This window comes from Trachurus trachurus (genome assembly GCF_905171665.1).
Source record: "Trachurus trachurus genome assembly, chromosome: 5".
NCBI lineage: Eukaryota > Metazoa > Chordata > Actinopteri > Carangiformes > Carangidae > Trachurus > Trachurus trachurus.
In genome coordinates, this window is record NC_139896.1 from 33581432 (window position 1) to 33642997 (window position 61566).

At 42.1% G+C, this 61566-nt stretch overlaps 1 protein-coding gene across 1 annotated transcript; it reads right to left on the reverse strand.

The window, feature by feature from the left end:
• Positions 1–248: 248 nt before the first annotated feature.
• On the reverse strand, positions 249–35798 carry snta1 (syntrophin, alpha 1). The gene is made up of 8 exons (XM_083971736.1): positions 35449–35798; positions 28400–28585; positions 5716–5908; positions 5210–5399; positions 4012–4142; positions 3328–3524; positions 1331–1518; positions 249–404 (listed from the first exon to the last, which is right to left on the reverse strand). Exons 1-8 carry the CDS (start codon positions 35726–35728, stop codon positions 312–314), a joined length of 1458 nt encoding a protein of 485 aa, XP_083827862.1. The 5' UTR covers positions 35729–35798; the 3' UTR covers positions 249–311.
• Positions 35799–61566: the final 25768 nt, after the last annotated feature.

Consider the following 61566-nt stretch of genomic DNA (forward strand, 5'->3'; position numbering starts at 1 on the left):
TACCATGACAGATTCAACAGATGTCAGATCCCATGAGAGGCTGCTGACTTTAGCCATCTGTAAGCCTCTGTTTACCTTACAACTCAACAAGTTCAACAAAGGTCCATCAATGCTGCAGTTTTCTCTTCGTTCCATGAAAAGGACCAGGAAATGCCTGACCAGAGATGATCATTGTAGAGGCCCAGGAAATCTGAAAAGAAGGGGTTAGTGAGCAGCTTCTCCTGGGCCCCATCGTCTGGTGTGTTTCAGTCCTCGGGCTGTGTGTTTTATTGAATATTCCTATTGTTGATGTTCCGCATGGTTGGCCATTATCATGCCAGGAGGCCAAGTCGCTTGACTTTTGCAGATAGGAAAGAGTGGATGATGAAGACTATGGTCTTAGGGCAACAGTGGAGGTCGAGTTGCTGAAAGAACAGAGAACATAGAGAGCAGAAATGCATATTGGTTATAATTTACAAATATAAGTATGCAAACATGCTAGAAATTAAAGGGAGGAACAATAGAGAGTGTCTTAGTAATGTGTTGGGCCACCTGAACAGCTCAATACTCCTTAACACTGATTCTACATAAGTGTCTGGAACAGTAATGGAGGGACAAACACCATTTCATCCTAAATATATTGCCTCATTGGAGTTTTGATGATGGTGGTGGAGAGAGAACAGAATCTCCCATTGGTGTTCAGTTGGGTTGCAATCTATGGTTATATTATTATGAAGTTCTTTTAATTTTAGAAAATAATCATCAACAGTTTCTTTCTTTTTTTTCTTACCATATAATTAGCAAAGTTGTATATTATTTCATTTCTTGGGTGTTGTGAATAATATTAACCCATAACTTTTTGTAAAACAAAAAAGAGATTTACAAAATTGCTGTACCATACTTCATATTTTGTTCCATCCAAATTTCATTACTGTCTGTATCTGTATCATATCTAGTTTACACAGGGCCCAAAATCCAACAACTTTGATATTTTTTGTCAGCTTTATCAATTGACTCAATGGAGTTTTGATGATGGTGGTGGAGTGAGCTGTCTAACAGAATCTCCCATTGGTGTTCAGTTGGGTTGCAACCTATATAGCACATGATTCACTTTTCATTTTTATTCTCATGAAACTACCCAGTCATGCCTTATGGATGGGAAATATTCAGGTTTCATATAAGACCTGTCTACAAAACATACTGTTCAAATAGATTCAGGAATTCCTTCTGCTTATAGTTTGACAAATGAATCATCATCATCCCCTAACCCTAAATTCAACCATAACATGATAACATACAAATATTAAAAGTTCCAGACAACAGGAAAGTTCAATGGGAAAGAGTAACTTACAATCTCTGCCTCTGGGCCTCCAAAGTCAAGGAACATCATGCGAACTCCATCATCTGAGGACATTCTTAGGCGCTCGAAGGGCTGCTGGAGAAGAATGCTTTTCCTAACACCCATCTCTTCTGTGAATAACGTGAAGCCATCGTCGATGTGCACTCCCAGGGTGCACTCCTTTCCATTCCAACTACAGGCTGCCCGGGTCAAAAAAAAGTGTGGGCGTTACATAGAAGCAGTACAAAGAAGGGCAGTGTCATTTAATAACAGTTTGAGCTGTTCACAAATGAATCTGGAGTCATGCTGCATATTTCTGATGTGAGCTCAGCGTTACAGTACTGACTGAGCCCAGAATTCTTGGCTGTATCCTATAAATGTGATATATAAATGCGCTGGAAGGTAAAAATGTTTCTGACTAATGCTTATTGTTAAGAAAGAGAGAACAGATCTATGTCTTTAACAGTGATCCCAATTCTGATACTGAATTTAAACCATTTTACATCAAGGCAAAACATTACCTCATGCTCCCTGCAGAGGGCATCATATGTTCACATTACTACACTGCTGTCTGTGTAGTGGTGCCTGACTCACACAGCAAGATTACAGAGGTTCTGGAACTAACCTTATTAAATCAAATGCAACATCTGGGACATGGGACTAAAAAGAGCCATTGGGAGCAGACATGGGTTTATAAGACACCACACATACGGCTGTATCTGTCCAAATCATTGTGTAAAGAACAATAAATCATAACTTCCAAGTGTGATTTGTGAGACAGGCCCTCATTATGTATTGAAGTGTTTGCATGTGCCTGCTGAATAGAAAACGAGAGTGCATGTAATTGCTTTAATTTATATTTATAGCTGGAACTGAAGGGTTTGTATTATAGATGGAGAAATCAGAGTCTTGCAATTCTCATCAGGCATTTTGCACTGCATGACCTTTTAAGAAAACATTTATCAGTGCAATAAAACATTGACAACTAAGTTTTCCCCGTCTAGCTATACTCATTGTGAAAGACCTGTCAATCAATTTGAGAAGCAGACTGCAGTCTGCCAGTGGGACGACTCTATTCATATCTAGATCATGGCTTTTACCTTAAATGAGCAATCTGATTAAATATTCTGCTTACATAACATTTACTTTGTTTAAATGTGCTGCTGTTGTAGGTATTATATTAGTTTTTAAGGTATTGCAGTTTAATGATGTTTCTTACATTGTGTGCTTTTCTTATTATTCTCCTCAGAAATTCAGAAGACCTCACTCTGACCTTCAATTAGTTAGCCACTCTATCAGCAACAGCAATGCCCGTGTCTCAATAAAATCCTCTCTTGTGTAGGATAATGAGTGACTGGTCGTTCTGTTGCATAAATATTTCATCAAAAGCAACTTGGAGCACCAACAGCAGATACAGGTTTTGTTTTTTCAGGGCTGAAACCTAAAAAATCTAGTGAAACCTTGATTCCTGGTTGTGCCATATTCAACAACAACTGTAACACTCTAACACAACCAAACATATTTCTGACCAATCCATTTGACATATGACAGTTAAGAACAAAATTTGGTAACACTTTACTTGACATTTATCTCTATAACACATTATAACCATACTTAATTAGTTATAATGCAGTTATAGCAATGTATAAAGGACTGTCCCGATTACCATATTTAGATAATCGATTATTCGCGGACATAAAATCGATCATAATCAAAGCTTCGAGGGTTGGAGGGTTGGGGGGCATTGTCAGAGAGTTGCTAACAATTATAACCTATTATAATACCGGACCTTATAAGTCATGATAAAATACTTTATAGTGTGTTATGATTATTGTTATAAAGCATTATACAGTGCTATAACTGGATTATAACTCACTATAAGTACGGTTATAATGCGTTATAGAGATAGGCGTCAAGTAAAGTGTTACCCAAAGGTTAAGATTGTGCGTGGGGGAACTGCGACACGAGCATAAAGAGAACTGGAAGTCAAAGAATCTCTGCATCTGTACCTGTGGTGACTTCTTTGATTAGCTCGGCTGCATTGTGACAGCCCTCCACCAGCAGATGAGTCCAGGTGGACAGCTCCTTGGCAGAATCCACCCTGAACACGTGGGTCTCCACACCTTGCTTGGTGCCCGAGCGCAGGCCAAATGACAGCTCTGAGTCCAGGAGGGGAGAACTTTTTCCTGGGCCCGAGTGAACCAATCTGAAAGTGAGTGGGGAGAATGAGGAAAACGTGGACGAGAAAAAAGGGTAATTAAAATGTATGGAAAAGATTGGGGCCAGAGGAGGAGTAATTTATGGAGCATGTACATTGGTGTTACAGAGAAAGTGTTGTCGAGGTTAAGAGTGAGAAATGGAGTGCACAAGAGAGAAAGAGGGGAGGAAAAACCCATGACTCATAGGCTCTGTTTCCACTAATGTCTTCCAACAGAATATGACGATATATGGCAAAATCGCCTGGTTATGGAAAGGAGGATGTGTTATTTGACTGGGCCAACATAAGCCATGGGAGGACTGAGGACAGGGTGGAGGACAGATCTATTGAGCTTTTGAAATACCAAATGTCATTTTTTTTTTGTGTAATGTGAATTTGTTTTCCAAATCACAGAGAGAAGCAGAGAATGAGTGTGTTAGTATCTGCTACTATATGTGGAGTGTGTTTGTGTAAATGAATGCAGGTGCAAATTAACCTGGTAGTGATGAGCGGGTGACTCTTGGTGGGGTTGCTGAAGCTCTCTTTGTTTTCAGGCAGGGAGGGGTACAGGAGCAGTTCTTTGTCAGTCAACACAGCCAGAACTGTTTTTTCTGGACCGTGAGCCACCTGCACAAATGTGTATCAAATGAAAAGAAATCATTTTAAAATAAGTGACCCAAATCATCAATGACACATTTATGGCAATCAAAAAGTGTGAAGTGGATTTCAGAAGGTCCCGGTTAAGAGTCTGGAGTCAGGTACATGACCATGACAACACAAGCTAGACAGTAGACAGATTTTTTACGAAGATACACAGAAATACAAAAGGCACATATGACACGTGCTTTTTGTATTTCTGTGTATCTTCTTAAAAAATCTGTAGCTCAGAAAGTCCTTAAACAGACACAAAAGCATTAAAGGTACATTGTGTAGGAATTACTCCCATCTAGCGTTGCGGTTGTATATCGCAAGCAACTCAATCATATTTTTCATGCTGCATTCACGTGAAATTGGGCAGACGGCAGACGGATGACAGCCGCTGCACGTAACGGCATAAACAAGCCTCTATGTAAACAAGTGGTCCGTCAGCACGAGGCAAAACAATACACGTGACAATATGTTGTCATGGCGATGTGGTATTGTTTACCTGACCCACGTTTTACCGGCTTTCTCTGGACTTCTGTGACTAAAATGACATCTGGTTTGTTAGCGACGGCCGTCTGCCCGACTGCAGGTGAATGCAGCATCAGTGTAACGCTCCATTCCTCCTCACTGCGTTACCGCGGTGACTTTTCACAGACGCCACCTCCACCTGAGCCGACAGCTCCGGTGTCTCCGCTGAGTTTCCGTGGTTTCCTACCGTCACGCTGCCACTGAACGTAAAAACATGGAGACACCACATGGCAGCAGCACCGAGCTTACCCGCTCCATGGAGATATGAATGATATGAACGGCTAATTCAGAGCTGAAAGGAACACTTCACTTTGTTGATGGGGGGGATTACTGGTTAATGAAAAACAGACTTTCGAACGAAATAATCGATTTTAGTGAATAGATAACAGGAGAAGTTACACAATGTCCCTTTAAACAAAGCAGAACCATCATAATATCAAAAACAGGATTTCAAAACACAAAACATCTCAATACCCTCCTAGCTCTTGCAGTAAACGCATTACTGCAGTATTCTTGCGTACCTGCTCTGTGATCCAGCCCAGATGTTTCACCTCCATGCCAGGCTGCATGCTCTTCATCTCCTCCTTCAGTCTTGGTAAAAGGTTGGCCGCACCAGCCAGGATTCCATTGTACCAGGACTGGGCCATGGCTGGGTCTTTTGCCCGCAGGAACACAGAGTTCTTTCTGTTGGATGAAATTACCTCGAAATACCTGGCGCAGGAGATGAGAGGAAGAGAGAGAGAGAATAGAGAAATGGCAGAAACAAAAAGAAGGTGGGGAGAAAAAAAGGGCCTGTTAGAGAAGTAAAAGACACATGGCAAAGGCAGAAAAGCTGCAGGGCGAATAGGAAGTTTCAGATATTAAAGAGAATTTGTGAGCAAGATGTCCCTCAAGAAGGAGAAGTCCCTTTTACAATATTCTCTTGTTATTTTCAGGTTGAGGTCTATCAGATCAGATTTTTTTTTTCCATAAGTGAATGAACTGAACCAAGTATTATGTAAAGCAGCCTACTTCTCTCATGTAGTACCTGTTTTCTGTGTCCGGGGGGCACTGTTTTCGTGACACCTGACACATCTTCAGCGGGATGCTGCGAGGCTCCTTCACCTCGGGGGAGAGCTCCGTGCCCCTCTGAGGGGTGGAGGGGGGAGAGTCCCACGGGAGGGCAGCCCCAGGGGACCCCGAGCTTTTAAAGAAGGCCGACATCTCCTTGATGTACTTCACTGAAGCAAGAGTGTGAGCATGTGAGGGAAAGAATTAGATAAAGGAGGAAAGGCAGACAAGAGGACATGAGGAGGGAGAGAAAAGGAATTATGGGATATGAATATGGAGCCTTCGGCTTCAGAAATGAGCTGAAAACTGTAACAGCACTTTGGAACAGCTTCAAAAAGGAGCAGAAATTCACCAGTAATGAATTTTCTGTCACTTTGGTGACTCTCTAGCCATTATATACAAAGCCATGCTCTTTTATTAAAAAGGTTATATTCCTAATATACTAAACAATAAATAAATGACTAATTGTACTAATTATATGCTATTTTCATGAAAAAGTAACGACCCAGAGAGTATAATATTGTTATAATGAAGAGTATTGTTTTCTGATGTTGTATATTTGGTGTATGTAGGTGGCATAGGTGGGCCTATGTGGAGCAGCAGCTGGAGGCAGAGAGTGGATGTGATTTCATCCAGCTGTGCTTGGTCACCCATGACTACAATGTCAGTGCACAGCTGGAGGTGTTGAGACATTCCCAATCTAAATTCTCATTTAGATGTCATACTCTTATTTGTAATCTATTTAAAGACTTGTGTGTTGTGTACTCGTCATTGAATTTGACTGACATCCAATAATGACCATGAGCCAATGGAAGTGCTAGTGCAGTCATCGTACTATGAGCAAATAACACCAGTATTGTTCTGTATGACTGACTCAAGCATGGTTATATTATTATGAAGTTCTTTTAATTTTGTAAAATAATCATCAACAGTTTCTTTCTTTTTTTTCTTACCATATAATTTGCAAAGTTGTATATTATTTCATTTATTGGGTGTTGTGAATGATATTAACCCATAACTTTTTGTAAAACAAAAAAGAGATTTACAAAATTGCTGTACCATACATTTGACACTTCATATTTTGTTCCATCCAAATTTCATTACTGTATCTGTATTATATTCAGTATCCACAGGGCCCAAAATTCAACAACTTATAGATAGATATTTTTCGTCAGCTTTATCAATTGATGACATGATAGAGACACAATGAGCTCTGTCCCATGGTGAGTATTAAAGCTCCTCAGCCATGGATCTCCCATAATTACACATATTTGACGGCAATAACCTACTGTCACTGAAGTGTTTCAAAATTAATGAATCTGTTTTTTAAATTTACAGTTTGCCACTCACACACCAACAAACATAATTTACCTACACACACACACACCCACACAAGAAAAGCCATGGCCTCAGCTCCAGTCCAGTAGGCTGTGGTATGGCTTTGGCAGCGGTAGCCACTGCTGAAGTAAAAATAGCCCTGAGGACATGGCCAGGCATGAGGCTGAAGGCTGAAGGTAGAGCTCTGGTTTCACTGGGGAAGTGTGAAGTGCTCTTCTTGCACAGCACATGGGGGCATGTAGCCAGAGGGTAAGTAGAAGAGTCATAGCACAGGACAACAGGAGCAATGGAGAGAGAGGGCTTCCACTATGTCCCAGATATAGCTCCAGCCTGTTAGCCAGTCATTGAGCTAAACACCAAACAAGACTTTAAAGCAGAAGTAAGTGGAATGTTTGTGTTAATATAAGTCTTAAATAGTTCTATCTTCCGACAGCAATCACTTATATAGAGTGTTTGGTCTGAAACACGGGTCTGTCAGTCACTCTGTATCCTACAACCTTTATCCAATGAGGAGAGAGAACGGCATAAAGGGGCGGTCCTCTCTGTGTGTGCAGCCAAGGGATGTGCGTGAATGTGGTGACGTAGGGACGAGGACCAATAGATCCATGACGAGGGCGGGGACTGCTAACTCCACCGGCTGACAAGACGTTATGGTGTGTTCAAGGCAACCCCGTAACTCGTGTTTTTCCGACCTGTGAAGTCATACCAGTTCGATCTGGTACGAGTTCACGGGTCGGAAAAAAAAGGGGGGGGCGTTATAGTGACTTTCACAGGCAACAGGTCGGAAAAACACGGGTTACGGGTTGCCTGGAACGCTACAAAGTCGTAAGTCGTGACTTGAAGCCGTAACTCACGGTTTCAAAAGCCTGCCTGGAACGCAGCATTAGCCAAAACGACCGGGTCGCTTACTTCTGCTTTAATGCGGTCACTACTTGTGTTTTATTTCACCACGAGTAAGAGCACAAGTAATTCAGATGTTTTACTTTCCCCATCAGGAAGTTGCAGAGTGACTCACCGAGACAGGGGTCAAAGGTTAGGGAGGAGGGCTCTGTCTACAGTGTCTTTGAGATGTAACACTGAGCACCTCTGACACAGCTCCTCACTCATAGTAAAGCTGCTTCCAGACATTTAATCTGGAACGCTGCTTGAGTCATTTGCCAGTTTAAGTGATGACTTTTAGCTCTCGCACAGACGCAAGCCTCTGTTGCGGAAAAGTTTCATGTTGACCCCGTTCAAAAGGGCATGACCGCTACAGATCTGATGTTCACACGCCTGGAAACAGGCATCCCAGGAAGTTAAGTGTGACAAGCAATGGTGAGAGATTGTTCTTGTTATCTCAGTCTTGACACAAGAGGGAACAACAGCTGTCAGATTTCAGTGCAAGTCATCGTCTTATAAAAGTGATGTGTCACATATGGCCTAAAAAAAGTGTCTTTTTAAATTAATTCGTCACTTCAGAATCTTTCTGTGATCAAAAACCAAAAACAAGCTGAGTTTTCACATTTCCTGTGATTGGTACTGAAATGTAAAATATAGGAATAGTAACTGTATAGTAAATATACTGGATTTATTAACAAAAATTAAATGTTATGTGGTCTTAAGTGAGAACACTGCCAGAAAAAATGTCTGTGAAAAAAATGACTCAGGTTCTTTTTCTAAACATGATTCCAACATTTAAAACCGGAACAGCGTTTAGGGATCTGAAGGGGCTTAAATTGCTGGAGAAAAGGGCATGACCCAAACACTGAAAACTAGAAACATACTGTGACTACTCTGAATCAGCGCAGTCTTCATTGTCTCCCTCTCTGTCTCTGTCTCTTCCTTAAATCTCTCACCATTTAAGGGTTTTCTCTCAAATCTATGTATATAAAAAAATCTCCAAACCAACTGACGTTTTCCCCCACTTTGGATTAAAGCCAGTGGAAATGTTTACCTCTCTCTCTCTGAGTCACAAACACTCACTTCCTCGGTGCTGGTTTAACAGGATCCTTTTTATGGTCTTCCTGCATCGTTTCCTTGGACACACATTTACGACACGCAAACAGCATGCTTAATGCAAACACGTGCTCAAATACTTGCATGAAGCAAACACACACACAAAGTAATGCATATCAAAACATAACTATGGTGTGGGCAGTGGTATGGTTACTGACTTTGTCCCCAAAGTACTGAAACCTGACTCAGACCTGTTATCTTGATTTTTTAGTTCTGTCAATTTGACGACAACATTTAAGATTTGTGAATTTTTGAACAAAGAAAACTCTTGTAAATAGTGGAATATTTACATTTACAATATTTTAAAAACTTGTTTGTTGTGAATTGGAGTGAAAGTATAAGTTTTCCAACATTTTATCTTGCCCCCCAGTCGTCCCTGTAGGGTTCTGGACTGAGTTTTTTTTTATCTCTCTCTGCTCATCTTGTTATTTTTTGTCTCTCTCAAGTATTAAAGTTTATTTTTCTGATTTGTCCGACTTTCACCTCGCCTCATTTGCACTATGCAAATTGACTTGATGGACTATGAAAAAAGATGTGCATCTGTAGACAAAATCAGACATACTGGGTCTATGTAACACGTATCAAGCAGTGAGAAACCGATGTATACCAACTACAGCTTTGAAGTAGCTGTCAACTTGCATACGTAATGCTTCATGGAAATGAGCTTCTGTCCATTTGTTCATGTGCCAACCCATTGATGTTTGTACCATGGGGCAGCCAGCAGCTTCCTTGTTGCTGGACCCGGGCCATTCAAAATTGATGTGGTCAATCTCAATATGGCTGGCGAGGTCACGAGACTGGGGATGGAAATGGGAATGGCTACATTATTGTTTCATGGGGAAGTCATCATTGAAGATCTCTTGGATGCCGCAAGTATGCCAAAGATGAAAGAATCCACCTGTGGATGGTGGCACAGGTGAGTCAAACAGCTAAAGACTGCCACGGTCTGTGGTACGGATGTCTTAGTCATGTAACATATAGACCACATTTCTTATAATATAAGCTTCTCAAACTTTGTTGAAGAAAGTCAGAGCACAGGCATGGCTGTAGGTGCTTAAATCTGGCACATAAACAGTTCTATTCTCAGTGGTCATTAATCTTTATTATGTAAGCCTGAGTTTATGTCTGTGTTTCATGCTGCAAACAGCAGAACAGAACAGAACAGGCTGGGAGAAAACACCAATAATAGCAGGTATAAGGAGATGTATATTTTTGTAAAAGAGGCTTTACTATTTTTCCAGAAAGCATTGTGGCAATGATCGTATTAGTGTTTCCCAGATTAGAAATGTCAGGGACTGGCTGTAGCCCCACATTACAAATCAGACAAGATAGCTTTCAAACAGGGTGGTGAATGAAAACGAGAGGCGAGAGGAACGGAGAATTGAAGGGGGAGGAGGAAGAGAGTGAACAGCGTGAAAAAGAGAGAGTGGGAGAAAAAGACGATGGAGGGTAAGAAAAAAAAGAATAAGAGAGTGAGACAGGCAGTACAGAGATACTGAACATGCAGCTAAGCTCAGCCAGAAATGTTGCCATGAGTACCAGTGGCGGCACATTCAATACAGAGCTAAAATTAGCTGAGATGGCACTGTTATTACTTTAGCTTATCTGGCAGCCAGTGAAACTACTTTTGTACTGTGTGTGTGTGTGTGTGTGTGTGTGCGTGTGCGTGTGTGTGTGTGTGAGGAGTTTCTTTGCTTCTTCTGCAGAATCCCCTGCTAAGCTTTTCCTGCTAAAGTCTTTACATTGAACCTCACAAATCCTGACCAGACATTTTCAGCCAATTCAGTTTTGACACAATTCACTTAACTGTTGGTTTGAAAAGCTTTTTCTCTTCCAGGTTCCTGGAAAGCCCAAATTTCTAAAGCACAAGTTTAAAATTCTCAAACTGTGCTCAGCCAATAGTTGCTGATCTGATTACCTAATATACATGCTAATGAATGAAATATCAATCTTTCCCCACTCTGCTTCCACACACGGATAGAAACAAAATCCCCAAATCATCAAGCATTCAATCAAAAACGCAGCAGATTGACAGGTTTGGCAGTCATTAACATGCCTCTTCACTGGGGTGGGGAAAAACATGGCATTTGCTTGTCAGAGACTAAACACTGCAACTCCCCATCCCTCGCAACCCTCCCTATCCCTCCGCCACCGGTTACCGTGGGAGCAGCTGGAATGTCATTGGCCAGTCAGCAACCTCAGAAGCATGCTGTTGGCTCTGTAAACCATGTCGAGCAAACAATGTCCCAATGTTACACCACCAACGAGGGAAGATGTCTCAGGCCAAAACAGTGTCATAAATAACTAAGCAAAATACAAGCAGCACTTGCTGCTTCCATTCAGTACATTAGGTCAAATGAGGTAAAAGGGGGAGAAAGGTCAGCACTGAGGGCTCTTAATAAGGCTGCCGATCAAGTTGAGATGATGAAGCAAAGGGGGATGTTTTGGGCAGTTAAAGGAGAATTCCGGTCATTTTTTGACCCCTAAATCGTTGTCCTGATGGTCACCCAGTGTTGGAGGAGCAAAGAACGCGGAGTTACACCATGGCTAGACGGCGCTAGGGATAGCGACAACGCTAACCTATGGGGGCAATTTTTTCAACCACAACAAACACTCAAAAAACAATCAAATATCTATGGTACATGACTGGAATCCTTATAACACACCACTGAACTCATATAGTGTGTGTTAAAAAATAAACAGTGGAGCAGTGGAGTGGTAATGTCGAAAATATCTAAATATCTCTGATCGTTTATTTTTGTAAAGAAATCATCACACCAAGGAAAAAGTGTTTGTTTCTGTGGCGGGGAGAGCAGGCGCTCTGCAATATATATATATATATATATATATATATATATATATATATATCTGAGGTGAGTGATTACATGCAAAAACACAAAGTTTATAGGCTACTGTTTATACTGTACACTATATGAGTTCAGTGGTGTGTTATAAGGATTCCAGTCATGTACCATAGATATCTGATTGTTTTTTGAGTGTTTGTTGTGGTTGAAAGAATTGCCCCCATAGTTTAGCGTTGTGGCTATCCCTAGCGCCGGGTAGCCATGGTGTAACTCTGGTTTGCCTGCATCAATTTTATTCGCGTTTTTTGCTCCTCCAACACTGGGGTGACCATCAGGACAACGATTTAGGGGTCAAAAATGACCAGAATTCTCCTTTAAGGATTTTGTGGATTGTGCACAAAAGAATGCAAAAACACAGAAGGATGTTGCTTCAGTTTGCATAGATTTAGCCTAGTTACAAACTTATGGAAAAAGGAAGACATGGAAAATACGAGCATGGACAACGTCATCCAGAAGATACTTTATGTTAACGCTCATTTAGAAATGGTCACCACCAGAGTAAAAAAATCCCACATTTGACATATAACCATATTTTTTGGGCTCTTTCAGGTGGTGCAACAAGCTGTAAACACCACCACCTTCCAGAGAACCAGGCATGGGCCGGTATGAGATTGTGACGGTATGATAACCTTAAGGAAAAGTACCATAGTTTCCTGGTACCACAGTATTGTGGTATTGCAGTTACAGCTCTAGAAGAATCTAAAAAAAATACATTGATTCAGTTATTTCAATGTTGATGCACAGAGAGAACGTGGGTGTGTCCACTGGAGAGAAGTGCAACAAGTCACAAGCAGTCAGCTGCTGGCTGAGCTAGCTGCTCTGCTTGTGATGAAAATGGATCAATAAGGATCGTTACAACTAAAATCGCAAAAGCAATATCTGCCCTTATGATCACATTATGACGTTTTCTTGCATTTTGAGCAGCTCCAGCGGCAACATAAGCATTAATTAGGAAGGATGTTTCTTGCCACACTCCATGTAGCTCTGCTCTGGTGTCCAACCAACCGTGAGAAAAAATCTGGCAGGTTGCTGATGATGTCTGATCCCTGTCTGATAGTTAGCAGCTGTTTGGTGCATTAGAAATGAAGTTATGAGCAAAGAGAGCAGAACACAAACAATGAGCTGAAAGAAGCTAAAAAAAAAAACTCCCAGTCCTTTGGTATTTTAATTACCTTACACAGTATAGACAAGTGATTTTGTTGACTGTTAAAGCATTGATTGCTGGGATTCTTTTTAAAAATTTCATCATTTCACTATTGCCTGCAAAAATTTGAGTGCCAAAATGGTGTAAACATAACACTTAGAAAAAGTGCATGCCCATGCTTCAATTTAGCTCTCTCTGCAGGATTGTTTATGGTTAATAAATGTGGAGTTTATGTCTGCCCAGTGTTATGCTGATTAATGTTTGTCTCTTTCTGGCAGCGTCAGTCAGCCAGAGAAGATTTCCCCCGCTCTGAATGATTAAGATAGGTTCATCGTTCCTATAGCCCATCTCATTAAAACCATGGAAACATGCCAACCTGGTGGGGTGTAAGGTATGGCACAGAGAGGGCAGAGCGCACTGAATCAAACTTTTAAACTAATTCACATACTGCCAAAGCATAGATTTGATTACTCCGCATAGTGTGTCGGGAGAGTTAATTATCCTAATTCAACAAAGTGAAAGTGAAGGAAAGTTGAACAGGATCTGGCAGAGGACAGGGACAGAGTGAAAGGGAGGTTCGGCTACAGCCATTATCACTTTACTTTCCAACTTTCTTTTCAGTCTGGAGATCAGTTTGCTGTCTGATATGCACAGAAACCTAATCTTCCAAAATATATACAGTCACTTTGAAACAAAGCAGTCGCTTGCTGTGTGACTTTTGAGCCTAATTTGCAATTCATTTTCATTCTTAATGAGACAAATGGAAGTGATACAAACATCTGCTTTGTAGGAATACAAGTCACCATTATTGTGTGCAAATGTATGTATGAAATCCTAAGTAGTCATGATGAAAATTCATTGGTAAACGTAACACAGTTAGATACATTGGTACATCAGCAGTTTTTTTTTTGTTTTTTTTTTTTAATAAAAGCTATTATTTATTATTAAGGTGTGGGTTTGTAGATATATGTATTTATGAGTATGTTTTTGGTCATTTAATCTGAATAATGGCTGCAGAGGCTCCCATGACATTACCCTCCTCCTCCCTCTATCCATAATATGCACATGCTGCACAATACTGTGAGATGGTTCAGTGGAGTCTGAGCCTGTAATGAAGTGAAAGACTGGTACAAAGACTGGACCACCAATTTATCAGGGGCCCCAGATCAGGGCAGTGGGGTTGAGAGGGGGCCAGTTAAGCAAACTTGACGCCACAGAGTGGGAAAGGTCTGGGGGAGAGTTGTTATTTAATAAAGCTATGTTATTTTGCGGGTTAATCCATTCCCTCAGCTCAGCGAGTCTAAGCACAATGTCCTTACGGGCCAGCGGCTCTGAAGGAGAAGGAACCAAACTGTGAGTGCAGAGGGTTAGAGGTTTCAGAGCTGGGTTACACTCCGAGATCCAGATCCAGGACAAAAACAGCTACGCTACACCAGACTAAAGCAGGAGGTGACTGGGGTGGACAGTAATTATTCTCTGATTGCATTCCATACGTTCCATTTAGACTTATAAATACACACTTGACATACAAATTGACTTTGTTGCTCATTCTCAGCTGTTCTATCCAGAGTTTTCAGACAGTAATGCCTAGTGGCAATGAGTTTGCAACACTGCAAAAACAATATCAACTTAAAATGGAGCCTGCAATTCAGCGTATCTATTACTATGCAAATACACTTTGTCACTTTTCCTAAACATAAACAGCATTATAGACAGAGGTAGAGAGGAGTAAAGACCTTCTGGCATTATACCACTCTATTCAATGCAACATTACTGTAGTTTTTTCCCAAATAACTTGGGTTGGAAAGGAACACATTAAGTGTGCGGCAAGAAAGTAAAAGTTAGACTTTTCTGAGAGATGGATGCATTTTTGAGTGTTTATTTGAAAGAATTGGAGCACCAGAAGGGTGGGATTTATTTTTCACAAAGTGCCAGACACATCGCCCCTAACAACACATACCTTCTGCGTCCTGGGAAAAGCCACACCTAAATGAGCTAAAACAAAAAGTATTTTCCAATATAAGTTTGCCCAAACCTGGGGTGTATGTAGGAATCTTAAAGTGAAACTTCCAGCAGTAGTGAATCTGGTGGAGGCAATAGGGGAGGCTACATGGACTTAGGTCAGTGTAAAGAAAAAGACACATATGGTGCCTTCGCCAGTAGACATGTATTCTTTCATTGAGTAAGCATGACTTTAACGCCCCAGTATGTAACTTATTTGGCTTTTTATTAGCAAAAATCAAATATGTCTTTCATAAATACGTATTTCACTGAAGTGGAATCACACCCGCATACAAATGAAAGCTTTCTCCTACCTTAGAATGAGTTGTTACAAGTCGTTACAAATACACAAGTGGGCGACGCACCGAACCGCGGCGGCCATGTTGCATCGCCATTTTTTACGTTGAGTGGCAGCGTGATCGTAGGTAACCATAGAAACTCAGCGGAGCTGTCGGCCCGGGGAGAAAGTTTTCCAGGTAGCGCCTGTTAAAACTGTCATTTTACTCGACGAGAGAAAGACGTGAAAAACGTGGGTCAGGTAAACAATAAGACATCACCATGACAACATATTGTCACGTCTGTATTGTTTTGCCTCGTGCCGGTGGACCACTTGTTTACATAGACGCTTGTTTATCCTGTTACATGCAGCGTCTGTTGTCTGTCTGACGTCTGCCCCATTTCACGTGAATGCAACATCAAGAATACGTTCAGATATGCAACCGCACCGCTAGATGGGGGTAATTCCTACATATTATACCTTTAAGATTAACCAAATAGATTCATTAATATCTTATTATACATAAAGGAACATCAAATCTGTCGTGCCGATATACAGTATATATTAAAGCAGCATAAATAAATAACAGCTAAAGAAGTTTTTATCTCCAAATGAGGTTACCCTTACTCTGTGAAGGTTAACTGAAAAAACAAATTGAACTGAATTTCATTTTGTTACCGATTAACTCAGTCTGCGTAGACTATACACAGCACTCCACAAAATAGTTTAAAATCTAGATAATGGTACATCTGAAATGGAGAGACACTTATCGCTTTACTTTTAAATAAACCACTTAAAACGCTTTCTTTTTTTAATAAAGGCTATTTGAGCAGAGGAGAAGAGAGCATAGAGAACAAAGATCCAATAGATAGTAAGAAAGAGATGTGGCTGAGGGATTCAGTCAAGCTATCGGGGGAAAGGTTTATTTTCAAAGTTATAATTATTCTGTCACGAGAGCGAGAGCCAGAAAGTTTTAATTAGCGCACGCATGTCATTGGCACAACTGTTTGTTTAAGTTTAAGTAGTTATGACATCACTCTGCTTGCTTAAAGAAGGACTAAAATACCATCCCACTGCTTAAAGGCTCCACAGATCACACATGCTTGTTCCAGTATCAACAGTGGGTGTGTGTGCTTTTAAATCTTCATAGACAGTGAGGAACAAAAGTCTGAGACCAGACCACTTGTTCTCAGACTTTGATCTGAAAAGCATGAATTTTGAGCGGACGGATAAATCTAGTTGAGAATCTGCTCACGTAGTCAAATGCGTGTATTAACTGTGCACAGACTCGTCAGTGGATGATCCCTGTTTGATTTCACATGGTCTGCACTAGAGCACTGACATATGTGCTTTTCAACTGGCTATTAAATTTGACAGGCGAGTCAAATTAAGAAAAAGATGAAAAATAATACAAGGGTCTGTCCAGTAGTCGAGGTCTGTAAATTGGTCATCCAGTTACGAGTGAAGTTGAGTAGTTTTGTTTGCAACAGTGAACACTCCAACGCTGTTTGACTGACTTCAGTTTGCACGTTTTAAAAGGCATAATTCATAGACAGCAGCAGACTAAGCCTGGGTGACAGAGGTCACACCACTGACAAGCTATCCAGGAAATGTCAACAGTATGAGAAATTCATTAATCCTCCCGACTCAACCGACAGGAAAATAACACACAGGATTCTCATGCTCCAGACAACAGCATCCTACAAAAGAGCAACTGATTGAGAAGCATAAATGTTTGAAAATCAGACCATTCCTGTCTCCAAGCAAGACAATGACTTTTCTTTTCTAGGCATTCAGAAGCAAGGCACCCAGAATGGAACAACAACTAATGGAAATAACACTCCAAACCAGAGGACCATGCTGCTGCTGCTGCTGCTGCTGCTGCTTACACCCACCAGATGAATACATATTAGTTGAGCCACAGAAACATAAACTCTTGCATCTGTGACTGGGCTGATGCAGCTTCGGGGCGAAAGACACCCACCTGAGAATTTGCAGCTGCAAACTGGGAATTGCGAAAATGTCACTTCTTGCCTCCCTGACTACTTGTGTCCATCGGGGGGGACACAAGCCATTCTACAGATGAGCAGGACAGATGGGAGAAGTATGTACTGCATATGAGCTCAGTCTATTTACAGCATATGTTATGTGTTAACAGCCAGCAGGACTGCTGTGTCACAATAAGGAGCTTTAAACATCAAATTCCATAAATCACTCAGTTAACCAGACTTGAAGCAGTGCAGGATAGCAGATAGAGGGGGAGTATTAATCTACGCTGGCCTTGCTCTAAGACACAATTCAGTATGTATCTTCTTGGGGGGGGGGGCGGGGGGGTAGATCCACACAAGTCCTTGAAGAGCTTCATTTGTAGGAAATGCGATTTTAGCCTTCAAAGCAAAATGTAACTCAAACTGCTGGTCTGCAGTCTTCAGCCTGTTGGGCTGCGGTGTTCGTCCTTGTATTAATAGCCCACACAACATAGCTTTAATATTATGATCATCATCTTCAGTGACTAGACTGCCTACATAACCAGAACTACAAGTGGGTGATATACTACACTGTTCCCCCTGTATTCACAAGTGCAAGGAGAGGAGCAAGGAGAGGAGAGCCTGGACACTTAAAGGGACATTGTGTAACTTCTCCTGTTATCTATTCACGAAAATCGATTATTTGGTTCAAAAGTATGTTTTTCATTAATCAGTAATCCCCCCATCAACAAAGTGAAGTGTTCCTTTCAGCTCTGAATGAGCCGTTCATATCATTCATATCTCCATGGAGCGGGTAAGCTCGGTGCTGGCTGCCATGTGGTGTCTCCATGTTTTTACGTTCAGTGGCAGCGTGACGGTAGGAAACCACGGAAACTCAGCGGAGACACCGGAGCTGTCGGCTCAGGTCGAGGTGGCGTCTGTGAAAAGTCACCGCGGTAACGCAGTGAGGAGGAATGGAGCGTTACACTGATGCTGCATTCACCTGCAGTCGGGCAGACGGCCGTCGGTAACAAACCAGATGTCATTTTAGTCACAGAAGTGGAGAGAAAGCTGGTACAAGGTGGGTCAGGTAAATAATACCACATCGCCATGACAACATATTGTCACGTGGATTGTTTTGCCTCGTGCTGACGGACCACTTGTTTACATAGAGGCTTGTTTATGCCGTTACGTGCAGCGGCTGTCGTCCGTCTGCCGTCTGCCCAATTTCACGTGAATGCAGCATGAAAAATAAGATTGAGTTGCTTGCGATATACAACCACAACGCTAGATGGGAGTAATTCCTACACAATGTATACCTGTACCAATGTCCAGATTCCAGAAATTCATAAGTACAGATTAAAAAAATGACGAAGTACAAAATATGTAGATGTATTCTCCACTAAAGTTAAGTTTTCTGAGGTACATTTCTTTGTGCTCGTTGTCTATCCTCATGTTGAGTATCCTACAATTCCTACACAATGTACCTTTAATCTAAAACTACTCTGACTTGCATGAAAACAGGCTGGTGTTGCATCCTCATGGACACCAACACAACAGCACAGCTGGTGAAAAGGATTTAGGGAAAAATGCTGCATTTTTTCTTTACAACACAAGTGTAAATCAACACAGAACCTGTATTGCACATAAACGAATTGATGCAGGGAGAGGCATGAGCTGGTGCACGTGTGTGTGTGTGTGTGTGTGTGTGTGTGTCAGAGAGAAAAAGACAGCAACAGAGATTAGTTTTGGAGGGAGCTCTCGTAGAGAACGCTGACAAAGCATCCTTCAGATAACACTCATCACAGACACAAATGAACCTCTTCAAATCTAATCTCACCTCGGGCACTCCTGAAAGACATTCCTGCTTGTTCATATTGAATTCTCCTATTCCGAGAGTTTTAAAGCCAGTATTAATGCACTTAGTTCTAGAGGAGATGATATAGTCAGTCACATTTATTGAACCCAGTCAAAAGCGCAGCTGCCGTGTCAGTGGCCACACTAGCACTTCATATTACAAGATGTAATGAAACACATTCAAAGAACTGTCTGGCAGCCATGATCTGAACAGACTGGCAACACATGACTCAACAAAACCCATCTCCAATGGTTATGTCTTGGTCCATGGAACACGAGAAACTGTGCAGCCAATGTGACTGCAAATAAAAAACAAAGTCAACCATACATTTTCCCTACAAGCTATGCATCAGTACATTAACATACATAAAATATGTCCCTTTTTGCCTTTATTCCTACTTATGTTCCTACTAAGCTGTTTATGTTCCTAATTAATATTCTTTTACATGCAGCCGTACACGCTCCAAGTAATATAAAATACTCCCATGAAAGAAATTAAAAATGATGGTTCTCCTTTGGACCCTCAGAGCTAACTTATTGGTTACTTTACTATATAACAAACCTCATAACTGTATTTGAGTGACATTTACAACATAGAACAGGTGATTTAAATCACCAATGGGCAACTAGAGAGAGCTATTCACTGCCAAGAAGGGCCTCCGCCTTAACTATGTCCAGATTCTAGGAATTCATAAGTACAGATAAAAAAAGATCACAAAGAAAAGAAAATATGTAATGTATTCTCTGTGCTCATTGTCTATCCTCATGTCGAGTATCCTATGAACTCTTTATGTTCGCAAATATATACTGTATATATACAGTATATAAAAAGGTTAAGTGTAAAGATTTGTATTCGTCAAAATAATTGTCAAATTGTAAAAAGTGTGAATAAAATCTGTGAGCTAATGATATCAGCGGTGAGGTCACGCAAAGACAAAAAAGAAAAGAAGTATTTCTGTGAAATGCAAAGTGTAAAACTGCATCTATGGCTCTACTGTATCTAATCACAAAGCAAAGTCCAAACAGGTGGTGCACGGTCATCATGAAAATCTCAACAATATGATTGGACTAACCTGCTTTTGGACAGGATTTTGTTTTTTCTTTTCTTTTCTACAAATGCAAAAACTCATGCAGCTTTTATAACCGGTTGGTAAAGGTTGATTTACAGTGACAATCTAATCATTTGTGGACATTAGAAGCTCAAAACCTTACTGGTCCCAATGTGACCCCATGTCCTCTATCACAAGCAGAGTGCAGCTCACAGACTGAATGTTTAACTTTCACTGTTGTGCAAACTGTCATGAACCAAGACAAATGTTTTCCATTTCCCTGTGAAATTACTACTTCTGCTGAATATTACATGTACTCAGCAGTCACTGTTAAGTAATCTAAAAGTTTGATATTCCACTAAACTCTCATTTTAACAGTCTTTTCAATCTTATTTAGTCTCTCACCGGGCACATTGGACTTTGTACCAAGTCAATCAATAGTCCATGCCTTCACATTGGCCAACAGCCAACTTGGATGACAAAAATCAGGAGACTTGACACAGCTGACAACATACGTCCAAAACACTTCTTCCTAAAGGAAGATTTAGACAAGAGAAAGCACACAACCGTACAGCTTCCATAACTAAGCCTACTTAATCCGTGTGTGTGCGCCCGCTGAGCCTGAGCACAACTACCTTAATGAAAGGAGCAGGGCAGAAAGAACCAGTAGTGTCCAGAAATGGCTTCTTGGCAGAGCAGACTAGCTTTCCCTCACTCTGTCCCCTCATTCTCTCTTCTGCCCACACACACGTTCACACAGAAAAGTGTGTGCCTCTGGATATGCAAGTACACTCTGATGAAATTTAGGCTGACATTAAGCTAATACCCTCCCCAAAGTATAAAAATGGACCTAAAGTCATGGAACAAGACTGTCAAACTTTCTCATGAGACCTGGGTCAAAATGTACTTTTAAAGAGTGAGAGGGACTTCACCCCACACATGGGAAAATACCAAAAGCAAATCCATTTCTTTGACAATTTCAGTCATTTAAGATGACAGAATCAGTATCAGCATCACAATCTTTATCATGCTAACTCGAGATCAACTGCTTGCAATTTGATTAAAGGGATAGTTCAACATTTTGGCAAATTGGCCCATTGCCATAATCGCTATAGTCATAGCAGTAGGTTCGTTACCTTTAATTGTCGGTGTAGGGCTGGGCGATATGGCAAAAAACGTTATCACGATATGTTTTTCCATATTGATCGATTCTCGATATCGTCTCGATATGTATTTTTTGCTGACACTGCCAGTTCAAGCAGCATCCTGACTGAATCCTGAAGAAACCAGAGAATGTGTTCAGTTTGGGAGGATGACATGAGTTCACTTTAATGTTCATTAAGGGTGGAACAGTTCAATAATCCACAGTTTGATTTGATTTACATTGTTGTTGTTGTTTTCTGTTGTCTTTTTTCTACCATACATCAGCTCTAAAATGTGTCAATCACGAGGCTTTAGTCTTTCTAGTTATTTGAACAGGTTGTAGACAAATATTTAGCTATTTAGCTACTCTGACAACAGGCTTTATGCCGAGCCCCACTACTTCTTGAACTTAACAGGCTCTGATGAATCCAGGTGTGTCTGACTCTGACCTCAGTAGTCACAATGGTCAGACACACCTGGATTCATCAGTTTGTCCAATAATGTAAGACAGGAAGGAAAGGAGCCTGTTTGAGCTCAGGAAGTAGTGGAGCTGTGCATAAAGCCTATTTATTGATCTGACTCGGTAACCACGAGCGCAGTTCACGTCAACTCAAGTGATCTGCAGGTTGTTGTTTCACTTCACCGCTCTGACGCGACGCTCCGTGTGTGCGCGGCGCTGACAGAGAGAGAGAGAGAGAGGGAGGGAGGGAGGGAGAGAGACGGTCGGCGCATACTGTGAGTGGATTTGACTCCGCGCGCACTGTCCGCGGACTTTTGCGGTTTCATAGGCAAGCATACAGTGTCACATTTGAAACAGATCGAGTCCGCGCGGTCATAAAAATTGAGCTTTGCGTGGAAGGGACCGGCGGACGCCCGCTTTGGGTCCTCGTCTGCCTCGAGTGCGCGCGGATGTCCGCGGAGTCAAATACGCCGGAGTATGTGGGGGCCTGAGCCTAGCGCATGTTCTTCACACTGTACATGAGCAAACATGAGACATGTTACCGCAGAATAAACGTCACGAGCAGCTCCGTGTTTCCTCCACTTTGTGGCCGTGGTGTCATCAGGTTGCTCTGACTCCACACTGCCAGGCTTCTTTAGCCGGGACAGACGAACTGATGCTCCACACGTTCACAATCGCTTCAGTTGCCATCGGCTCCACCTCCACTCGTTTCCTCCCTCTTTTACAACTTTCACTTTATCACAGCTTGGGATCAATAAAGTATATATATCTATCCATCTTATCCTTCCTCCCTTTAGCTGCAGCAGCTCAAACAAGCTCTGCATGCTCAGAACAGGAGGCGGAGTATCAGACGGAAATGTGGCCGGCTGCTGTCGCGCATATTTACTTTCATGTGATATCGAGGAATAGGGCCATAGCTTATTATCGAAATCGATCAAAGATTTATCGCGATCCCGTATCGAGATCGTTATATCGCCCAGCCCTATGTCGGTGTAAGCTATTTTTAGAACGGAGGAGCGGAGCGGCGAGCTGCTCAGAGCTACGCTATGGAGGCTAAGGGAATTTCTTGGTTTACCTCATCAAACTCATCAAATACACAACCCAACAACTCCAAAAGGCTGTCGTGGACAAGTTGTGAGCTGCACATTCACCACGCTATGAGATAATAATGGAACGTTACGAGACGGAGTTGTTTTAGAGGTAAATTCATGCAAAACCACTGATGCGCGTTGCGTTCAGGGACAGTTTTTCAGCAAGCAGACTGCTGTACAGCTGTATTTACCTCGAAAACGGCTCGGTTTCGTAACATTCCGTTATTATCTCATAGCGTGGTGAATGTGCAGGTCACAACTTGTCCACGAAAACGTTTTGGAGTTTTGGGATTTTGTATTTGATGAGTTTGATGAAGGAAACCAAGAAATTCCTTTAGCCTCCGTAGCGTAGCTCTGAGCAGCTCGCCGCTCCGCTCCTACGTTCTAAAAATAGCTTACACCGACAAATAAAGGTAACAAACCTACTGCTATGACTATAGCGATTATGGCAATGGGCCTATTTGCCAAAATGTTGACCTATCCCTTTAATATACATTTGTATATTAGTCACTTTGATATTTATGAAACACAACAAGATAATGTGGGTGTCAAGTCGTTTTTTTGTGCTGGTGTAATTGTCCTGTCATCACTGACTCTGTCCTGTAGATCAACCACATGAGCCATGGACATACTGTACTTGTGGGATTGGTGGAGGTAGTAGGCCTATACATAACTAGGAAACTCTAAGATAACTTCATACCTCTGTGTTCTCAGGACTTCAGCATTTATTGCAGCAGCTCGCGTGTCTTGTCAGTCAGCGGCCTTTTCCCTGTCCATCACTGTCGCTGAGACGGCATTACACATTCTTCTTCTGCCCTGCCGAACACGGCGTACCAACACTTCTACTTCTTCTACTTCTTACATGGACAGCGTTCACACATATGCACACGGACACGCACCGGCCCATTTTAAGTGCTCCCATATTCACACTTATCTTGGTGTCTTGACCTGTACTCTGCAGCCCATTTATCCTTTCTGCTTCACACTTTGTGTCAGTGTGTGTGTGTGTGTGTGTGTGCGCGCATGTACGTATGTGAACATTTTTCAGAAGTATGTGTTGTATGTGGTGGATACTTATTTTGTGTGTGCTTTTCTGTCAGACCTTGGTTGCCCAGGGAACAGCTTTACCACTGAACCATCCCTACCCCCCACTCTTTTCTTTCATGCATGCACGCATGTTGTGCACACACACTAACTTACACACACAGTTTCTTAGCTCCATGGTTTCTTCATATAGTAGTGGAATGAGCCCTGACTTGGCAGGCAAGCAGGTGGCAATGATGGATGTCTTCTCAGTAGAAGAGCAGAATCCAAATTAAAACAGGGCAGAAGGCAGTGGGACAGTTCAGAGACCAGCGCTCCATCCCTCATCCCGTCTCTTCAGCGGCTTCATACATGACTGCAGTCTTTTAATTTTGTTCTCATATCGCATTTGTTCAATTTTGCCCCACAAAGCCCTCTCTAAGTATTCCATGATGTTCTCACACTCAACATTTTTACAAAATTGATCCATAAATCTCCCTATTTATTGTGGCAGAAGCTCAGTGACTATAAAAGAAGGCACATTCAGGGTGATAATAAGGTGTGTGTGTGTGTGTGTGTGTGTGTGTGTGTGTGTGTGACTGGAGAAATGTGGAGCTGTCCTATGCACCTCTCTTTTCCAGCCTTCTCTCTTTCTCCACACACACACATATTTGAAGATATGGCAGGTTGTACACACACACACACGCACGCATGGAAGAAGCACAAGCCCACACGCAAACGCACACAGTGAGGCTGTAAATGTCACTGGTAGGAAATGAAGGCAGCTGTGGTTTTATGGTTTCATCTGGTCTCTTATATTTATCTGACCCTCTCAGGTGTTTACTGTTCCTCTCTCTCACACACACACACACACACACAAATTGATGTAAGGTACCACAGAGGAAGAGGAACAGAGGACGGACATCCTAATGGGAACATACATAATGGCTCTAGTTGTATTTTTTTTTCTTTCATACAGACAGATTGTCTTGTAATAAATTCTTATTTATGATGAGAGATTTGCAGGTGGAGAGAGGTTTTACACACATTCACACTCACACCTGGGAGATGCCCAGTGGTGGCCCATTTTCCTCCGCCGTTGGCTGCTAAGCAACCGTGTGGGACATAAATTCATAGGATTTATTAAAAATCCATAAAGCGAACGATGGAAAAACCATTTCCAGTTGTGCCCCATATTCACAACTCGAAACACCTTTGAAAACCATCTAATGTGCGATTGCTATTGTTTTAATCTGAACCATCAAGACCAGTTTTTTTTTTCCTTTTACTCAGTTCAACCACACTCTGAAAGAAATCCGTCATATCCTCGAAAACATTCTTCACTTTGATGGCAGTGCTCAGCATTATTGCATTGCATGTGCTGCAGCAACAATCAAAACTGCATTAATCTAAGGTGAGCAGAAATCTATTCACTTGACTTTCCAAGTCAAAAAGGAAAAAACCCTGCCATAAGCACAACCAGGGGTTTTATTGTAATTCCTTACAATGTTGTGAGAGTACTTCATCTGACAGATTCAAGTATACTGTTCACATATTCAAGATGTTTTAATGTGATGGAGGCAGTTTCCCCTTGATCTCAGTCAAGGCCGTCTGTGTTATGAATTTCACAGAGCGATGAAAACTGCCTTAAGCAGAGCAGCGGTGGCTTATTATTTGTTGCAGCGCACATGTAAGAAAGACTGTTACTCTGACCTTTAAACAGTGTAGTGATGCCAAGAAGGAGTTTGCTTCTAACTGTGTTTCTCAGTATCTTGATAAAATGCCAAAACAAAAATAAGCATTGTGTTTGAACTTCATGTCATATGTATTCGCCAGCCTTGATTTACAATCTGAATCTTAAAGAGAAATTGCAGTTGGAAAGCTCATAGCCCTCAAGCGTTGACCAAAAACTTCCATTCTTTATTTCATCTGTTCCCTAAAAATACTCTCAAGTGCCTCACAACAGATGTGCGTCCCGCGGTCTTGCCATCTCCGAGGACCGGACAGAACATCCACCACCACACAAACACTGTAGCAGCAGGGCATCGAAAAACACACACATGCACATGCACACACATCCAGCACACTGCCCTCAGCGAGCCTTCAAGCTTCTTTCCGCTCTTCACTCCTCTATCAGGCCCTCAGGGGCAGGAGGAGGGAAACCCATGAAATGATTCCTGACATGACGGATCACGGAGCAGCACTGGTTGAGCCGTCTGATATCAACACTTGTCTTGCCTGACTGTGGACAAGTAAGGCGGGGAGATTTGCGGTGATTTCCCCTGGCTGGCCGTGGCTCCGGCTGTATCTGCTCCACTGACTGGAGTTACAGACGCTAGCCCACAGTGCAACTTCACCCACAGAAATGCTGCCACATGGAAAACTGGTAACTCTGGTTTTAGTGCTCCCTCTTTTTTAACATTCATCTTCTCGAATGGAAAGTCCATGTCATGTTTCATTCTTATTTTACACAGCTTATTGAACCTGTTTACAGCTAAATAATTATAGGTAGTGCTTCTTTATTCCTAGTGTTTACAGACAGTTTTTGGAAGTATGCCAGGTTGGAAGCTTCTGTTCGACTCATCACATTGAATGCATTTCTTAAAGGTACATTATGTAGGAATTCCTCCCATCTAGCGTTGCGGTTGTATATCGCAAGCAACTCAATCGTATTTTTCATGCTGCATTCACGTGAAATTGGGCAGACGGCAGAGGGACGACAGCCGCTGCACGTAACGGCATAAACAAGCCTCTATGTAAACAAGTGGTCCGTCAACACGAGGCAAAACAATACACATGACAATATGTTGTCATGGCGATGTCTTATTGTTTACCTGACCCACGTTTTACCGGCTTTCTCTGGACTTCTGTGACTAAAATGACATCTGGTTTGTTACCGACGGCCGTCTGCCTGACTGCAGGTGAATGCAACATCAGTGTAACGCTCCATTCCTCCTCACTGCGTAACCACGGTGACTTTTCACAGACGCCAGCTCCGGTGTCTCCGCTGAGTTTCCGTGGTTTCCTACCGTCACGCTGCCACTGAACGTAAAAACATGGAGACACCACATGGCAGCCAGCACCGAGCTTACCCGCTCCATGGAGATATGAATGATATGAACGGCTAATTCAGAGCTGAAAGGAACACTTCACTTTGTTGATGGGGGGGATTACTGATTAATGAAAAACATATTTTTGAACAAAATAATCGATTTTCATGAACAGATAACAGGAGAAGTTACACAATGTCCCTCTGTAACTCTCACAACCCATAGACTTGAACACACAGACATGTAGAGCAACAGAGGGAATAATAAAAGCAAAGCATAAAACTGTGTTAGGCGTTATGGTTCCTGATACTTTAACACATATTCTGTCTGAGTGATAACATCCTGTATAAATCATCACTCAACCTTTGTCATTTTAGTAACAAATGGATTTACAATTGAATCCAGTGGCTCAAAGCGTGGAGACAGAAGCTGAGTTTTTGTGATGCAATCAGTCGGCAAGAGGAAGGATGGTTTTCAGTCCCTTTTCCCTGTCTTCATAACTGAAGATCAGATCTCAGATTGACCGTGTTTGTTTCACACATGCACACAGACTGATGCTTTTAGGCAAATGTGTGCACACAAACACTCCCAGCACCTGACTAAACTGTAAGGTTGAGACAGAAAAGCACACGGAGCGATACAGTAATTTAGCTCTGGCTGCTTGCGCGGATGAGTTAGAGCGAAAAAGGGAAGAAAAACACCTGCCGACACCTGCTGACTCCATTGCAAACCTTCCCGTGCACAGCAGGCCTCACCACATACGTTCTCCGCTCTTCTCAGTTCCGACATCCAACCTAAAGTAACTGTCTATCAGTGTTTGATGTTCGGGAGGAAACTGCTCATTAGCATGCTGGGATGCTCAGAGGTGTGAGCCACAACAATATTCTTGGATTTTTTTTTGAGTCTTCAGGTTTTTCCACTCGCTCTCTCAGTTCAGCTCATTATTTGGATGTTTCCGTGTAAGTCTGATCAAAGTCTGGTTTAATGGATCATTCTCTCTCAGCTCATCATATGTGACCCCTCAAGGGATGAAAAAAAAAATCAACCAAAGTGCTGGAGAAATGTATCAAAACATATCAAGGTATCAACAGTACCTATTGTTTCAATATATTTGTCTATCTATGGAATGCAGGCACAGTAAAATAATAGTTCAAGCTTCTTCATGAGAGATGGGAATTTGTATTTATGTATTATATTGTTTCAAAAATCATGTATCAGCTGCTTCTTTATCATACAACAGAGACAGAGGTGTGTCTTGTGGTTAGCTCCCAGTCTGCTGTCATTCTGCAGTGCATCCTGACAGCAAAGCACAGAAGACAAAGAAACACTTCACCTTGCAAAGGCGAGAAAGTGCAGCCTCAATTCCGGATTTCATTTTTTTCCTGGAAGAAAAATATCTTACCCTCAAGGATGACTTCTTTGCCAGTTTTCTTCAGCGCTTGCACAGCTTCGTCGTGTGTGGCCTCCCGTAAGTCATAACCATTGACAGACAGTATGGCGTCGCCGACATAAAGCGCCTCCGTCTGGTCAGCGGCCAGGCCCTTAAAAATCTTGGAGATGAGGATTGGCATCTTGTTCTCCCTCCCACCTGTGTTATAAAGACATAGAAAGATAACTGTTGTTGTTTCTTCCATTAATTGTTTCAGGAATCTGCTACCTCGCATTATTGCTTTTAACAATATACATTCACTTACACTGTGCAAATAATATGAGGCTCAATCTTTTGACAACTTATCAGCTTTACAGAGCATTTTAACTGTACAAAATCAATACAAGATGTGGGTTCTTATGCTGAGAGAAAGCCCTATGTGCATAATTCAGTGAAAAATTGAGAGGATCGTTGGCAGCAAAACAGCCACAGTGCTACACTTATTTTGATCCCGGCCACTGCACTCCCCAGATTTCAGCATTTAAGGCAACTTTAGTTACTTAAACTGTTAAGTGAAGTTGAAAGAGCAGACGAGGACAGACACAAAGAGCAGCGATTACCCCTCGTGGTCCAGCTTCTGCAGTCTCCCCTCTCTTCCTCTCGCTCCCTTTCTCACTCGTTATATGAAGGTCAGCTCAGAAGCTGATGGATCTGCCTCTTGCTGAGGGCTTCCACTCTTCATGAGAAATATCGTCATTAATATCAGCTGACACTTGGACTCTGGCCTTCAGGCGTGTGAGAAATTATCCAAAAGAGGATTGCATTTAATTAATTCTAAATACATCTTCCACAGGTTGCTTGCTCTGGGTGATTCCGGGGGATTTAACTCATGTATCTTCCTTTGGAGGGCACGGGGTAGCGCTCTTAATAAAGAAGCACCAGGGTTGAGCTTTAGATGCTCATATTATGCATGTTGATCACGTTTTAGAAAGAGGGATTTAGCAGCTACTTGACCGCTCTGTGGCACCGCATAGATGTTTACTGCGCTGCTCTAAGTCTCTGGATTATGATGTGTTGATAAAAAATTTCAAAGTGGAGATGAGATGAAGAGGAACCTTCAGAAAAGTTGATGGTGATGTCATCAATATATATCATCACAATTTTGATCACTGGGAATAGCTGTCAAAGTTATGAACTTTAATCACTTGAACTTGAATCTTTACAAACTGCACTGGAATTTGGTAGAGGCACATAAACACAATTTACATATTTCTCCCTGATTAATAATGATTGTGAACCTAATCCTGTGAACTTTGCAATGCAAAGGGGAAAAAACACCTTATGAAAGTAGTCTAAACACTGTATACTGTAGAATAATAAGCCATCTATAGAGTGTCTGAATTAATAACATCAGAAAAGCCTCCAATGATTCACATTACAAACAGTGGCTTTGTCAGTGTCATAAAATCAGTTACATTCACTCAGGCACAGTGGACTGCCAACAGTTACTGTTTTTTACTCTTCACTTCTCAATGGAAACCAACTGTCAGTGTTTCTTTTCGCCTCGACTTACTATAACCATGACAACAAAGGTCCCTCTAACCTTAAGAAAGTAATCACTTTACCACAAACCACAGCTGTTTCCTAAAACTTACCGAGCAGTTATCGTGCCTCAACTTAACCAACGAGTGGCCATTCTATAATCTTAACATTGTGTTTATTTTTGTTACCATAACAATCCGGTAGCTACATCTGTGCTGCAGAGACACTATTTCAGGAGTTGTTCTGTGGGTCGGATGAGAGGGGAGAGACAAACTGGGCTTGATTGGTTCTCTGCAAAGGTCAAGTCTGAATGTTTTTCTTCCACCTACATTAATGAATCATACAATTTACATGGATGTCACTCAGTGCCAGGGCATGACATGCATACGATACGCAATGCATGAAGGTTATTTTGGACAGCTGTGTGTAAAACTAAGTTTGCAGATCGGGCCACATTCTGTACATGAAGCACCCTTGGGAACAATAACATACCAAGAATAAAAAAAAATTAAAAAAAAAAGATTATCCAGGGACATATGTAGTGATTATGTTCCACGCCAATTTGGAAAGCTTTTTGAAGCCATTCATCCACCAGTAGAAAAACACAGCCTACCACACTGCCAATGAAGAACTGCCAGAAAAATCACATCACTGATAAAGGGAGCTGTTAAATATTGTATTTGTTGGAAAATAAATTTCATGATCTAATGCAATTAACATATTAATGTGTGTTTCTGAACGTCAGTGGAAATAGTCTGTGTCCTGCTGGCTTAACCCCATCCAAACGTTCCCTGCTGGGGATTAAATGTGAATACCTTCCAGCCAGTCACAAGTTGCTACTCTATCCTTTAGGTTACCTTTGCCCCCAATTTGCACCACCATATAAATTGCTGTGACATCTATTCACTGTACTTCTACCAATGCACAAACTACACACTTATTATCTGTACCGCCTAAGTACTTATAGAATTTACAGTAAAAAAAAAAAAAAAAAAAGTAATAAGTATTTGCATTTAATTTAGACTGGACATTTAAAAAGAAACTAAATTGGCTCGAATGAAAACTCACAACTACAAGTAGACTGTTGCAGACTTCAACAATGACATGCCAGGCTATATGCTCAGCTAATATCTCATGCACCAAACCAGTGCTAATGGAAAGATCACCACAGCACTTCCCACTTCACCAGTTGCAGCCCTGTGGCCTTTGACTTGATGAATGGCGGTGATTTATGTCAAGAATGTCCAGACTATTTAAAGTAAATGGTTGGACAAGTTGGCACAAGACGGCCATGTTTCTTTGAGTTGAACTGATAGCGTGGCGGGTGTCAAGATGACATTGGCATTGGCACCAAAAGGATTTAGACAGATGTTTGAATTGATTAGGAGAAGGAGTGACTTGATATAAAGGAAGCAGATATTTTTTTCTCATCATCTACTTTGACAAACTACCGACTTAAAGGGATAGTTCACCCGTCATGCCAAGGAAGGGTTGGGAGAACTTTCAGAGTCATCAAAACGCTTTTGGAGTTCCAGGGGGGGTCCAATTGGCAACGGATTTTCATATAATGGCGGGGGATTGTGCTCACTTTTGAATAGTCCAAAACACACACTATGAAACATTCAAATACCTCCATACTGCTCGTCCGTACTGACCCAAGTGTCCTGAAGCTGCGACATGAACAAGTTGTTTGGATTTTTTTTTTGATGTCTGTTTTTAGCCTTGTTGTAGCAGTAGCTCCTTTAACTCTGTTGATGTTTGTGCACATGTGCAAGATTATTTCTTCCATACATCATACATCCAAACGACGAACGAACATCTCGCAGCAAATCTTACATATTTCACACAGCCACTGGGAGCTACTACCTCAACAAGGCTAAATACAGAGATCAAATACATTTTAATTTCAAATACATTTCATGTGGCGGCTTCAGGACACTGGGGTCAGTACAGACGAGCAGTCTGGAGGTATTTGGATGTTTCATAGTGTGTGTTTTGGACGATTCAAAAGTGAGCACAATTATGAGCACCGCTATTATTTGAAAATCCCCCCCCCCTGGAACTCCAAAACTCCAAAAGCGTTGTGATACCTCCGAAAGTACTCGGGAGGAGCCACTGGAGCATGACGGTGAGTACAAAACTGGTGAATTATTGATTTTGGGTGAAGTATCCCTTTAAGTCAGCAGCCAAAGCAGGTGAGGGGTTTGTCAGTAGTGGCAAAAACACATTAACCCTATAATTTCTTGCAATTTCTCCTCCCGTCTTCACTCAGGTTCACTTCAAATCCCGAATACCTCTGATTGACAAAACTGCTGAGTAAACAAACGTTGGCATATTGTAGGGGGGAAAAACGTCAATATGTCAGCTACTCTTACACAACCCTTAATCCTCCCATATTCCCTTCCTCTTCCTGCCTTTCTTTCTCCAACTTTTCCTGTCAAACACAATTCAACACCCTCCAGCTGGCAGCCTGTCACTCACCTGACAGGAGGGTGGCAGCGGAGGAGGAGGGGAGGAGCCACTGCAGCTACCGATGACAGGTAAATGGATGGTACCGGGTTATACAACACTGACATGCACCTAATTAGGTACTTTTGTGCCAACAATGTGTTTGTGGTGATAATGCTGCTTTCAAAGGAATCAGCACGATCAGCACTTAACTTCCTCAAACTTCAGCCGAGCTGCTAATGAACACTGAAACAAACAACACAAAACAACAAACAAATTGATCTCTCAACACTTACGAAAATAATGTGGTTTCTGATGGATGATGTGCAAAGCCACACGAGGAGATAATATCTTTTTAATAATGGGTTTGTTACATAACGCTGCACCTGAGCTTTGTTAACTGAGAAAAAATGTTGTCAAGGAGAGAGCATCTGAGCTAGCCTGAGACAAAACAGCTCCAGGCACCAACCAACGGTTTCATAATGTATGTCCTAAACACTTACAAGAGTGAGTTACAACTTGCATCAAGTCCTATAAAAGTGAGAAAAGCCCAGTGTGACAATGATAGTGAAGCTGTCTCCTGCCACAGTGGAAAAACTCAAAGTCACTATGGCAAAAAACCAGCTAGCTCACACACATGTGGCAGAGGAACAAGACCCAGTCTGCATAGGCTGCTTCCTCTGACCAGAGGGCCCGTCTGCAGACCTGGAGACTCATTTCCTAGGCTCTCCTCTTAAATTTAGACATGTGAGAGTAAAGGTTGACTGCCTCCATGCTTTTCTGCAGGCCGGGGTGGGCTCCCTAAAATTAACACTAGTGGAGTACTCCACTCCCAGCCACATAGCTTTCATCTTTGGCCAATGACAACTGCCTGCTGTGGACTGCTCCTCTCAGCTGTTCACAATGTGGTGTCAGCTAGCCCACAACAACTTTTTGCCGTGCTCTTTCACTCGCGTTACACTTTTTGACACTCTTTCTTTTCGTCCTTTCTTTCCCATTGACACCTCCGGCTTGGTGCGGTGTCCTGCTTCATTTACTGCTTGCTCATTTTGCTTTTTGTCTTGCTCTTTTCCCTCTGCTAAACCGTTCTTCCTCCCTCGCTTCATCACCGCTGCCTTTGAAACAACCAGCATCACAACAGTGTCAAGCCACTGGGGTGCCAGCTATGATTTTGTTTTAATAACATGCTGTCTGATTTTCAAAGCCACCCATTTCCACAGAGATGGGCATTACATTTATGTCATTAGGGGGCTAGCTTTGTTGTTGTTGGTGGCGGCAACTATTGGAGGGACTAAAATTAACATGTCACCAGCGGTTACAATGATGAACCGTCTTTGCAGCATGAACAACGGAGCAAGTCTACAGCTGTCCATCAAAACCAGCCTGTGCATTTCTGAATGGCCAAGTGATAACATGTCAATACATGTACACTGCAAACCTGTCAAGAGGTAGAGGCTGTAACACACAGAGAGTATAAGTTCGAACACAACGCATTATCAGAGTACAGCTCCATTACTGCCTACTAGATCTTCACTGTGATGATGCACAAATAACAACTCAAGGTGAGCAAGCCACAGATCACAACTTCATCTAATCCCAAACAACATCTGGAAGATAAAAATGACCATAAACTCAACAACATAAAGATACGAGATAAAATTATGAATAAAACTACGGGCTTAGATAAATATTTTTAAGAAAAAGCAGAGCTGGAATTAAAATTAAAACTTTCTGTGGATTAGATTATCTCTGCACAACTGCTTCTTCATGTAGCTTTGCAATGCTGAACCTTCCCAGTTCTCCTCACTGAGATCACAGCTGAGATAAGAGCCTGTTGCTGCAGGTTGAGGAAACAGGACAAGGAAAAGGCTTTTATCAGCTGCACAGTACACAACACAGGTATGTAAGCCTAGTGGTTTGTCAGATATGGGAAGGTCACAACCTCTTTCCCATCCAGAGGTTACACATAGGAGCAACCTCGATGTGCAGCTACATGCATTTGAGATGCTCCTCTTTTGCTGAGAGACACAAAGTGAATCAGCGACAGAGCCAAACAAACTTATTGATGCAGGAACAGTGATAAATTTACTGTTTCGTTTTTGTGCATCTCTTCTGGCTATGTATGACAACTCTGCCTTTACTGCAGGTCTAAGCGCTCTCTGGTATTATGGCTCAGAATTATAATAATAATTTATATGGAGGAAAAAGAATTTAAAAAAAACAAATGCACACATCCTAAGTAAGTGTTAAAGGGGGTAGAAGTAGAAGAAGTACTAGGTGTTGTCAATTTAACATGTAATATTCTGGTTTTCAGTGCACTATTATTCACAAATAGACAGAAAATAGCCTAGTTCAACTATTTATTAGCAGTTGTTATTAGTTCTATGGAGACCACAGTTTATTAAAAAGTTTAACTTACTGAGTGAAAATTTGTCTTTGGCTCCCCGAGAAAAAATTACAGTAGGAAGACAAACTACAAGTTGACAAGAAGACCCACTTAAAATCAGGTGCGGTCATTTGCATTGAGTGCTTGAAATTGCTTGAGTGATGAAATAAACTACTGTAATTTTGAATCTCATCAAAGAAAGAGTAGAAACTTTTAATGTGTATCATAAATGATCATGTAGCCTATTCTAATGCTGTCTCTAACTTTACTGCGTCAGCTATGTGTGGCCGTCTATCAGACCGTACCGTACAGTGCAGGAGGCTACACTGTCAAACATTGGCCTAAAGTTACGCGGCTGTAGCTAATTACCGTCTCCAGTGACTCCGGGACAGTGAAATGGCTCCCCACTGAGAGCAGGCACAGCTTGAGCTGTCATTTCACTCCCCGTACAAACAAGAGCACCGCATGTATTAAAAATGAGTTAAAATGCTCAGCGTAATTTCTGTGGACAAAACGTCCCGGGAAAGTTTAATTAGTCTCATGTTTGCGGGGTTTCGCTGCTGAGTTAACTGACAAGTCGTCGGTTGTTTTTCCAGCGTCCTTGACAGAAAGTGCTCCCAAACTCCTCGCGGGGAAAAAAAAAACTTGTGTTAACTGAGACCAAGTCGCCATTTATGTCACTACTTCTTCTTTACGCTGCTTTTACCTTTGATACTGATACCGAGTCCTCCAACATCTTGCTTGGTGACTCGCACGGTGCGCTTCACGTTGGTGATGGTTTCCGGGACCGGGGACGAGCTGAGGTTCGGGGGGTCTCCGTTGATAGCTCCGGCGGGACTGGGCTTCGTGGTGGGCTCCTCGGGAACCTCCCCGGGGTTTACCGTGAGCGTGTCCTCGGTGAGAGTGGCCAACACCCGGATCCAACGGTCCACGGTCACACGAAGTTCTAGTAGTCCCGTTTTCTGCTCCTTCATCGCGGCAGCCATGTTCAACGCATTCCTGGAATAACTCTAGACGGGCTGGCAGTCCTGTAGAGAGATAGGGGGGTGGAGGGCTGAGTAGGGGGGCTCTCTCTCTCTCTCTCTCTCTCTCTCTCTCTCTCTCTCTCTCTCTCTCTCCCTCCCTCCCTCCTTCCCCATTGCCCTCCCTCAAAAGAGGTTTATCCAGTAGAAGTAAAGTTAATTGAGGGTGATACGATTAGCAACGGTGTTGACACACACACTTAAAGTTCAAAGAGCTTCTTGTTAAGTCCCTCCATTAATGAACTGTGTGCGGTTGAGTCACACATAATTACGTTTTGATACATTAATTTATTTATTTATTTCAAGTGCATTGAACCAGCCAGCCTCAGATCACAGATCTAATTTGCAGCATGCCCAGCAGACACAAAATCACAGCACTGATATGTACAGACTTTATGTCATGAAGAAAATAGAATCAATAATGCTTTGCAAGTCTGGTAATACTGAGCTGCCTTTCTGAGTGGATGGAGTTCATATCAGGCGTGAAATCCACAAATCGTCTTCAGGGTGAACTGTGCTGACAGAAAACATGCTTCACAATGGATGTGATGTTCACAGAGTTAAGAAATCTAATGTTCCCACCAAGTCTCAGTGGAAGCTCTCACCTTAAAACAAAGAGAATAATTTAGAGGACCAGTTCTGGTCCAAAATATTATCCACAAAGAAAATTAAACACAGTCGCACTCACACATGAAACAAAAACAATGAGGCTGATTTGCCTGCTGGAAGAGCAGATGAAAATGATTCCAACTCCATGACAGTTCTGGGTTATGGCATGATGCATGATGCTCTCTAAAGAGTTGGCGAGCCCAAAGTTTCCCTCCAGTAGGCACTAAATGAGGAGGTAGTGCAGTACTATATGAGCACTAATAAACGCTAAATCATTCTTGGCCATAGACCAAAAGCAGAATAGGCTACTGGCAGTTCTGTAAGAGTGCTGGAAGAAAAATAAAACATACATAGTCTATTTGCTAAGAAGATTACTGTTGGTTCCCTTTACAATTTGAACAGGTAGCACAGCATCCCTTTTCAGTCAGTCATCCGATTAACAACAGACCAACCCTTTCTGTGCACCGATGGTGTGGTGCTTTGGTAAAACAAAGTCCTCCACATGAAGTATGATAGCGATTTGTGCCAAACAGCAGGATCTCAGTTTGTCATTTTCTATCTACTTAGATTCTGCTCATATTTCCATTATTTTCAGGCAACAGCAACATGTTGAATAACTTTCTCTCTATTTTTCATCATGTCTTATTCCTCTAGCTTGAATAAGTCCTACCAATCAAGCAGTTTCACATTATCTCCCTCAGACCTGTACAATAACTGCACACCCCCCCAACAAAAATGAAGTTAAAATCAGTCAAATGAAATGCCAGACTTTGAAAAATGCTGTTTCATATTGTGTTGAATCTGATTTGTGAGCTATGATTTCAGCAGTTGTCAAGCCACTGGGTCTTTGTCTTGATACCAGCTCAACGTGGATGAGTATGGCTCTGTCTTGGTGACTCAGCAGAAATGTGCTTAATTGCGCAGAGTAGACATTAAGAACATGCATGAGTCACTGAAACAAGCTGATGAAGCAGCCCACATTTCCTATGCACTATTCGCATCTGCAAGTAATCTGCCAGCCCCTCAGCAATGTGTGTGGCAGCCTGCGTTGCATCTGCTTCACAGCAGGTGAAACAGCAAATAAGTCACAGCACCCAATTTTAGAAAACACCCCTCTGGGTGGGCTGGTGAGGGGCTATTGTTTCCTTTAATAAAAACAAGTTTGAAACATTGAGTGTCTCTCAGCCCATTCAGATACTATAAATATATTCATCTGTTGATAAATCTGTAACATAAAGCAACTAAGCAAAATACTATCCCTTCAGAAATGGCTGCAATCAGTTATAAATGTTTCCCTGCTATGTATTGAGCTGTAAGCTTCAATTCCTATGACTCAACTTTCATTCATCGATTGTGCATAATGCACAGATTGCAAACAAACTAAACAGGCATCATGCTTCGTCAAAGCTGGTTCCTAATCCTCTGTCTCCCCCTAGTGGTTAAATACCTCCATTACATCAAGGCAAACAAATTTCAATACCTTGGTGCCACAAGGCCAAGGCAGATTACTGTAAAACAGACATGAGGGAATATTCAGAGTATTCTACTGTTCATTTAAAGACATTTAGGGATATTTGAAATTGAGGTAGGCCTATATAAATAAATGAAAAGGCAAACATGTCCTGATTTTGTGCAAGATGTTGACATCATTTGTTTCTTGTCCTATAACATAAGACTACTAGACCATATGAATTAATGTATGAATATAGTCCTTCTGACCTTTATACATATATCTTATATTAATATAAATCTCTAATCATAAGATTAAAGACAGTATTACTGTGTCATCAGCTAACATCATATCACAACAATCTGTCCCAGGATTATCCACAGTTATTGAGTTCATATCCAACCATATGTTCAGCAATGCATGTATTGTTTAAGCAAACAACTTGGCATAGTAAGCAATTGCTATTTTATATACGGTAGGCTATATATAATCAAAAAATATATAATCAAAATCCTTTTTACTTGCAGTCAAAGGTTGTTCCCATTTTTAAGGTGGAACAATGAGATATCTGCTGAGAGCTGGGTATATTTCCACATTAATATTATAGATTATGTAACCCTTTGGTCACTCAAGAGACTGGTTAATACCTGGTTTCATTTATTCAAAAGTATAAATCTATGAATAAGACATAACACAGACGTAAGTCTTTCATTTTATTTCACATAGGGGAAATTTAGGGGTTACAGTAGCATATGGAGAAAAGCAAAGAATGTAGAAATAAAAAAGACATATTCTGTACAGTTTGTACTACTACTACTTTAGGAAATTTTATACAGCTATTCAAACTATTTAAGAATATAGAATAAAGAATAATATTATATATACACACTGTTGCAGTTGGAATACTTTTTTTATAAACTATATACTTTTTTTTTTTTTTACCTCTTCTCATGAAATGATGGGGCGGCAGCTCTACAAAGTAGTCCATAAAGTTCCAACTTTATGGACAACCGTATAAATACATATATATATAGTGTGTATATATACACAGTATACCTCGTTCATTCATTAATCTGATTATGTTTAGGTATTGATTTTATGATTAATAATAGGGGATTGTAAGGGAAAATTTGAGATGTAGCTTAAGAAACCAGAGGTCAAAGGTAAAAACAACTCTTCACAGATATCCAGCTGGAAATGCCAAGGCCAAGATGCTTCCCTTTACATAAAAATCTCAGTGCTTGGCAACACAACTGAACTCTACTGATAGTTGGAGCTATACAGATCCGTGCGAGAGAGACAAACAATTGGTACCTTCACAGCACCTAGGAAGTGTTACATTGTATACATTGTTTGTATTGTTGACTCTTCTTTCCTCTCTCTACATCAACCCTAGATTTTCTACCTTACAAAAAATAAAATATCATAATTACTATGAACATAAACAAGATTATGTTGTTAAAACATAATGTAATGTATGCACAGGAGACAATTTTCACACTGCTTTAATATTATGTTTATCAAAGATGCAAATGACAATGTATAATGTGAAAAGGGCTCTTCCAAATTGGTAAACAGAAATCTGTTGTTCTGAGCTTTTCAGCCCCTCGTTGCTTCAGTTTGGGCTCAGAGTGGTTCAGTTTTACAGCTCTGTGCAAACTCCCCAAGTGTGATTAATTCATTTTATCATAATTTCCCAGCACTAAACAACAATCAGTCATACCAAGATACAGTGACCAGAATGTGAACACAGTGGAATTTATCTTGTATTAATCTGACATTTGACGAACTAACAAACTAAGGTAACATTGCTCTGCCTGATGAACTACAGAAAGAGATGGAAAAACCGAAACAAAACAAAAGCTAAATCAAGAGGACATACCAGGATGTAAATTAACCTAGAACCTTCTATATAGTTTTTTTTCTTTTCTTTTACATGCTTTGTGTCTCAACCACTAACTTTCACCTCCATGTGCATATCTCTTTCACAACAGGGCTGTACAACTCTTTGTCCAGACAAAAACACTGGGATGTCCTATTTAGCACATGTATTGAGCGACACATATAAACAACTCAGCAGTAATGACTAGAGGGTATCAGCCACAGTGCTTGACTTAAGCAGTGCATGTAGTGCGTGTTTAGCATTATGACAAAGTACTTGACCATCTGACCGCCTGTGTATACATCTGTCAGCCTATTTCTTTGTGATGTGAGTGGCAGGTGGCCAGCCTATCTTACTCAGTACCAGACCTTAATATTTTTTTTTACAGCCTCACTGAATAGAACAATGGGGTTGGTGAGGATCCCTGACGCACAAAAGAATAGATGTCCTCTCACTGACAATGCATTAGTATATTAATATAACTTCTGAAAAGTTGCATGTCATATGGAAACATATGCACAATGGTGTCCAGGAGTGTTGCTTCAGTGACACACTTCCTATTGTTCTGGCTCAAATCCAACACATTTGACTTTAGATGAAACAGTGACTCGTGGTTTTAAGGGTGTTTGAATGTGTTTACACGCGGCCTGAGTGCTCATTGTCCCCAAATGTCCCTATGCTGTTGAGCCAAAGTGGGTATAAACATAAAAAAAATAAACAAATCAAATTGCAATACAAGATTATAACATCATATTATTTGGCATAGAACCAAAACAACAAAGATGATAATGATGATTTACACAACTAACATGTCTGCCATTGGGTGCTACTGCTAAATATCATCATCATGAAAATTACACTGCTGTAATTATGTTTTGTGTATTAATAGTAACACAAGATTGAATTCAAAGAAAATTCAAATGAAATATAAAAGAATGTGTAATGAAAAACAGCGATTCAGAAAATGATTTTATATCAAGGTAGAATACTTTCTGTTATGTTGTGTGTTGTGTTTATATTTTACCATTTAAAGAATTATCTAGCCTATATAATATATATATATTTATTTGTTTAAACTTGTGTCATAGGTTGCAGGATATAAGTTCACATAAATGAAATGTGTGTAAAGTGGGATGCCATAAACATTCATGGATTTCTGCTAAAATAAATACAATGTCAAGTTAGACAAACAGTAATGTAGACACACACACACACACACTCCAACCCCCCACTTACCACCCCCACTCCCCAATCAGCCACATATATGCATGTCTCAACTCCCCAAAGACAGTGGACAGTTGGGGTGGCCTGCTGATTAATTTCAGTCTCCCCCTGCCTCCTCCTGCTCCCGCCATCCTCTGTCCCTCTATCCCTCCATCCCTCCCTCCCCTATCTCTGCTAAGGGCAGCAGCTCCAGAGGTCTACCATATGGGCCAGTGTCTGTGTGGCTGACTGCCTGCCTCCATGCAGCTTGCATGTGTGTGTGTGTTGTTTGTATGGCTATCTTTGTGAGGACTTATATCAGTGTGGACCATTATTCTGAAATTACATACATGTATATTTTGACCCTTTTTACACCTATATCTGATTGGACAATGACTGTCTGATCACAAGACCACCAATTAGAGAGCAGATGGTTCCTCTCTTTTATCCCTGCTGCAGGTCACATAAGGTGTAATGCCATTGTGGCAAGACACTACAGGCAAACACACTGCACTTTCATCAATTTTGCGATTTTGGGCTATTTTTCTTCCTTAACATGTATTCTTTCAGAAAAGCCGAAAGAAATGGTAGAACATCCACATTAAGGTGGTTATTTTACTTCATTTTGTCTCTTTCGTCAGTAGATTTCTCCTAAATTCACCAAAAGTTACATGCTACTGTGACATACTGTGCTGTGCCTGTTGCCTGACCCATGTCATGTCAGGTATCATTGTAAAGCTCTCTCCAGAACAATGATGTAGACTCCAGAAATGGTAATTTCCTTCGTATCCGCAACCAATCGTAAAAGTACGATTTACAGTAAGAATCTATGGAATTTTACAGTACAAGTCTTTAAAGGCCGTTTTCTCAAAATTAGTTTTTCCTCAGACTCTGAGTCCGAAATCTCCACTTCAGCAGCACTTACAGACACCAAACCTTCCAGTTTTATTCCTGTCTATATTCTGAAGGTTTTTACAGAGGGGATTGTTGATATATCATTCAAAGCCTGATTTATCCAACATTTTATTCCTAAAAACATGGTCAAATTGTTTTGTTTTTTTTTAGGGCTGGTGACAGTATTTTCTCATTTACAAAGTGATAAAAAGAGATATCTAAAATCCCCTCTGTAAAAACTTCTGACTCTAATATGTCAACAAAGTAAAACAAGAATTTTGAAAGTGGTTTCATCCATTTTTCAGATTTTGGTTCTGGAAATGTATGCAAATTAGTGCATATTTCCTCAGATATTGACTCATTTACATATTTAAACATAAAATTTGACAAAACTTGTAATACAAAAAATATTTGTAAGCGATAAACTTGGGAAGTTTCATGGTGATATCTGTTATACATTTTTTTTACCCTATTCACCTGTACTGTCTCCCCTGTATACCTTACAGGATTGTGGCAGGGATGAAGGTAATGGAACCACCTGTCCTGTGACTGGATTACCATTGTCCAATCAAAACAGGGTCAATATTTTACTTGGAACTTCATTTTCTAGGTAAAGCTGCTCTGTGAAGTCGGACTCAATAAGTGGATTTGATTGCTTTTTCGTTACGTGTCAGGAGTGAGAGAGCGATAACTCTGCTCCCCAAGTATGCAGCCATATTGGTTTGGACGTAGGGACCTGAGATCACATCACCATCCAGTGATGAAGAAAATATGAAAAACCGCAGACAAAGATTCATCATGCGGAAAATTGTCAAGTGAAGATCTCATAGGTTCAGACACAAATTTGAATAGAAGATAAAAAGGCAAGTGCACCAGCGCATAACAGACTCTGTAAAATAAGAGCAAAAGAGGACCCAAAAAATATAGAGGAAAGTTTGTGTGACTGTGAACATAATGTGCAAAACAAGACAGCAATGTCTAAAGGTGTTGCACAATTTAATGACAGTAAAGATAGCATAGCATGTGAAAAGAAATCATAATGCCATAAATGGTGTAGCTATACCTCCATCTTTCCATAGAGATCAAAAGATAAAGAGATGTTATAGAAACACTTACAAAATAAAGGTTATTTAAAACTCAGTATGAGTCTCAGACAAAGAAAGAGGACACAGCTGACATGACACAAGGCTTATGTGCATGTGTGTGTGTGTGGGTGTGTGGGTGTGTGTGTGTGTGTGTGTGTGTGTGTGTGTGTGTGTGTGTGTGTGTGTGTGTGTGTGTGTGTGTGTGTGTGTGTGTGTGTGTGTGTGTGTGTGTGTGTGTGTGTGTGTGTGTGTGTGTGTGTGTGTGTGAGTTTAGCCTGCTCCACCTGTTCCCCTGTAACAACAGACCAGACCTCTCCTCCACAGGCCGGTGAATAGACAGATGACCCGATCACACACAAACAGACGTATAGATTGAGAGGAAGATTAGGAAGACTGTGCAGATGTGACCCTTGGGTTTCAAAGACGCTAACGAACAGTCAAACCCTGATTACAAGTAATGATTGTGGAGGGTTTTCACTGTAAATCACTGTGAGTCATTAATAATCACCTGCCAAGCCATTAAAATCATCATTGGACAAATGGACAAAATGAGCAGAGCGATAAGGAACAGACACTTGAAATGGGGCAAAACCGCAGTAGAAGAGACCTCTAGACAGACAAAGATGAACAGACAATAATAGATTAAAATATGGAATAATTTATTCTCAAAATATGAATGACAGACTGCAGTGAACAGACTGTAGACAGACACACCACGCTGCTCCCCAAACACCCGAGGACACGGGATAATAATGAATGAGAACTTGGGGGTGATAATGAGAGGTCAAACAGAAGAATAAGTCTCAGGCTTGTGTACACCTGTGGCCCACCTTCTGCCATCTAAACCGCCCAGCGACCTCTTTTTTTTTTTTTTTTTAACCCCCCACAACATTCAGTTAGTCTCATTATAACCTACTGAATAATGTAAAGGTATATATGCATGAGGGATCCGAGCGGAGGAGAGGAGAGACAGGGCAGAGGGACGGAAGGATCTACATAATAGGGCTATCTCCAGCTCCATCTGGTCATGTGTTTATAATCTTCCCCTCCTCCTTTCTGATGCCGATCTATCTATCTGTTTATCTGACAGACTATCAACAGTTAAGCTCCCTCTAATAGTATCATTCTCTAACTATAGTCTGCACTGTCTGGTTATGTGAATATGACAGATTCATAATTGCTGCACATATGTGTAAGAGTCCATGCAAGTGTGCTTATCTCTCTCCCCGGCGCATTTCCGTTTGTAGGAACTGACGCAAGCACTTTGAAGCCTCAGGAGAATTAACCAGGCGTCTGCCACCTGACCCCGGTGACTCCGGCCGTCCTGGGCTCAGCTGATACACGTGCCATGCGGCCCTGACATGAGGAGGACAAAAAAGGAAGGAGGAGTGGGAGGAGGCCAGGGACAGAAGGACCAGCAGGCAATGAATGATTATGATGACTAGGGCCATCTTGCTGGCTTCAGCTGCCCCCCCCCCCCCCCCCCTACCCCCACCCCCTCTCCAACTACCCACCCCACCACCACCACCACCACAGCAGAAACCCTGGCCTTGGCCCTGGCTCTGGCTCCCACATGGACGAGCGATCTGGCTCGGGGTTGGCGTGGGTCAGCGTGGGTGAAGTGTCACCACCAGGCAGGGTCTGGCCTGTCAGCTGTTCGGTTATGACAGGGGGAGGAGAGGAGAATAGGAAGAGTGGAGAGAAGATAGATGTAGGTGAAAGAGGAGGTGGAGGGGGTGTACAAAAGGTGAAGTGAAATTAATTATGAAGAGCTAATCAAGTGAGGAGAGTGAAATGTGGGAAAAGAAGACAGAGGAAATAAGAATGTATAGGCAACACAAGAAAGAAAGGATTATTCTGGAAGGAGCAGACCGAAACAATGGTTAAACGGGAACAGGTTTTGTGGAGGTGTCATATCTGCCAGGCCTTATGCAACCTACAGAGCTCACGCAGATGGCACAGCTGCTGAGAAACTAGGGTAAACGGTCCCAGCTAGTGCCGTGCCCCTTCCTGACTCAGTACAGTGAAGCGAAAGAGAAAAACATTCTCTCGTGGGGATTAAGAGTCTGTCAGGTCAACCACTGTACAGCGGAGAGGGTAAGTGAGCGCGGCTGGCTGCAGAGGGTAAACGTGTGGGATTACATTTGTGGCATCTTTTCATAGAGCTGTTGGAACTGTCGGATCACTACGCGGCAGTGATTTCTTAACTGAGCAGACCGAGACTTACTGTTGAGGCTGAGGAGTGTGTGTTATGTCTGGATTGGGGGAAACAGACCTGCAGGTTTCTCCACAGTGATTCTAAATGGAGAAGACAAACACAGGAAGGTTTCACACTGATGATGTTGAATTTGAAGTATCATTTCCATCTTTTTTTATATGCACTAATCATATTCCCATATGTATATACCAATACCAGGAAATGCCAAAAATCATACAATCTCTCCAAATAGCTAACACCTGCTAATTGTGGGTTATATGCCACAGTTAATATTAGTCCAGTCATTTTATGAAAAAAGGTTGAACAAATTGCAACTGAAGCAAACCCAACTGATTTTGTATCCTCAACATGTCCTGATTAAGGGGAAAAAAGCCCCGAAGAATCCCATTAAGGGAAAGTTTCAAAAAAGACCAAAATATAGCCCATTCATACGCCTATTAATTATTTTTCTCATGTGAATAGGGTAAAATATTTAACCTTTAGATATCAAAGAATTTCAAAAAACTTGTAATACATTTTGTTTGCCTTAATGTAAGTAATCAACTGGGTAATTTTCATGGAGATATCTAAAGGTTAAAAATTTGACCCAATTTACGTGAGGAAAATAATTAATAGGCGTATGAATGGGCTATATTTGAGTCTTTTTCAAAACTTTCCCCTAATGGGATTCTTCTGGGCTTTTTTTCCCCTCACTCAGGACATGTTGAGGATAGAAAATCAGTTGAGTTTGCTTCTGTTGCAATTTGTTCAAGGTTGACCCCCATTTTGGCTTAAAATTACTGGACTATCTACCACTGTTATTGTCTCTATCCTGAAGGAGTAGCACTCTCAAAAAGACATCTTGCAGGTGGCACCAATCTGAATGTAGCAGCTGATCCCAAAGTGAAAACTTTATAAAAACATATACAGGACTTTAGTTCACACATTAATTTTACATTGAGAGTTGAAGTCCTCCTGCGGTTATGTTAATGGGTTAATTGGAAAGGGTTATAAAAAAAACTGCTGCAGCTCAGTAGGTTATCCATTCAATCAGACAATCACTCTGTCAGTCAGGTCAGCTGATTTGCTGAGTAACAGTCCTGCTGGTGTGATTAAAGGCGCTCTGACAAAGACGCTGAAAGGCGGAGGGGGTGTTTGGGGGGGTGAGGGGCCAATGGCCAGCTGTCACACACAGGGACCAGAATGGCCACGGCAAATCCCACCGCCGTCTGAGCCCGTTTCTACTTTGACTTCAGCCTCCTGCTAACTGACTAGTCATCTTTTTGTTAACCTGTCAAAGACCTGGTTGACGAGATGAGTTAGATGGGACATTGTTGTCACAATCAAAGGTTTAGCCTGGATTGATTACTGAGGGGCAGGTCATTGAATGCATAGTAGATGTAGATTACAATGATGGATTTACATGAAGAGATAAAAGATCACACTGTGGTGGGAAAAAAAGTCATACTCCAGACCAGACGCTGCCAAAATGCTTACAACGGACAACCCATGCAAATAGATCTTTCTGCCTCCCTCTAGATAATTCATTATTTTTGATGAAACTGATGAAACAGTAAAACCATCACCCGTAACTTATTTATAGAAAAAACAAAATAAAAAGAACTCTATTTGAATTTGAAATTCAAGCTGATGTGTCACCGGAAAAAAAAGAAAAAATATTTAACTGCCAAAAACACAATCTTAGGGTTAATTCATAGTTTGCTTGTCCCAAAAAAAAGAAAGTTGTGGATTTCAAACTGGGGTCTATATGCTTCAAAGACTGCTAAAGAAAAGGATATGATACAGTAGATAAATCAATCACTTTTAAACAGGGAAGTGAACGTGTGCTGTTGGAAATATCGAGCCCCTGTTCATTGTTTTTGAAAACAGCCCCGTTGGCAGCTTGTGACTTGCTTCTGACACTGACACAGCAAGTGGTGACTCTTGGCTTCTGTGTCCCCCCTCAAACTGCATCAGAAACCCCCTGATCCCCTGCTCCACATCAGAACAATTAGTGGCCCTTGGCCCCCCTCACTTTACACATGGGGGTGGGTGGGTGTGGGGGGGGGTTCAGATCCCCACACACAGAGATGGTAGCCGATGCCTCCTCGGTCTCTTCCGTAGCAGTAGCAGTAGGTAATGACTCCTGTCTGCCATGGTGGACCTTAATTTGTTATTGTAGCAAAGCAGCTGTGCAGCATGCTGCAGAGAGCAGGTGGCAGCCTGGCAGGAGAGGGGAATGGGGGGCCGGAGGGGAAGGGAGGGGGGAGGGGCTGCAGGAGCGTGTGGCATATGTGGGTGGCTGAAGGGGGTGTGGGGGGGTGGAGAGATAATGGTGTGTGTGTTGGGGGTGATACAGCTCACAGCCCTCTCAGCCAGCATCCAAATATTTTGCTTGTAAAAACAATGCCACGTGAGACCCTGGATGGAGTCCAGGTTTTGAGCAGGTTTTTCTATGTGCTCACATTGAACACACTTAATGCATCTTTACTGTTGCTTTAAAATTTGCAGGAATTCCTATAGGCCTGTATATTGCATTTTTATTTTATTTTATTGTTAATATTTTACCTTCACCTGGCCTGTTGGTGTTAATGACAGCAGCTACGCATGGCGATGGAGTGAGACTGCTCTGCTGTCTTCTCGTGGTTAATCATTACCGAGAATCACCGCTCACCCTGCCTGCGCTAACGAAGCGTTGCTGTTCCTCTGATTAAACGCTCACAATTACCGCCCACCGCACGCACGCATGCACGCACTGTGCACAGCGCTGGAGACGAGTATACCTGCCGCCTGCCGCCGGTGAACCGGGTCGATATCTCTTGTAGTCTCCTGCAGACTGTCTTCTCCACTCCATTTCTTCTATTCACAAGTGTTTTCATCCAACGGAGAGAGTGAGGCGCTTCAACAGACTCGTCCTGTTAATCATTCAGCAGAGAGAAACTCAGAAATAGCCTACGAGGAGCGTGGTCGGAATGCCGAGTGTCTTCAACTGTGAGTAGACTTTAAATGAGTCTTAACGTGCTACCAAACAAAGCATCACACCTTGATGACTGTTACCTGTCAGTATCTATCCATCATGGTCTGTGTTGCTGCACCTGCGCGTAATGATGAGCCATACATAATAAGTGCCTCCTCGTGTTTATGTGTATAGCTACATAATGAATGTCTAGGATGTCAGCTGAATGGGTTGTCACTGCCTTCTAATCAGAATATACCAAGCATATCTAAGCTGTATCTCCATAATTGTGAAGAGAAAAACAAAACTTCTCCGCTCTATTATGTTTCAGCTTCTTCTCTCACAGAGAGGGTTAAGTCTTCAGAAAAGACCTCAGGCTGGTGTTGCTTCAGATCATATGAAATCATCATAATGACCAAACAAAACCTCAGTCATCCCTTTGTCTGCTGAGATCTTACGCTCATTAGGATCCATTAAAGAGTGAGAATAAACTATACATAACACAAACTCTATTGAATGCATTATCCCCTCATATTGCCCCCACAAGACAGCTATTATGCCCCTATTTGATTGAATAGCAGCTTCGGGTCTATGTGTCTTTTCAGTGGAGGATTTGGAGCCCTTAATCCACCAGGCAAAGTTTTTTTTTTTTTCTGTCTTTCCACCATCTGGAGTTTGCCGCTTTTCAAGACAAAAACACCAGGCGGTGTGAAACCAGGCTGGAGCTACAGCTTGATGCCAGGAGGAGGTTTTACCCCCCCCCCCCCCCCCCCCCCCCCCCCCCCCCCCCCTTCATACTTTACATCAGAGGTCAATAGTACTACATTCCTGCAATGCAAAGTGGGGGGCAGTGAGAGCTTGACTCTGACACCCACATATCATTGTGACTCCCTCCAATTAAGTCTCCACTTAGAAGCAAGACCTGACTGTAAACACTGATGGTGATGGTCATAATGATGATGATGATTATGATGGTGTTGTTGTTGGTGGTGGTGGAGCTACAGTGACCACCAGAGAGCAGCAGAGTGTGTACTGTAATAGGAATCTAACAACATGATGAACGCTCTGGTTGGAAAGCAGCTCTTATCTTGGAAAATTTAGTTCCAACTATACCCACCCTCCAAAAAGAAAAAAAAAAGAAAAGATAAATCTGTGTATTCTCCTGTCTTACCATAATTGCTGTTTAGCTGGAATAATTTGATGTTATGAAGACAGCTGAACAACCCTCTGGGAAGCAGGGATGCTGTGTGTGTACACTGGGAATAAATGTGTTAAAGATCATGTAGCCTCAACAGCGCTCACACTAGTCAATCATTTCCATTCTCCCTTGATTCAATAAGCTCTACTCAAAAACATGTGGATCATTTGGAACCACTGATAATTTTCCCTTTTGCCTTTTTCCTTCTTTTTCGTCGGGGTGGGTTATAGAGTCAGATTCCAATCCTCTGACATTAAAAGGGGAAATAAACGACAAAGGGGCCCTGCAGGTTTGCATTAGAGACCTAATTGGTTTTGGCTTGAGTGGGCTGTTAGCATTGCCAGACGTGGGCCCTTTGTGTTTTGCCATGTGGGAGAATGTGCCTGTGCTGGAGGTAGAGAGTTGTGCCTGCAGATCTTCTCTCTCTGAGTCACCCCTACACAGTTTCTTGTCTTTGTGGGCTGTTTAGTTCACGCACGTGTATGTGAATGTGTCTGAGGATGTGTTTGGATGCATACAGTATGATGCATGCTGAAATTGCATATTCAAATTGGTTTCCATGTTTTTATATTTTATTTTGTCTGTTTTTCTCAGTGCTGCAAGTGCGTGTTTCTTTCGGTTGCTATGCGTCATGCATGCGTTTTGGCTGTATTTTTGTTAAAAAAAAACTGTGTGCCTTGGTTTGTGTTTGTGTGTGTCAGGCTGCGAGCCCAGTATCCTTCTCACTCCCTCTGGTCTCTGCGTGGGTCTTTTCCACCAGCACTACCACCTGTTAGTGTTTTACTCGGGCCTCAGGGCTACAATGACTGCAGAATCTTCCAGATTTGCTCATCAGGCCCATCAGATCGGCTCCCTTGCCTCAAATCTGGCTCCCATTTCCTATCAGAGGACCAATCTGGAGCTGGATTCCCCGGTGTAGTTTAGCTGAGTCAAGATGGTGCGCAGTTGAACTGGTTTCGAGTTGAGCTGAGTTTGATTAATGACTCATGAGCGACAACATTTTATTCAGTGTGCTGCACTGCTGGATCACACTTAAGTGTTTGCTGAGTGTGGTTTTGGTGGGAAAAGAGATGTTTAAACACCAGATTTATGGGGTCATTTTTGTTGCCCAGTGCTCCACATGTGAGAACCACAACAAAGAATCTGGCATCTTCTGTTTGAGCAATCATATGTGACCAAATTACATTTTGAACAGACTTTAATTGCAAGTGTCACATATCTGCTGTTAAGGCCCACATGCTGTGACAATCGGAGTTTGAAGATTTAAATGAACCGTAATTGTAATGAAGCTTTTACTACCAAATGACAGGAAATGAAAATAGATCATCTTTTCAGCCTGTTATCAAGTCCCCATGTGTTGACTCCCAAGCCGCTGCAAACAGCATCATCAGTCTTCTCAAACAGATAGGATTTGTCATGTTCCGTGTTTCGTGAGACCTCTGAGCTTTTCTGTCCCGATGTCTGTTTCCAATTCAGCACACTGTGTTCCCCTGTCTATTATTTCAGAGTAGACAGTGTGGCAACCTGAAGCAAAGCTTTAAAAAAAAAAAAAGAGGAGTGACCAAACAGTTAAAGGGGGAAAACAGTGAGAGAAGGAGAGTAGAAAGGGATTAACTGTCAGGGAGAATGTGAAGCTAATTGAAGCCAGTTTTGCACAGCTGTTTCTTGTTGCTGTGCAGCGCTGCACGGAGCGGCTGGGAGGACAGGATCCAGATGTGATCTTGCGCCGAGGATCACCCGCCAACAACAGCCCTCTCAGAAATACCAGCCGTATACAGGAGACGAGGGCTATTAGAGTGTCCAAAGCTTGACTCGCACCCTGACAAAACATCACTTCTCCTCCTCTGAAAGATAACCCAGCTCTCTGCTTCTCACTTTTGATTGCAGGGTCTGAGCTGGGCTCCCAAGCGTTGTTAACACTGTTATTTTGTTAGACTGCCAGCCACCGCCACGACCTCCGTATTCAGGTGTCACCAGGCAGCGTAAACATCGCTTTGACACATTTGACTATTCCAAAATGGTGGCTCACAGAGTTTGAAAGTGGTTTTGCATATTTGTCATATGGCTTTAGAAACACTCAACCAAAGGGGATTAACGCTTCTTTTGTGCGTTCCTCTGTTAAAAGTGTTTCGTTTAAATCATCATAGAAAAAAAAAAACATGTATCCTTCATCAGGATGGTGGGAGGCTGGTTCCATGATTGTGTGCAGGCATTTATTCTGCTTTAAGTGGAGGGACATTGGATGGGAACAAAAGGACACAGTCACTTCAGAGTGAAGGGAACTTCTCGCCACATTATACTTTTTTAATGCCCCTTTTTTTCTCTGTTCCCACTCCTCATGCCTTTCACCCCCCCTCCATCATTTCCCTCCTGGCTCAGACAAAGAGGAGTTAGCATTGGTTCCCCCTTTTCTCCATGCCTTCCAGGGTTACTGCAGCACTTATTTCTCACCTCCTGTTTCTGTCTCACGTTCACCCCCCTTTGTTCTCTCTCTCTTTCTCTCTCTCTTCCTTCCCTCCCTGTCTTTCTGCGGCGTGTTCCCTCTTTTTCTGTCTGCATCTATCTGTCTTTATCCCTCTCTCCAGCCTGGCTCATCTGTCTTGGCCTCCATGCAGAGTCCAACTGCAGCTGGCTTGTCATCGCCCAGAGAAAAGCTGACATCCAGCTGTGTATGAGTTCTTATTGAAGACTCTATGAGAAGTCTTCGGCCATGGTTTGACAGGGTGTAGGCAATATCACACTTTCTTTAAAAAAAAAAAAAAAACCCTCCTTTTTTTTATATCCTCTTTCCACTTTGGCCTCTGTTTTAATAGAATGTTTCATAAGATGTCATTTATCCTTTGTCAGTAATGTTTCAGTTTAGTGGAATAAAAGATCAGTTATGGGTTGAAACAAGTGTATTTAACAAAGTCGCTGACCCAGATAATCAGTGTTCCACATCCTGACAGATAATGGTGTGAATGATGTGCGGCCTTGGCTTAGTCTCACTTTATCACACACACACACATACACACAGGATCTTAGCCTAAGCTAATATCAGTCACAAGCTTTTTTGGGGGCCCACGTGTCAGTTGTGAGTTTTATGACTTTTGTCAAGTTCACCTCATCTGTCCCATCCTGATTTCTCTCCTGCTGGGCCTTGTGCTGTCGGAAAACAACTGGGGATTGTGTCTCTCTCGTCTGCTCTTGCTCCCAGGGTGGAACGTGCTCTGACTCTGGCTGTTGTTTATGTGTCTTGTCCTCAGCCTGTGTCTCTGCTTGTTGTCTTTGCTTGTTTGTCCTATAGCAGTGCAGCGTAGCGAGATGTTAATACCCGCAGTGAATCTGCAAAGCAGCAACGTAGCAGGTGCTGCCATAGTCCACTGTTGTTCAGTTAGGAAGATATTTCTATGGGTTTGTTTTCCCACAAAACTATGCAGGGACAACTTTGAAGGTTTGGTTTAGTTTGTTATGTCTTGAAATTGGAAAAAAAGGAAGAAAAAGAAAAAAGTTTAACTGTAAATACCCCCCCCCCCCCCCCTCCTCCTCCTCACTCTCTCACTCCCACCATCCCTCCATGACATCCCCACACACAGATTGAGAAGTATATTACAACAGTGACAAGTCCAAACATCTCTGAGGCTTAACCTTGGGAAATGCCAACACATGCCTCTGAATGTGTGTGTGTCAGTGTGTGTGTGGGGGCGGGCAGGTGTGTGTGTGTGTGTGTGTGTGTGTGTGTGTGTGTGTGTGTGCGTGCGTGCGTGCGTGCGTGCGTGTGTGTGTGTTGAGCAAAGCCAGCCGTTATCTTCCCTCAGCTTTAATTGAGCCCTTCAGAAATCCCAAAAACTATTACACGCACACACACAAACACACCGAGAGAAGCGCCTGGAGGCTCTATCTCTGCCTGGCCAGGTGTTCCCGGCTCCGCTGCCAGATGAACCACCTGCAGATCACAGGTGTGGTCATCACCGAGGAAGAGAACAACACAGCTGCTCCTGCAGCCTCGGGGAGAGAAAGAGAGAGAGAGGAAAAGGAGAGACGGAAGGTTTATATAGAATCAACTGCTGGTAGCAGGAGGCTTGTCACACGTCAGAGTATAAAGTAACATTATGTTATACGTGTTGTTGTCATCACCCTTCAGTTAAGACAGTTTTCCCCTTCATAGCCGTCTGAATGTGCTTTTAATTGTAGCAGCTCAGTTCAGTGACAAGAGTGGGAAATGTTATGACTCCAGTCATTGTAACAACACTGAAAATAGAGAGCAATTGTTGTGTTACTGTGTTCTATTATTTTAGTGGCTCGTCTCTGTCAAGGCCTAATATATTGCTTCACTTCAAAACATGTCTCTGTCTTTTTTTGATTAAAAATAGGGAGGTCTTCAGATGTAGCAGTTAAAGTTTCTTTCCTTTTAGGCTTTTGAAGTGGTTTTATATTTTAAAAGGTTTATTAATCCATCAAGGGAAAATGTATTCATCTTTTTTTTAATAGTTAAATTATTTATGTCCTGTATTAGTGAGTAGTGGAAATCAGTGAAGTTATCAGGTTGTCTTTCTTGAAGGGAAAACAACTTTTATTGGGGATAAGATTGCATTAACTGTCACTGTGAAAATGAAAGTATAGGTTCTAACAATTATAATATTATGCATTATGTCAGGGGCAAAAGAATACGATGAAGAAGAGTTGTAACTACTTGAGTACTGTAGATATTTCAAGTCAGTGTAGCTATATTTGAGATGTCCCATCAGGTTGCTAGCTGGAATGGTAGGCTAGGCTAACTGTAGCTATGTGCAACTTCATTTAGAGGTCCATGGAAGATTTTTTGGATGTTTTTATAATTGAATTTAGAATTTGGTGAGAACGACAAGTCTTAACCTACTATATGATGTTATTGATTAAGAAAAAGAGAAACACTGGACAGATGTGGACAATGAACAGATGAAGCCTGTTGTAGGCTACTGAGAGAAATGGCCACTGTGCAGTTACTAACTGTATGTGTTACTGTCTGTGTGTGGGCCTGTCCGTATCTCAGCGAACACACACACACTTTTAACACTAACATGGGGTTGTTTATGGGAACCATTCATGTTTATGTGCCGACAATTGGGTGAGGCTGGCAAAAAAGGGAGCGAGTGGTAATCTGTGGTATCATTTTCCAATTAGCAAAATTGGAGCATTTAAGGATTTAATTGTGAGTACCATAGATGGATATCCCTGACAGCGTATCTGGTGCATAAGTTAAACAACAGAGCGGCTGGAGAAAGTTCGAAAAAGTGCCTGGTTGTTGAATATCGTTTAAGGGGAGTTATTGGTGAGAAGGGTTTGGCGTCTGGCTACGCACTTGGCCTCCCTGTGTGGAAACTTCAGGAAGATGCAGCCAAGTGAGCGTGTGACCCACTGCTCATAAATTTTAAGCACACATGCAGCCACTCTCTCATTCTGTCTCATACCAAGACAGACACTTTCCCACTCACTTTCCCCTCTAGCTCATAAACACACACTCGTACGTGCATTTCTCAGCCTCCCTCCCTACCCACACTTCATATATTTACCCATCTCTTTCTGTCTGTGTCTTGTATTTACACACACAGACACGCACACGTTGCACCCGAAGAGCAGCCGTGTGTCTCCCCTCTGTATGCCGAGTTGTAATAGGAGATCTGAGGGTTTTCCGTGGGTGAGTAGGCGGGTCAGGCCTTACTTAAACTAATGGCTCCCAGCAGTGTTGAATAGCCAGACACACTGGAGCCGAGGCCTGAGGTTTTGGAATGCCACTGCCGGCTCAATGCCTGCCTTTCATCGGCACCGAGTGAGGGAGAGAAAGACGGAGAGTCAGAGAGAGAGAGAGAGAGAGAGAGAGAAAATAAGAGAAAGGAGGGGGAGGAGGAGGAGGGAGAGAGGGAGGGAGTGGGGTGAAAATACGGGACCCATTTGTTATGGGTGATATGAGGATGCCTGAAAAGGAAGGCACAATAGTCGAGGAATGGAAGGACGGAGGGGGGCAAGAGTGGGACTGTGGACTATGGAGGGGGGGGGGGGGGGGCGTGTTTGGGCTGGTGCAATGTCAGGAGGGGGTAAAGTCCCAGCCAGTGGTTGTTTTGTGTCAGAGCACCATGGGACTCCTCTGACCAGCCACACATTTGTTTTGAATGTCTTAGGGATGAGTTGTGAATGAGCCTTCAGAGAATCAATACGGTCTTTAACCGAGGCCAAGTTCAAACTACTACAAATCATTTTTAAAGACCTTTAACCATCCAAACTACCTCAACAGTTTGACCATCCAAAAACATAATTTCCACAAAAACATCCTCCACAGTCTAAACAGTTGATAACACCGACACGTGATGTGTTTGTGCAATGACATGATGTGATACAACTGGTATGCCTATAACTCCTCGTGGTGCATTCAAAATAACTTCTGAAGTTGTGGCTTATACGAGTGTGAACGTGAGGATACAAATACATTCGGTCCAGTTGGTGACACATGCCAATATAGAAGAAGACAACTGTTAATTAAAGTTAATCAGTGTAGGATTCTATACATAGCATACTGTATGTTTCACTCATCAGTCCACAGACTTCAGAGCATTGATCAACACAGAGATGGAGACAACATAGGAGCTTTTTTGCCATCTGAATGCCCTTGTATGCCATTAAGCTTCACTACGTGCCCCTGCGAGAAAAAAAAAAAGATGTAGAGAGTCACTGACACATCTGTCTGACTTGATGGAGACACACAACTGTAGGAAATGTGCTTGTCCCTTGAGACAGATGTCAAATTGAAATGCTTACAAAATGCTTGGGTGAATTTCCCTCAAGAAGCAAACTGCTATCTCCAGCCACGTCTGTGTTTATTTTAATATCAGATCATTACAAGGCCATAAAATGTGGTTTCATTGAGTGCCATAAATGCTGCTTGATATAAGGAAGAACAGACTTTGTAAAGCTATGCAGGCACAGAGGCTGATCTCAGTCAGTATACACACAAACTGAAGCCTATATGTCATCAAACATGTTTGTGAAATGGTTCCTCCATTGCTTACCAGGAATACTTTTGTGGCTTGCCAACTGCTATTTAAATAAACATAGAGGAAGGAAGAATATATTTAAATGTTTGTTTCTCTGGTATTGGAGAACGTTGAAGTAGGAGCAAAAGTGTATATTTGTGTGTGTGTTTGTGTGTGTGTGTGTGGATTGTGCGGTGAGGTTCTGGGAACCTCTTCCTTCCTCTCACCACCCTACAGTAATCATGAAATATCACTGTCCAGAACCAGCACATACAGTAAAACAGAGGTTTACACTATCTTTCATGTGTATCATTCATCATCACTGACCCTGCAGACAGAGAGAAAATGGCCTTCACTTTAGCCTTGATTACTACAGAGGAGCATCTTATGTGATCTCTTTTTATTTTTTCTTACTGTAAACGGTCCTCCAGACAGACATGGACCTGGAAAATGACGTGTCCCTATTAGATAAATGTGCTGCAGAAGATGTAATGGAAAATGTGGCCATGCGAGATCAGACAGGGAAATCTATGGCTGCATCAGATTAGCCAACATCAGGAGTCTGAACAGTGATGAGATGGGGGGGAAGAGGGGAAGCAGAAGGAGGGGAAGCATGCTGGTAAGATGGTCAGGGGGGTGGGAGGGGGGCAGCAATGATGAGGTTTGGTGGGAAAAGCAGCAACAACACGAATAAGTGCTTATTTTCAGACAGAGTTATCAGAAAGAGAGAGGGAGAAAGGAGAGACAGAGATCGAAACACAGATGTCTGGGTATGTAACTTTTTTATAGACACATTAAACCAATGTTTTTCAGCCATTGTTGAGCATTTATTGTTGTTGGTAGTGGCAGTTTTTTTTTTTACTGCGTGACTCCAGTCAGCTCTTATTGGCAGTCATGTGGCCCCTGGCAGTGTGATTGGTTGCTTAGCCAAGCAAACCAGTGATTTAACCAATTTGGTGCGGTCTCTCTGCATTTTCTGTTAATCTTCTGCAAAAAAAAAAAAAGTGATGGACTGACCAACGCCAAGGGAGATGCAAAACATTTTCACAGTGCCAGGTTTCAACTTTTAATCATATCCTCGTTTTGTATTTTGTTTTATCACAGAGCAGCACTGTTGAAACAGATTTGTGGTGGAAATTGGAATGTTTTTTTTCTTTTGTTTGTCTTTTGTTTTTTTGACTTTAGCCCGAGTGCATTTGTCGCTTTTGATTGCAGTCCACATGTACAGAAGGAGAATTCATCTCGCTGTCCAGACAGAGCACATCTTCCTTTATTTGATGTAGTTCCTGTTGTGTCAAGGCCCTATTGAGATCTCCTGGCCAGTGGAGTCGAGGTCAGTGAGTCAGGCCAGAGAATGAGCTGTTCTGGCTCCACACTGCATGACGACAGAGGAGCCTGATAAGTGATAAGGCTGCATTCACATCACTGACACAGCCACAAACATTGACTTAATGCAGTGTGAAGTGGGAAAGCCTCCGACTCTAGGAAGCTGTGGCTGGGAAAAGAATACAAAGCAGCACCATGGTGTTTTTTTTCCAGCTTGTGAAAATCTCTGTCATCATTTCACACTGATTTGGCAGCAACTCTCCCAATGAAATCCCATCACTCAGATTACCCTGTTGAACTCCTCAGTGAGTGCTGAGAACAAAACACTCTGCCTGTGTATGAGTTATATTGTCGAATGTGAACGAATGTGATTCCAGTTGCACAGTGTGTGCTGAGTGAGTGTGAAGGCACAGCCTTTGTTTTCTTCAACACCCAGCGGCGCTGATGAGGCCTGTTGCCAAACGCACCTTGTTTCATGAGAGGATATTTTACATTTCCCAATTTCGCTCTTGGCACCAGCAACAGCAGAAGCCTGTTGATTTGAATATCAAACCCTGATTTAGATGTCTGTATGAGCTGGGGATTACATGCTCCTGGAGTTTTTTACTGTACCCACTAGTCAAAAGAACACAGTTCTAGGGTCATCTGGTATTGCATTGTGTCAATAAAGTATTAGCAAACTATCCCGCTGTAAACACATAAGTTTATTCTGCTGATTTGTTGCCACTTGCCGGTGAAGGACTTGTCTCATAACGTTCCGTTATTATCTCATAGCGTGGTGAATGTGCAGGTCACAACTTGTCCACCAGAGCGTTTTGGAGTTGTTGGATTGTGTATTTGATGAGTTTGATGAGGGAAACCAAGAAATCCCATTAGCCTCCGTAGCGTAGCTCTGAGCAGCTCACGGCTCTGCTCTGCCATTCTAAAAATAGCTTGCACCGACAATTAAAGGTAATAAACTATAGGGATTATGGCAAAGAGACAATTTGCCAAAATCTTGAACTATCCCTTTTACATTTTTTGCAGTATTCTCCTGCCCATACTAGTAGAGCCCCTCGTTTTTTGTTTTTTCTTTATTGCCAGTATATCAAGCCCAGTTATCAAGAGGTAAAAACAGGGTCAGCATTGCGGGAGAAATATATTGCTGCTGAATTCAAAGGGAAAACTAAAACACCCCTCCATTCAGAGCTCGTACAATAGCCCCACCCTCCATATTCATAAACATGCATTTCCAAGGCAACGACACCATGGCCTCTGGTCATAAACATTTCACACATTATACAGAATGTCATCATATAAAGTACTTGCACATTGATTAAGTGTTTAGTCACTGGGATTGTTTTTACTAAACTACAGTGAGATGAGGAGAGGACGTGCAAGTTTATAGTTAACTCCCAGTGGACTGATGGACGTTCAGTGGCCTCCTCATGGGTCACTCACCCAAACCAGGGCTGTGCAAGGACACAAGATTTTTGTTCCAGCACACAGAACAGACGGAGAGGAGGAATTCACTTACAAAACTGTAAATGCTAACTAATGAAATGAAGATTAGCCATTATTTCCCTTATGCAGTTTGTTCATCCTCACATTCAGTGTATAGTGCAGTACTCTTTGTTGTGTAGCCTATACTTTATTGTCAGTTACACATATGTTATATTGGTATATGAATATCATGTAGCTGGGGCCACAATACTTTTCACTTACCAATATGAAAAGCATTTAATAAAACCAAGCAATCTCTGAAAATGTAATGACACAGAAAACCACAGTGTTCTGACTGGAGTAATTCGTATCTGGTGTAGTACATAGTCATCAAGTCTTCTGGTCCCCTCCTCCCTTCTTTCCTCCTGTTTTTTTTCTTCACTTGCTAAAAAAATGCTGTTTACTTTTTCTAAAAGTGGAAGTTTGGTGAGGGAGCGTGTGAACAGAAACAGATGCTGCATACTCTCTTGTTCCGTCGTTCTCTCTCGCTCTTTATCTCACACACATGCATACAATGGCAAACAGCTGCATGAGGCCTAAGCAGCTACAAGAAAGCCGTACAGTATGCGGACATACAGTGGATGCTGACTCTGTCCTATACAAAATGATGTCGAGGGCAGTGTCGTTTAATCAATTCCAGTCCTCATTTGGAAAATATGGACTGTAAGCAGTCATACACAGTTTTCATCATCACATTCTGAATGTATGATGTTTGCGCTACAGTCCAGTGTTTATTTTCTTGTTTCTTTCGACTTCTTTAATTCTCCAGAAATAAAATGGACACTTTTATTTCCTTTCCTCAAGGGTAACTTTGATGCTTTGACATGTTGGATGACACATTGTACATCCTTGTCCATGGGTGTGGGGGTTTTTCATTACAAACAGTGCTGAAACAATTAATCAACCTAATCAACGACTTGCTCAACAGAAAATGATCAGCCAGTTTTTACATCATCCCTTGTGTTTTGGTTGTTATGGGTGCGGTGCTTTGGTGTTAAAACTTATTTTTGACATTATTTAGACTGAATTTGATTCATTAGATTTTGTTGATTCCGATCAACTGATGATATGACCAACTATTACTAAACCAATGGCACAAAATAATGGAAATTGATGTAATCATTCATTATCCATCCAACCATTACCTATATACCGCGTGTCCATGCAGGGACCCAGGGGTGAATGAATTCATTTCTTGCTGTTAAAGTTATATGGCCTGCCATACTGAATGCCATATTTGTGTTAGATTTATAGTCCAAATCTGTATCTCCGTGGGGTTTCCGTTTTGTTTTTGTTTTTTTTATTGGAAACGGACAGAAAGGTGAATTTAGGTGTAGCCTGTCTGGGCAGAGTGAAATCAATTTTCAGCTTATGATGAAATACGGCAGCGTGCTGACTCGTCTGCCACCTGCCAGTGACTACACCTGGGTTTAAATCTGTTTTAGGCTACTCCAGGCCTTTGTCCATCAGTCGTGTCAGTTGCAACTCACCACCTACTATGTGCTACAATAGCATGTGGATTACAGTATGTGGCTTCAGATGCGAGAGGCCTTCCTCGTTTCTCCATCTTTCCACCCTCCCTCCCTCCCCCCTCCCCCTCCCTCCCTCTCTCACAGCCACCTGGCCCTGCCTCTGAGCCTGCTGGCTGACCAGATGCACCCTGAATAGAGCAGGCCTGCAAAGGAGAGAGGAGGGGAGATAGAGGTTATTATGGGTGATTATTCAGTCAAATGAAGTTTTTTGACAACCCATCTCAAGATAACAACCCACTGTAAACCTTTTTTTCATGATTACATTTAAATAATCACATCTGTGTCTGTGGATTTTACCTGCATTTCAATAAAGCAGAGCTGAACTGAACTGACGGTAATGAACTGTTTGTGTTTATCGGACAGCGTTTGCTTGTTTGCTTTGCGTACGCAGCCAAAGTCTCACATGTTGAGCATGTTCCCTCAATTGTCGGCCGTCTCATTAAAACCAGATTAATGTCTTATTTACTGCAGACTTAGAATGAACATAGCGTAGTCCTGTGTATTTTCTAGAAGTAAACTGGAGAGGGGGGGATAATAGGCAGGAGGAGTGAATGAAAGCATGCAGGCTGCCCAGTCTCAGCCAGGCTCCATTATCTTAACCTGCATTGTGTCTCTACTACAGCACCGTTTGTGCAAGGCCCGGGCATAAATCAGACAGTGATTTAAGTTTAACTCAGTGAAGATGGAGCGCAGAGGATAAGAGAGTAGAAGAGCCGAGAAGAATAACTCATTCATGCTCCTCAAGTGTCCCCCCCAATGGGTTTGGCTGGGCTGAGCCGGCCGCATTAAGGAGCTGAGACAAAAGAGGGCATCAATGGAAAAGCCTGGGAGGGGTGGGGTGGGGTGGGGGGGTTGGTTAGTATAAAAACATTTTAAAGGGCGATCCCCACTTCTCTTGAAGGGGGCAGAGAGGAGAGTAGTAGGGAGCGAGGTTGCAAATGACCTCCCCCCCCCCCCCCCCCATCCCACCACTCACTTCACACACACATGCAGATGCACATA

Coding starts and splice junctions, on each gene's coding strand:
- snta1 (XM_083971736.1), bottom strand. CDS start 35,728: ATGGCTGCCGCGATGAAGGAGCAGAAAACGGGACTACTAGAACTTCGT. Junction 5,400..5,715: donor CCCCCGGACACAGAAAACAG/GTACTACATGAG, acceptor CTCCTGCGCCAG/GTATTTCGAGGTAATTTCAT. Junction 3,525..4,011: donor CACCCGCTCATCACTACCAG/GTTAATTTGCAC, acceptor ACTCACTTTCAG/ATTGGTTCACTCGGGCCCAG.